The 72,089-nt window shown below is 36.0% G+C and overlaps 3 protein-coding genes and 1 pseudogene across 5 annotated transcripts; all 4 read left to right on the forward strand.

Annotated features, from left to right (window-relative positions):
• The first annotated feature begins 24,080 nt into the window (after positions 1-24,080).
• On the forward strand, positions 24,081-40,613 carry LOC132180035 (NADH dehydrogenase [ubiquinone] 1 beta subcomplex subunit 7 pseudogene; annotated as a pseudogene). The gene is made up of 2 exons (XR_009440008.2): positions 24,081-24,528; positions 40,419-40,613. The product of XR_009440008.2 is annotated as an NADH dehydrogenase [ubiquinone] 1 beta subcomplex subunit 7 pseudogene (transcript).
• Positions 36,966-37,466, forward strand: LOC148586340 (uncharacterized). Its single transcript, XM_088515572.1, has one exon. It carries the CDS (start codon positions 36,966-36,968, stop codon positions 37,464-37,466), a length of 501 nt encoding a protein of 166 aa, XP_088371698.1.
• On the forward strand, positions 38,806-39,336 carry LOC148586341 (uncharacterized). Its single transcript, XM_088515573.1, has one exon. The coding sequence runs from the start codon at positions 38,806-38,808 to the stop codon at positions 39,334-39,336; it is 531 nt and encodes a 176-aa protein (XP_088371699.1).
• Positions 40,614-63,514: 22,901 nt separating the features above from the next.
• LOC132178847 (myb family transcription factor MOF1) lies at positions 63,515-66,425 on the forward strand. 2 transcript variants are annotated; one of them, XM_059591414.2, is made up of 8 exons: positions 63,515-63,583; positions 63,664-63,699; positions 63,821-64,222; positions 64,309-64,385; positions 64,506-64,542; positions 64,959-65,118; positions 65,261-65,507; positions 65,914-66,425. In XM_059591414.2, the coding sequence occupies exons 3-8, from the start codon at positions 64,099-64,101 to the stop codon at positions 66,166-66,168; spliced, it is 900 nt and encodes a 299-aa protein (XP_059447397.1). In that variant the 5' UTR covers positions 63,515-63,583; positions 63,664-63,699; positions 63,821-64,098; the 3' UTR covers positions 66,169-66,425. The 2 variants fall into 2 exon arrangements, with proteins under 2 accessions (XP_059447397.1, XP_059447395.1); XM_059591412.2 differs by having other exon boundaries at positions 63,518-63,583; positions 63,664-64,222.
• The last annotated feature ends 5,664 nt before the right edge of the window (positions 66,426-72,089 follow it).

Here is a 72,089-nt window from a genome sequence, read left to right on the forward strand (position 1 = left end):
ACATTAAAAATATAAACCTATATATTCTCATATAGGTTTAAATTGTTTATGTCCAAAAATATATACATATTCATGTGTATCTACATTCATCCGTACCAAAGGGTGTATTTATAACACTTATCTATTATAATTAATCTAGAAAAACCAATAATAAAAAAATACTTGATCCAAATTTAAGCATTTTCTTTGGTGGAGACCCTAAACAAATTAATTCTAGCTAGGTTATTTTATAAGGTTGTTCTAATACATCTACCGAGCTAGGTTCGTTATGAGGACCCTAAATACAATAAATATAGCTTAAATGTCGTTAGACTTTGGCATTAATTAGTAGGTGATGCCATGCATGGGTCATACAACTCTTTTGTTTGGTGTATTTATTTATTTTTTATATGATATATATAAAGGTTAAAAGAATTTTGAGTGTCTTGCAAATATGGTAAATGTTTTCGTAATATATATTTTTGGTCCGAACGTTTCTTGGGTTATTGACACATTAGATTAATTTCTTTCATATTAATCACAATTTTAACAAAATTCCAACTAGTTTTTAGGTAATATTAATTTTAATGCGTTATATTTCAACTTGAACAAGCTTATAAGTTCCTCAAATTAACCAAAACTTTAATCCGTTTTGTATGGTTTTTTTTTGTTTGAAAAAATAATATATGTGGGATAGAATGAAGTAAGAATCGAATTGAATATATTTTGTAAGTGTTTTAGGTTATATGTTTAATTATGATTAGATTTGTTAAAAAAACTCAAAACAAAAGTGTGAAAAAAAAATAGTCTAAAAAACAAAGTCATGACTTTTTACTTATTCATTTGAAGTCTCTCTAAGTTTGACAAGGATTGCACTTTTGCCAACTCTTTTTCCCGTTAAATCCATGTAATTCGGATTGAATCCTCGTGTGTGAATTTATAACTTACAAATTAATCCATAACGTTTATGGTTAAAAGAATATTAATTAAACAAAGTCTTAAATTAAATCTCTATAAATATTATATGTCACCATGCACTACACGTACTTAATTAGAAGGTCAAACAATATTGAAATGAATGATAGATTAAAATTGACGTAATGTTTTATAAATTCCTTACTAATAAGCCAACCTTTTCATTTAAACAAATCTACCAAAAAAAAAAAAAAAAACCAGAGCCACATTTAAAAAGCAATTATATTTTCAAACAAAAACCTACCTAGCATGAGAAACATCATTTTGCATGCATGTGCATATCCAACGTACAATAAGTAATTAATTAATAGATATTCCAAAAAAGAAAAAAAAATTCACCTCAATTAGATGCTCACAAATACTCAATCCCGTACATTATTGAAACATCATGCGAATATATGACAAAATAAAACATAAAATTGATAAAACAACACAATGTATATATATATATATATATATATAATATATATACCTGCAGGAGAGATGGAGGAGATTGGCGGAGCAGATTCGGCCGGAGAATCGCTGGAGACGGCAACGGCGAAGTGGAGGTGGCCGTCGGAGATGGGGAGTGAGCTTGCTAGAGAGAGTGGTACGTACTGCCAGCAGAGAGATAGAGCTGACAGAGACAGAGTAGGAGATGAGGAAGGTAAGAGGGAGATTTCAGATGAGGGAGGAGCTAGAAGAAAATGAAGAAGAAAAAATCGCAGGGCTGGCGGGAGAGAAGAGACGAGTGATCGCTGACGTGCCACATAGGCACGTCAGGAATATATATATATATATATATATATATATATATATATATATATATTAATTATATATATGTTTATATAGTATTAATTATATTAATACTAATATAATTAATGTTTTTCTGTTTTGTATTTCATTTGAGTTCCCATGTATTTGGTTTTATTTGGTGTACGTGAAGAGTGCAGTTAATCTTACCAACAACAATTTCATTTTAACGTGCATGGCTCAAACCTAAATGATATATAACGTGCATGGTTTATATATATATATGTGTGTGTGTGTGTCAAAACTTTAATATCATCGATCACCAATGTTACTTTAATTATTTTAATTAATGAGATACCAAATTTGGTTTCTCATAATTAAATGAACGAGAAAAATGCATGTTATATATATATATATCCTTTAGGTTAATTTGAACCATGCACGTTAAATTAATGTTATATATATATATATATATATATATATATATATCCTTTTGCATTATACGGTATCTCGAGTAAAACATGGCTAACAGTCGGAAATTAATTAATTAATTAATTAATTTTTTTTTTTTTTATATATATATTTTTGAATGTTGAAATGGGTTACGGTGTTATAAAAGAAAAGTATTAAAGTGCTGGTGTTTGTTTTCTAAAAATTAATTTTATTGAATGTTAATTGGGATCGATCATATTGTACAATATTAAACCTGATAATGTTGGGATCATATATATTATATATTATTTATATATATAAAATCTAAATATATATTATAGTTAGTGACGTGTCAAAGTGACACGTCAATAATTAACGGCCTTTTTTTTGCAGTGATAACATGCTTTTGTAAAATAATGCAGGGTCAATAAGTTTGAACTTATTGGTTTGAGTTTAATTTCCTTAAGCGTTGTCTCCCTTGTTAGTACCCTTTCTGCATTAGTATTGTATTTATCGAATTAGCATGTATTTATTTTATTTTATTCCTAAGCCTCGTTTAAATCCTGAGATCCTTAAAATACCTCAAGAAACATTATCTTCATGCTTTGTCCTTATTCTAAAAATTTTGGCAGCATAACGACATGTTTACAATATCTTGGTATTGAGTATCATAATGACATATCTAAACATCTTAACACTATTTGGGCATCATAACGACTATATAGCATTTCTTTATTTATTTTCATATGGGCATTACTACGGCATTAGTGTAATATTTAATAAAAATCTCTAGTATTACTTGGGCATCACAACAGCGCTACTGTAAAATACCTAATAAAATTTAGGTAACACAACAACGCATATGTAAATATGTAATATTTAAAAGGGATGATGGAATATAATATCCTTCCTTGAGATATTCAATCATACTTTCCCGAGCAATTTAGACATCATAACGACATCAATTAAATTCTAATAACTATAATTAACGTAAACTAAGGATAAAAGAATTATACTTAGCAATCACACTTTCAATAAGCTCCAAGCCTATATTCTAGGTATTACTTTCTTTTTCTTCTCTTTTTTTTCTTCACTGTGCGAGAGGGAGAGAGAAATTTTTTGACTGAAGAATCCTTCAGTGTCGTGGGCTATTTATAGGGAGATTTTGGGACAAGGTTTGGTATTAAGTTAATTAAAGGCTGCTAGTAAGACAAGACTTGATTGCCGCAGAACAAAATTTAACAGCCGCCTGAAAACTAAAGCAGGCAGGGGCGGATCCAGGGGGATATGCCCCCCCTCGACTCCTAAAATTTCTCTTTACCATGGTAAATTTTTTTCATATGCCCCTCTCAGCAACTGTTGAGGGCAAATGCCCCCCTCTTAGCAACTCTTGAGGGAAAATAGCCATGATTATGCCCCAGGACCAGCCATGAAATCAAAGGATTTGGGAGAAATGAAAGGGTTTCAGAGAAATGCAGAGAATGAAAGGTTGAAGAAGATGAACAGTTTCACTAAACCGCACGCACCATTTCACTAACATAAAATTTCACGTTATTTCGTCCAGACTTCACGTGTACAGCCTAAATAATGAATAAAATATAATTAAAATAATATAACCGACAAGTTATGGCCAAAAAAAAAAAAAAAAAAAAGGTCCCAAACTGTTAGCTGTTTGCAATATAGACGACCAATATTTAAAAGGTACTAAAATAGCCCCCAAATTACTAAAATGTATCAAAAAGGCCACTTATTTTTTATGTTCCTATAATACCCCTATTCTTTTAACAAATAAAATAATAAAATAATTATAAAAAAAAAACCAATGGGCGAATAAATACAAAAAAAAAAAAGGTTTTTGAAATAAATAAATAATTAGTCACTGTAGTTGACCTAAATTACAAATTGCTTCATGTCGTATTAAAGTAAAATCAATTTGGTAATTTGATGATCTACTTAAGTACATCTTTTTGAATATCTCAAGAACGGTATTTTTTATTTTACTTTAATACGACATGAAACAATTTGTAATTTAAGCCAACTACAGTGACTAATTATTTATTATTTATTCCAAAAAAACAATTTTTTTGTTTGTTTTTATTCGCCCATTGTTTTTTTTTTTTAACGAAAAAAATCAAATTGTTTGTTTGTTTTAAAAAAAAATTGTTTGGTTTTTTTTTTACAATTATTTTATTATTTTATTTGTTAAAATAATAGGGGTATTATAGGAATATAAAAAATAAGTGGCTTTTTTTATACATTTTGGTGGTTTGAAGGCTACTTTAGTACCTTCTGAACATTGGGTACAAATGTTTGGAGAACTTTTTTATATTTTTTCAAAAGAAAAAATAAAATAAAATAAAGTGGGATACGGGCATGCAACCATGTCCGGCCTTTCGTTGCAAAGCCAAAAAGTAGAAAAATAATCTATTTTTTATATTTAATTATATTTTAATATTTTTAATTAATTTTACTTTTTTATTTATTAAAAAAAAAAAAAAAAAAAGCCCCCGGACCAACATTTGGCTCCGCCACTGAAAGCAGGTATGAACAAATCTTAAAGGCCCAGATTTAGTGTAGTAATGAACAGTGATATTGTGAACAGTATACATGAACAGTAAGCGTGAACAGTGCACATGAACAATAACTTTACTAAAAAGTCTTCTTTTGCTGCGTGATTTCAAATTTCAGAATTCGCCTTTCTCTCTCCCTTTTTTTTTTAAACAAAATTCTATACAACTTATAAAGTTCCATTTGATTTAGAAAGTATTGGACAAATTAAACTAGAACTTGATTGTGACTAAATTAGAACTACCAAGTCCTTTTATTAGCATAACATTTTTTTATGAGCTAGTTCAAACTGCCTACTTCAAATTGATAGCATTAAATATATTAGATCTAACTAAGGATATATAATTTAGACATCAAATATATTTTCTAGATATATTTGATTAAATTTAAAACTAATATTTGTACTAAAGTATTCTTAGACATCCTAATAAATTCCTTGGGTGTCACAACCTATGTCATTTTGGGATATAAGCAACAATATACATGCTTAACTTGGATCCATTTAAGTCTACTCCATGATACCCGTTGAATTGTGGTTGGGGTGAATACCAACATAAGATGTATCCACTTTTTGGGTTAAATGGAAAGACAGAGCAATGGAGTCCAAAATAGAAGTATGATTGTTTGTTAGATATCCAAAAGGGACAAGGGGTTATTTGTTTTATAATCCTAAGATTAAGTAAGTGTTTGTTGCTACAAATGCTGAGGTACTTAAAGGACTACAATATAAACAAATTTAAACCAAAGAGTAAAATGGTTCTAGAAGTAATGCTAGAAATTAGATGAGGATCATCTTCAAAAGTTCTTGAAGATGATGTGGTTGTATCAAATACACTACAAGTTACTAGCAAGACACCAAAGTACCATTGTACTGCTTCTCAGTGGGAGGATCATCTGTATACCTGACAAATTCATGTTTTTAGGAGAAGCTTGAGGGCTATACCTAATGAACTTGAAAAAGGATCCAAGATCCCAGGAGCTAGCATTAATGGCATTGACCATTAGGTCTAAACTATGGAAAGTGTGTTGGAATTCTAGTATTGCCAACGATGTCTGACCTCTTATAAATATGTGCAATGACATTTAACCTATTGGTTGTGAATAAAATTTACAAGAAAGAGAGGAATGGATGGAAAGGTTGGAACCTTCATGGTAAGATGGTGGCAAAATAGTCTTTGCCAATAGCCATGCCATTCAGAAACTCTCAACCTTTGCCATTCTTGTTATCTATGAGTTTTGGCAAATGATAGTCAAGACTACCTTTATGAAAGAGCAACTTGACATGGGCATCAATATGATGCAACCAGACAACTTTATAGCTTAAACCATAGATACTTAGTTAGGAAGCAATTCCTAAGTCTATCCAAGGTAATTCAAAATACCTAAAGATATACTAAAGTATTTAGTAATTACCATATTGTGAATAGGAGTTGAGGTTCATTAAATTAAGGGGAAACTTCACTAAGGACCTCCAAACTTTCACCCGTTTTGAAATATCCCCCCTGAACTTCAAAATCTCTCAATTTAATCCCCTGAACTTTCAATTGCTCTCAATTTGGACCCTTCCGTTAATTTTAGCCATTAAAAATTAAAAAAAAAACCCTTACAGTCATGTATTCTCATTTGCACTTAATTTATTGATCTCACTCAATGGGGATACCACGTGTTTCCGATGCATGAGAATTGATAACTTGATGGATTATGTTGTTTTGTGTGTGCTAAATGTGGATTTATGAATCTTAAGTTGTCTTTTTTAGCAAATTGTTTCTTTCAAAAGCTTAGCTTGATTGCATGAGTGAGTTTTTGGTCGAAAACCATGTGTGGACTGAGTAGTCTCTAAGACCAAATTTACCATATGCTAGTTGAACCGAGAATTTAAACTTTATATACTACCCTCTTACTCTTTCAAAAGTTGAATCTAAGTCCGTATAGAAAAAGCCATTGATTAAAATCATTGCGGAAAAAGCCAATCAATGGAAATGGTTTTAAACTTTTGTTAAGACTAACGGGGAGTGAGTTCTATAAGTGTCTCTAGGTCCTAGTATATATAAGGTTTCACTTTTTGTCCATAGGAATACCCAGTTCATATGTGAGGTTTCTTGTCAAAGTCTGACCCTCTCATTAATTGAAGGTCTTAATTTCATTAATGAAGGTCTCACACGCTACACACAACTAATTGTCTTAATGATGCCTTTTATGCATGTTTGGTGTGAGAGTTTTTTGACAACTTATGCGTTTGATACACATGTTCGACTTATATGGATTGAGCTATCTCTTCATTTAGATTCAAAGGAGTTATTATATTATCTTTTGTGCATGGTATCAGTGCCAATTCGTTGAAGGGAGTATTCTTTATGTGAGTTGTGTTCTTACATTTGTGCATTTTAGCATCTTGGATTTTGCATGTTGACCCAATTAACTATTTGTATGTTATCCCATTTTCCTTCATGACAAAAAGCGGAGAATATTTTTGTGGATTGTTCTGTTGATTATCTACTTGAGTTGGTTTATGCGTAATCAGTTTACTTTGTGGTTTCAGAAGACAGGTACAAGAAAAATTGCCAATCAATCAAAGTCTACTTAGTGGTTTGATAGGCTTGGGTTGGGATTGTAAAAATTCTTAACTTGTAATTTTTTTGTTGTTCTTTTATTTTTGGTTTTGTCATCGAATGGTAAAGGAGGGAGTTTGTTATCTTTTTAGTGTTAACCTATTTCGGTGATCAAAACATGGTTGAAAGCATTGAAACACGTAGTTGAACCCGTGGCCAAAGGGGACAATCTGGCAAAATTAAAACTTTTGATCCAAAACACAAATTAATAACTCCAATAACTAAAATTGGAGCTTGCGTCCCATCTCCAAGCATTAGGTACATTTCCCAATCACTCAATTTTCGGCATCCTGAAACCCCTACAACGTATTGCAGACATGATTAGTGGACCCTATATCCCCACACCAAGAACTTGTGGGATTCATCACCAACATGTTTCAACAAAGAATAAAGAATTAATACTTTTGCATTTGAAAGTCACATACTTTTGGCAATTTCTCTTCCAATGCCTTGCTTCATCAGAGTGAAAACAAGTTCCCTTTGGTTTAGCCTTTGCTGCTTTATTTTTTGCTTTATTTGTCCTTGTGGCAATTGGTTTGCCCTCATGTTTAGAACCCTTCTTCTTTTTCCCACCTTTTGGCTTAGAAGAAGATGTATGAGCTATGTGAATGCTAGCCTTGGCTTTCAAGATGTATTTCGTTGCGACAAGCTCATTCATTAATTCAAACAAAGTGTAAGCCTTTTTTTCTCATGGAAACATTAAGTTTGCATTGATTAAATGAGTTTGTTAGGGGCTCGAGGATCGAATCCATATGAGATTATGCATCAATCTAAGGTGCTTTACTTTACATTATTATAGTTAGGTATGATTAGAATGTTTACTAGTACTTAAATATATAGATTTGTGTTCTTGGAAGTGTTGTGTTGATAATTGATGTTTGTGATTGTTGAACTTAAAGATATTTAGAATTATGCCAGATCATCTCCTTTCCGCTTTCCACATTAGTTACTTCTAGCTAATTACCAGTTAATTAGTATGGAGGGTGCTACAAGTAACACTCTGAATTTGTTATTTTAATTAATCAATTTTGGGGGGTGTTACATGCTCCTCCTTCAGATCACACATGTAAGCTAGGGTTTTGAGACTTCTAAACCTTCTCCTGAATTCTGATTATAAGACTAAGAGTATGGGCTCTAATGTCTACACAAGCACCCTTTAAATAGACTTGTATTTCCAAGTCAAGGTATGACTAGGTTTCTTTGTCAAGTAGAATTTGGAAGTGATCAAGGAAGACATTATGGCGGTTTTTTCAGACTTTTATGCTCGTGGTAAGTTTGAAACAAGCTTTAATGCTACTTTTATTTCTCTTATTCCAAAGGTGCCTGGAGCGGCCGAACTTAAGGAGTTTCATCTTATTAGTCTTATAAGTGGAATCTATAAGATTATTGCTAAAGTTCTTGCTAATAGGATGAGAAGGGTTGTGGATAAGGTGATTTCAAAGCCTCGGAACGCGTTCGTTAAAGGAAGGCAAATCACGGACTCGGTTCTTATAGCGAGTGAATGCTTGGATTCTCGTATTAATTCTGGGGAACCAGGGTTGCTTTGTAAACTGGATATGGAGAAGGCTTATGATCATATCGATTGGAAGTTTCTTTTGTATTTACTTAGGAGGTGTAGTTTTGGTGAAAAATGGTGTTCTTGGATAGAACATTGTATTTCGACTGCTCACTTTTCTGTGTTGATCAATGGCACTCCTTTCAGTTTCTTTAGAAGCTCCCAAGGGGTGACGCAGGGGGATCCTTTGTCTCCGTTTCTGTTTGTCATTGTTATGGAGGCATTTAGTAGGATGATTATTGCTGCTATCGATAGGGGTTTTATCTCGGGCTTGTCAGTGGGAGCTAGTTTGTTTGAGAGGGTTAACATTTCTCATCTATTATTTGTAGATGATGCGCTGGTTTTCTGTGGGGCGAATCTTGATCAAATTCGTTCCATTAAAGCCCTACTTGTTTGTTTTGAAAGCCGTTTCTAGTCTGAAGGTGAATATGGCTAAATCAGCTTTGGTCTCGGTAGGTGATGTGGTTAATGTGGCAGAATTGGCTGGTGTTTTCGGTTGTGAAACGGCCTCTTTGCCTTTGAAATATCTGGGGCTCTCTTTGGGCGCTTGCTTTAAGGCCAAACCCATTTGGGATGGTATTATGGAAAAGGTTGATCTTAGGTTGGCTAGTTGGAAAATGTTGTATCTTTCTAAGGGAGGTAGGGTTACTCTTATCAAGAGCACTCTTTCTAATCTTCCTACTTATTTTTTGTCCCTATTCCCTATACCTGCTTCTGTGGCCAAGCGTATAGAGAAGCTCCAACGTGATTTTCTATAGGGTGGTTTAAACGAAGAGTTCAAGTATCACTTGGTCAACTGGGATAAGGTTTGCTCTCCTATCTCTGAAGGTGGCTTAGGGATCAAGAAGTTGAGTGTGTTCAACCAAGCTCTGTTAAGGAAGTGGCTGTGGCGTTATGTACATGAGAGAAGCAATCTAGGTGGGACTTTGGAGGTATATTAGTAGGGGGTGGCGGCTGTTTTCTAGCCACACTAGATTCGATTGAGGTGATGGGTCCAAAATCAGATTTTGGGATGATGTTTGGTGTGAAGAAGCGAGTCTCGAGGAAGTTTTTCCAGGCCTATACAACATAGCTAGTGCAAAAGATGTGTCTATTGCTGACAATATGGACTTCACGAGTGGAGCTTTTCAATGGAATGTTAGCTTTTTTCCGTTGGTACATGATTGGGAATTGGAAGTGCAAGCCTCATTCTATACTTTGCTGTATTCCCATAGAATGAGTAGGGAAGGGGAGGATAAAATTTGGTGGGTTCCGTCTAGCAAAGGAAAGTTCGAGGTTAGATCGTTCTATAATATTCTAGTAAGTAAGGAGGCTAGTCCTTTTCCTTGGAAGAGTATTTGGCACACGAAACCACCCTCGAGAGGCTTTCTTTACCTGGATGGCGGTGTTAGGGAAGATCCTCACTATTGATAATCTTAGAAAAAGGAATCTTATCGTGATTAATAGATGTTGCTTGTGCAAATCGGATGGGGTGATAATCGATCATCTTCTTCTCCACTATGATATCGCTCGTTCTTTATGGTATGCTATATTTAGTTGATTTGGATTGTCACGGGCCATGCCTAGTAAGGTGGTGAGCTTGTTTGCTTGTTGGTGGTCAGGAGGTCATTGGCGAAGTGCTGTTGTGTGGAAAATGGTTCCTCTATGCCCACAGTTTATGGGTAGAAAGGAATGCGAAATGCTTTGAGGATTCTGAGAGATCCTTGGAGGAACTCATGGCCTTCTTTTTCTACACGCTTTTCACTTGGACAACAGCTTGGCTCTCCCCTTTAGCGATTAGCTATCTTGATTTCCTTGTTCTTTTCTCTTCTCCTAGTTAGGCGTTTCTCTTGTATACTTCATGTGTACTAGTGTTGCGCCCTTCTGCGCTTTTGATATATAAACATTACTTATCAAAAAAAAAAAAGGAATTTGGAAGACCTAGCTACACTTCACTATAATACACAACCACTTAAGGTTTCTCCTTGTGTAATTAGGTCAAGCGTAATAAGGAATAATAATTAGCTTGAGAAGGGATTTAAAGGGTGTTAGGTTTTAGATTGGCCTTCTTAAATGCAAAATATCTTGTATTAAGTTTGTTGTTTAAAGCCATGGGTTAAGGGAGTAAGTTTTTTGTGTTTTTATGGACTCTGTTTTCCCGTCAAGAAGCACATCATGATGGGCTCGTGACGGCACTTGTAGAAGTGCGCTCTGCTTTCCCATCAGGAATTACGTCATGACGGGCTTGTGACGAAACCTGAGTGTCAACTCACTATTTTCTCGTCAGCTGTATCGTCAGGACGGGCTCGTAATGGAATTGAAGTTGAACTCTCTATTTCTTGTCAGATGGATTGTCAGGACGGGACACATGACGCAAATGAAGATGAAGCTCCCTGGTATCTAGTCGGATGCCCCATCAGGACAGACTCGTAACGAGGATGAGTTCTTTTGTTCTTCAAGTCATGAAAACACTCTTTTCCCATTAAGACGTGGACATTTCCAGATCTCAAATCTGTTAATGAGAAATGAGTCTCATTAAGACGTGAAGAGTAAAATGTTTTCCTATAAAGGCATTTTCTTGTTACTGTTCAAGTTAGACATTTTGGGAAAATTTTCTCTTAGTAGTTTCAAAGGTTTTCTCTGAACTGTGTGTCTCGTGAGTTGGTTTTGCAAGAGAAGATGTGGTGAAAGCTTCGGGCTGTCCTTTCTCTTGTGGGTTTTGATCTTCGTTCCACAATACAACAGTTCTCATTGATACAACGTAAAAGAGTCTACCGAAGGGTCGGTGAGGAGATGCACTCCATGAACATGGTCAGCTAGAAAACAAGCAAGGAGCTTGTTGTTCTTCAAGTATCTAGAGATTCTCAATGGTTGTGAATATTTTCTATTGTCTGTAATCTGAATCTTCATATAGTGAGTTCTCGTGTTTGGTTGCCCCGAAGTGGTTTTTCCCTTTATTTGGTTCAAAGGGTTTTCCACTTCGTCAACGAGTTTTGTTGTTGTGATTGTGATGTTTTAAACTTCTGTTGTGCATGTTTATTTATGTGATTGCATAATCTGTCTTGTTAATTTGGTGATTGGAGGTAGAACATGAAGATGGTCAGCTAGAAAACAAGCAAGGAGCTTGTTGTTCATACAGTGTCTAGAGATTCTCAATGGTTGTGAGTATTTTTTATTGTCTGTAATCTGAATCTTCATATAGTGATTTCTCGTGTTTGGCTGCCCTGAAGTGGTTTTTCCCTTTGATTGGTTCAAAGGGTTTTCCACTTCGTCAACGAGTTTTGTTGTTGTGATTGTTATGTTTTAAACTTCTGTTGTGCATGTTTATTTATGTGATTGCATAATCTGTCTTGTTAATTTGGTGATTGGAGGTAGAACATGATCGTCGTATTCTTTCAAAGGGAAAATAAAAATAACTCCACTAGGCATAGGGCATTTGTCATCTCAATTCTTGCACTCTAGTATTTATTTTTATTAATCAAAATTCCCAGTGATATCTTATAATTGCAATTGACCCCTCCATGAAATTATCCACATTCGAATTAAAGTCATAAGTAAAACTGTCAATTTAATTCACCGTCTTTAAATTCTTGAATTCCCAATTTAGTCTCTTGATTATTTTTATACTATTGAAATATTTTTTCATTTAGTACATTTAATTTTAATAAATCCTTACTAAAACACTTTGGCCAAAGATTCAAAATAATCAATTCTCATTAAATTTATCTCAATGAGATATTTCATGTTGTTTTTGATTAAATCAAACGATTATGAATTCCATATTGAGGAGTAGCGTTTCCACAATGCTACATGTGATTAAAGTGACCTATACTTCAAATTTGAGTTCACATTCTTCTTTGGATTGAGAGTCAATGATTTAAGCAATCGTGAGTTCAAGTTATTCACATTGACAACAGTTATAATAGAATAACAACTCATGTGATCCGTTCAATGCATTCACCCCAACACATAAATCAGTAGTCTCAATTTCCATGATCAAGATAGATCCTCTTGATTGATATGTTGTAATCTTATCAAATTGAATGCCAAATTCCATTACTAACTACGAACTGTAGTTTATAAGTTACAAGGTTTATGGTTTAGATCTACTGTATGATAATCTCATTAATGCATCCCAAACCATATTCAATATAACTTAAAGATTGCATGTATATATACAAAATAATATGCACATGTACAACTATATGCCCAATGTTCTTAATAAAATTCATAAAAATAAACAAATTTATTTAATAAACCAAAATGTCGTATAATAGGAATTGGCTTTTAGAGCATAAACCCTAACATTGTCTTGTTGACCTTAAAGCATTGCACTAGCTAGAAAACAAATAATGTGTACATCTTTCTTAAGGAAACCCAACTGCAATTTAATTACTGTCACAATAATTATAAGAGGACAGAGGCTCTCTCTGTCTTGAACCTCTGGTGCTTGCATGATAAACTTCTATCCTGTCACTCACTATAACAGAATAAATAGGAGACCTGATCCAAGACTTGCTTTGATTGGCCATTTGTAGCAGGCATTTCCAAGTATTCTGAGATTCTAGAAGGAAATTCCAATTGACTATGTTGTTACTCTTAAATTTCAATGAGTTGATCATTCAAATCACTAGAACTTGGTACTTTAAATCCCCTTAAATACTGCAAGGAAACAAGAGTTCTTCTCTATGTGTGTCTAATGCATCATAAACAAGCACTCCCATCTGATTTTTCATAGGCTCAAACCAATTAGAATGTCTATGTTATGCTGTACCAGCCAGTGTGTCTAATTAACATATTCCTAGATGAAGAGGGAAAAACTGAAGTGTCCAAAATCTCACGTTCACTCATTGCCATGTCATCTTGGCATCCTGCAGTATGTCTATATGAGTGCATTAGACAGATGCAATGTGCATTATGACAGCATGCTTTCTTTAATTTGACTTCAATGATCAAAACTGCTTACCAAACTATGCTGATGTTTTGTCTTTACCATTTATGTTCCTAATTTTTGGATTCTCAGCATGTTTTCATCCTTTATTTTATTTTTATGTGTTACGATTTTAGTTTGGATAAATTGACACTTTGGGTTTGCATACTCATAAGCTGTTGCAAGTGTAATTTTAATTTTTCAAGTAGTCTGAAATTTATTTTGGCAGAAAAATTTTAACCAGTTACCTTTTTGGCGGGAGATAACATTGTAGGCAGGGATGATAAAAGAATGTAAAACAGATGCCAAAGACATAAATTCTGGCCTTTCTTCAAGACACATACTAAGGGATCGCTCGACCAGCAGGTAGTACATATAAGCCTTGTGGGTACTCTAAACGAATCTTTTCAGGGTGCAAAGAGCTAGATCTGCTGGCCTCTGTTCATTTCACATCCAAACGAACTTCCTGAGCTGCACAAAGCACAAATGTGCAGTGCTTTTTGCTTGACATGGCTACAGGAATTACATACGACATTCATGGGGAATCATCCACTTCTTGGGCAGTGAGTTTCAGAATTATTTGAATTCATTAGTGTTTTTCTTCTATTCTATAATACTGGATCACTGATTAGCATACAGTTAACTTACTGAACATGAAGGGGCAAATTGCATGAGATTAATTACTTGGATGATGTTCAATGCTATAAAATTTGGTGCTACACACCTGACCAATGTTTCTGCCAGCTATAAAGGTTGGTTTTTCTTCCTTTCTTTTGTTCTTTTCCTTTTCCTTTTCCCTTTTTTTTTTTTTTTTCCTTGTCCTTGTAGTCTTTTTCTTGGCGCAGGATCTATTCTTGTCCAGGTTGCTAGAACATAATTTTTTATGAACAAATGCTGATTATCAACTCGGTTAGATGTTTTATGTTAATAAAATGTTTCTCGATGAACACTTTAATGTGAAATTATTGGATAAAAGAAATTATCAAGCACTAATTGTTCAAAGCACAGTTTTCTGCTTCATTGGTATTCTAATTTCTACAAATAGTGTTTGCCTATAATTTTCCTCTCTCTGAATGGGTGGCTATCCCTGTACGCTTTGTGTGCTCGGATGGACATATTTGCACTACATTGGTGGGCTTATAGCTTATAAGTGAAGCACGATAAATCGAGAAACCGTAATTTTTTTCAACAATTTTCAGCTACATTTTGTCTTCTAAAGATTTTACCCCATAACTTTCATTCATGCGATTGTTTTATTTTTCTTTACCTTTTACGTTCTCCTTTTCTGAAATTTTCACGAAAGGTTAAAAACTTCTGCTACTGAAAACGTCATGACCAATCTGAGAGTTTCTTGTTTGAGATGCTGATTAATCAATAGTTATTTTGATTATTTAGATACCACAACTACACCAATAGTTATTTTGATTGATCACAACAAATTTTCAGACAGCTGGAAGCCTGGAACAACACATGGCACATGTTGTGCTTTCCCATTATTGCTTAAATATACATGGATAGATGGTTTGTACCATAATTCTGTGGCAAACTTCAAAGAAAATTTCAAACATATTCTTACAGTCCTGCTTAATTACTGTATCTAATAGCTGAAGTACGAAATCTCACGGTTGGAAGCTTGATCTTCGACTGTGGAGCAAGTTGTTGATTGATAATGACAGATAGCCATCCAGAGTTGTCGAATGGATTTGCTAATGCAATTGTAATCTGTTGAAAATTTTGAGGAGACATTGATAGGATTAACATATTATATAGTTGCCTTAGTACTCTAGAATTGTATATGGCATGTCAATAAACTGAGGATATACCTCAGTTCAATTGCTTTTTGTAGTGCTGCATTGTTTTGGGGCTGCGGCTGGCTTAGCTGGAGATGGATGGGTGTGTGCAGATCGTATCCATTGCTGATAGTGTATGGAGCAGTAAGACTTCCGTTTGCTTCATTCATATCCCTTACTCCATAAACCTACAATGCAAAGCTTCTTCTAAGCTTGGCTAGAAGAAAAACCTTCACCTTCTATAGCTAGCTAATTGGTATTCAATTGGGTTATTTCTTTCCTTCAGCAAAGGTTCTTGTCTGTACTTAAGTATTGAAAGGAAAAAAAAAAATTAAGATAAGTTTACAGATGTACTTCAATCAATACCTTCTTTTTCAATTCCATATTCGCTTCACGAATAAGGTCTATCTTCTTGTATAGTTCTGTATTTTCTTGATGAACGAGATTTCCCTACAATGAAATGAAAGAAAATTAGCGGATGAAAGTGGAATTTGAACCTAAACATGAAATGGGAGAAGTTCAGCCATTTTCTCCTGGAAAACCTTCTGGTTTAGTTCTTTTATTTGATTGGTTAATACATGCTCCTGCAAAAAGAATAGCTTCATCAAGGTTCCAACATGTGATATTTATACATTGATCATTGAATTGCTAGAGTAAAATTTAAATAAGCTAGTGTTCTTATACCTTCTTCATTCGGACACCCTTCAAACTCATTTCCAGTTGAATTTCCAGATTTTGTAGATCTTCAATACTTAAACCAGACAGTTCTTTGCCCATCAATTGCCTACATCATAGTTTAAGTTAAGGATACACTCAGGAATTTGTTCATATAATCTCATAAAAGGAGCCATTTTCATTGTTATTGTACCAGCAGTTAAAATTAGGTTTGCCTGTCTAGGACTATGAAGTTTGTTTGATTTTATGTTAGCTAATTCAATGTCACAACTAAAGCGGTTGTAAGTCTAGATTCATTTGTTAAGTTGGGACTTGATTTAGTTCTTAAAGTTGAAGTATAAAAGTTATCATTCAGTAGTTGGTCAATGGCCATTCGAACATGATCTTCAAGCGTTTTAAAAGAATTGAGATTTGAGAGTTTCAGTCGCAGTCTTGGTTGCAGAAGGTTTGAACGGAGGTCTTCATACTTTAGAAATTCAAGTTTCCGAGAAGGTTGGTTCCTATGGTGGTTGCATCAAGTTTGAACCAGGAAGAAGTGGTTTACAAGCCTATCTGCGAGCCTCGGCCACTACCCGGTCAAACTTGATCTTCAAATGTTCTAAAAGAACTGAGATTTGAGAGTTTTGGTCGCAAAAACGTTCAAATGGAGGTCTTCATACTTTAGAAATTAAGTTCCCAAAAAGGTTGGTCACATCAAGTTCAAACCGGGAAGAAGTAAAGTGGTTTATAAACCTATCAAAGAGCCTCGGTTGCTAGCTAGCCGAACATGACCTTCAAGTGTTCTAAAATAACAGAGATCCAAGAGCTCTGGTAGAAGAAGGTTCAAACATAGGCCTTAATATTTCAGAAATTCTACTTATCACAAAAAAATATTTCCGAAATTCAAGTTCATGAGAAGATCAATTGAAATGGTGGCTGAATCAAGTTTGAACAAAGAAGAAGTAAGGTTGTTAACAAGCGAATGTGAGAGCCTCAGTTGCAAGAACGTTTGAACATATGTTTTTCAAAGTGCCACAGAAAAGCTCGATCGCAAGCCCGTTTGAAGACAATTTGAATGTGATCATCATTGCTGTAGATCCAAGACATTTGGTTGCAATCGCAATCGTACAAAGTTTGAATGCAGCTGCGGCTGAGAAAACTATGAAACCCTAGCATGCATTCGAATGCGCTACTAACTCATTCAGACACTGCTGCCTCTATTTGTGTTTTCAGAAACCGATTTTTACCTAAACCTCAGTTTTTCTCAGGCATCATCTTTCACCTAAACCTTAGTTTTTCTCAGAAACCGACTTTCAGAAGGCCCTAAGGCCAATATTATGTGAGCTAAGAGTAAGCCCTTGTATCTTTATGCTTTTAGTTGCTTACCTCTCTTAGAGTTTCTTTAAACCATATAAATTCTTAAACTTTTAAGCCAATGGAGTTCGGGCTGTAGAGGAGATTCAATAGAAGATTGGCCAGAGTATTGGAGCTAGTGATGGTGAAGTCAAACAGGTTGTTTGTTGGTATAAGTTAGGTTTTTACTACAAAGTTTTGGGCTGAACCTTGGTTGAGGTTAAGCTAGGAGCTAAGAGTTCAATTCCACCCCGAACCCCAGCTGAACTTTAATATGTTTGGTTATTGCTTTTTAATAGCCTCTTCTCTAAAAGTCCCTTTTTTTTTTCTTTGTTTTTTTCCTCCGTATGTTAAAAAGTTGACTCTGAGTAATGAGTAGGTAATAGTAGTAGTAATACCTCTACTGTTGTTTTTTTTTTTTTTTTTTAATTAATATTGTTTTAACCCTATAAAAATAAATTATAAACTCTTGTTCTGTGTGTTAGGTTTTTAGTCATTGGAAAATTCGGTGTCAAAACATGTTTGGTTGTATGTTTTAGGTTTAGAGTTAAGTCAATGTAAAAGCTGATTCAAGACATAAAATTTCAAGTTTGTGTATGTTGTCCAACATAAACATAGTGGGAGTAGAATAGTCGTATCATCAGATTTCAACATCAGATAAAGGCAAGCATGGTGGCATTGGAAAGCTAACTCAAAGGGCTAGAACTTTATACTTCATGATAATTTTCTAATTTCAATGTTTACTATGTGAAAATAGGTAGTCGATATTAGTCTAAAAATCTGGACAGAATAGCTCAGTTGGAGTCTCGGTTGGAAGCCATTTGAATGAGATTTGGACAAATTGGCTCAATTGGAGCATGGTTGGGCCGCCTTCGAACATCACTAGTGAGAAAACTTTTTTAACATGCCTGACTTAGCCTCAAAACTTCCGCTTCCTTCCGATCTATATAAGTCTCATAAATTCACAACTTCCATACTACTAGAGAGGCAGTTTCTCAGTTATTTTTTAGAGTTTCTTTAGAATTCTTGAGCCAAAACAATATCTTATTCTCTCAAACAAATGTTTTGATCGTTGAATAAGGCAAAAATAAACCTGACAGCCTCCCCCTTTGGCCATTCAATAACAAAACCCAAAATACATCCAATCTTTACCCTGACACTTGGGAAAGGAATAAGAAATTACAAACACATGTTTCGATCATTGAATAAGGCCAAAATAAACCTAATAATCTCTCCCTTTGGCCGTTCAATCACAAAACCCAAAATACATCAAAGACAACAATAATTACAAGTAAATAACAATTTACAACCCCAACGTCAGCCTAACAAACTACTACTAGACTTTGGTTGATCTAATATGTTAATGTACATGTTCTTTAGAAATAATAACAAACTCATTAAAAGCGTCTCATTAAAACATAAAGCGGGAGAATCCTCTAACAACTATAATCCCAATAACCAATCACATGAGTTTGTATCAAGAAAAATATATAACTCATATTATATATAAATCACACAATAAGGCATGAACATTATAAAAAGCATATAACTCATATTATATGCAAATCACAAGTCAAGGCACAAACATTGTTAGAAATTTACACAAAAAGCAAAACCAGAAAGAACTCCCCTTAGAAAAGTGAACATCTACTCTCACAACTTCTACCCTTTTTTGCCTGAATGGTCAAAGGGAGTGAAACTCAAGTAGGCAACTCTTCAATCCAAAGAAAAGTCCTCCTCATCCAAAACGACCAGATCAACACACTTTCAAAAGGATTCTTACCCTTTGAAGGTGGAGAATACATCTCTACAAAAACATCACACACAAGACTCTCCAACATGGAAAATCACAAGGGAAAGGTCCTAAACCAACCCAACCCAACCCAGCCTAAAAGTGTGAAATGCATGACGGCCAAAACATGCGATCCAATCAAGTTCAAGACATGAACACAATACAATTCAGTAGCCAACAATGTGATGGGCAATGGGCAGAATAAACAAAATGCACGTTAAGATAACAAAAAATACAAAAAATCATGTTCAAAACATCAAAAACAAAAACCCCAAAAGAAACTCCAAATCTCAAATACCTTAAAATTCAAAAGAAACTCCAACAAGCTCAAGGCTTGGAAGCTAAAACAAAACTCCACAATCAATAAACGTCAATCATGAAAGCATAAACCCAACAATGATTCTCAACAAAGAGCATATTAGTGTTCAATATCCACTAAAAGCGGCATAAACCCTAAGAGAATCAACTCAAGAAAGAGAATAAACAAGGCTATAGGTATTTCAACAAGCAAAACAAACTCAAATACTCTTACCGAATCATAGTGTGCACTTACTACAAACATTTAGTTAATTATAAGAGAAACTATCTCATCAAAGTCTAACATGTACTTCAGTCCAATCCAAGTATGAACACACATGATGGTTTTTCAAAAAATACTCATGGCAAAAATGCAAATGATCAAGCTAAAACATGTCATAGTGATGTGTTTGAACTATTTCACAAGAGAGGGCACAAGTCGCATAAGCATGGAGTAATCACATGTCATAAGAAAAAGAGGTAACACTTAGTGCAAAGTCAAACATTTTTTCCTGAACTTTTGTAGAACGCCACACACCCATTCCTCTTTAATTGTCCAAGAGAATTTTTTACAAGTTAAATCACGTGGATGTTTCACATTTTTCAGCAATGATTATGATACCGGCTCATTCTATAAGGATTCAAAAGCAAGATAGTATTCATGTTTATTCAATGTAATTTTCAAGAAGATACACATTTTGATCTTTAATCACATTTGCTTGTCATTAAAAGAGGTGATGCCATTAACAATTAATTATCAAGGTCGACCTGCGAGGTCAATTTACACAAGGAAAACAAAAAATACTCATAAGAGTTATTGCCCAATCTAACATATGCACAATCCCTCATAACTTGTGAAATAGTGTGTATAGATATGACAAGGCTTAGAATGAACATTAAGCGCCAAAGCACCCACATAAACTCTCAAACCATCATATAAGACAAATTCAATAACCCACAAAATACAGGTAAGCAATATTGAGAGATTCACAATAAAGCATAGTAAGCGCTTGAAGATAGCACTCAACTATGATTTAGGGAGAGAGCACTCCCAAGTAGAAGCATATAACATAATTCAATCAAAAAGAATCAACAACAAAAAACACAACAAATAAACAAGGCAAGGGAGATAAACACAAGGAAAACACACAAAACATGCGCTAGAATGCAATGAGGTATGCAACAAAAATTCTAGCCATGCTAATCCCAACCTACTCTAGGTGGGTCCACGATCACCCTTAAGTTTGTCCAACCTAAGGGCAATGTCCTTCATCATGGAGATAATGATCTCCATGTCACTGCTAGGAGATATGTTCACATTCCCTTGAGATGAGGTCTCTTTCAGAGGGGTCTTTTATAGAAGAAATCTACAATGTGGTCAGATATGACCATCTTTGCCACACAAATGGCAAGTAGGGACATGCCTTTGAAAAGATGGTCTGCTAGAAGGGTTGGGACCCTTAGGTCCTCTTGACCCATGGACTTTAGAGGACAATCCACAATCTTCCCTATACCCTTTTTGACAACTCTAGGGTTAACATTAGAAACATGCGACGCAGGAACAAAATTCAACAATCCTTTAGGAACAACATCAATATGAGAAAAAGAAGCATTTTGGTCAAAGCCAAGCTCATGTTTGTCACCAAAAGATTTTTGCATACTCAATGTAGGGTTAAGCTTAGAGGTAGCAGACTCAACTCGGGGTTCCTCCTTAGAGATGTCCATGGTCTCCTCCAACACTTCCACTTTGTTCAACAAGAGTGTGTTTTCATCCTGCAATTTCACAAAAACATTGTTAAGATCAAATAATTTGGTGCACAAATAATTATTTTCTACCTTCAATGTCATTTTAGTTTTGATGGCAGAGTCCAACAAATCATAGAGGTAGATATTTTCTTCTTTAGTAGCAATCAAATTCTTCAAAAGGACCTTGCACTTCTTTTCTACATCAATGCACTTCATCACAAGATTATCACTAGTCACAACTTGGCTATTGATGAGTGCCAAATATTGCATATTTAGACCCCTTAATTTGCATTTGCTAAGCCTTTAGCTTTAGTATTTTCTGATTTTTTTTGTTAGTTTTGGTGTTTTGATGTGTTGCAGGTCATTAAGAGAAAACTGCGGTTTGAGGGTGGAAATAAGCAAAATAATTGAAGATCCCTGGAAGTGCGATCGAGTGCACAGAGGGACGATCGAGCGCACCTGCGCTCGAGCGCAAGCACGGCACGCTCAAGCGCACGACCACGTCAGCCCTAGCACGCATCGTTTAAGTGAAGCGCCGCAGGAGCCTTGAAAGAAAAACCGAGTGCGCTCGAGCGCACCTTGGGTGCGATCGAGCGCACTCACGCTGACCTGGCAGCGCTGAACCCTAGTTTTTTATTATTTATATACAACTTTTTCTCTTGTAACGGGTATTGGGAGACGCCGTTTTAAGCTAAAATACGACGTATTGCCGTGGGGAAGCTTTTGCTTTGTTTTCCATTGTAAGTTTTATTTCTCTAATGATGACAATTCAATTTTTGTTTGTTATTGTTATTATGAGAGGCTAAATCTTTCAACTAAGGTTGAAGATGAAGCTTCGTCATTGACAAACTCATGTATTCTCGTATTTAGTTTATACAATTTTGACTTCGAATAAGGATGTTGTAGATTTTCACTCAATTGGTTGATTTATATCTTTTAATTGAATGTGATGAACTGTCATGTGTTGGAGTTGGATATTTGATGTGTTTCATCCTTCGGATACATCAATTCATTCGATTGAAATCCGATATCCGTTGTGATTCGTTAACCAAACGGATACATAGGATGATTTAATTTCAAATCGGATAATTGTTGTGATTTGTAAAAATGGGTGGATTCATTAAATGATTTAAACTTGATATTTGTAAAAAAATCGAACAACAATTTGAGCACAATAGTTTGTCGATTGTAGGAACAAATACGAGGATACAGAGTTAAGATTTGGAGAAGTGAATTCTAAAACCTTAGTGTTCTTTACCATTTTATTTCATCATTTTCTTTAGTTTATGTTTTATTTTTGCACGACAAAAATCACGAAATTCGGAACTAGGTTAAAATAGAATTGGTTTAAATAGAAATTGGTTTACCCAACACAAATCCTTGTGGATCGACCTCGCACTTGCACACGCTATACTGCACACGACTCGTGCGCTTGCGAGTACAATTAAATTTGTACATCAGCTATGGTTCTTTTCTGATTCTTCATCTAAATCCTCAACATAAGATTCACCACTAGCATCAGACATTGAAGACACATCCGGATTTTCCACAGTGGTAGGGAAAGGCATACACAAACTTCTTTCCCTTTGAATCCTCGAAGTCATTTGACTTGAACTCATCACTCAAAACAACATTCATGGCATTCCTCAAAATTCATAACACTTAGGACCATGATACTTCTTGTGCTTTCTTTCCTTATGCTCTTTACTCCTTGAATCACTATGGTACTCATTCTCAAACAGAACTTTAGAGGAGCTTCTGCTAAACTTCTTAGAAGACTTTAGGTACTTGTGAAAGTTCCTAGTCAAAAGAGCTAAAGGATTTGAGTGTGGATACGCCTCATCAGTGGATTCTTCAATAACCACATCAACCTCCTTTTCCTCCTTGGAACTTTTAGCCTTAGGTGAAAATCTTCTGTTTTCATAGGTTAACATGGAACTTACAAGCTCATCAATATCCAATGAATTTAGATTTTTGCTTTCCTCAATGGCTGTGACTTTGGAATCAAAATGAGGAGGAAGGGAGTGTAAGATCTTTTCAACAGTTTTTACTTCAGAGACCTTTTCGCCTAGACCATGGATGGAGTTAACAATATCACTCAGCAGAATGCAAAACTCCCCAACGGTTTCATCTTCCTTCATCTTAATTACTTCAAAGTGAGAAGTCAACATTTGAAGCTTGGATTTCTTCATGCTCTTGGAACCATCATGGGTCTTTTCAAGAATGTCCCAAGCTTCCTTGGAGGTCTCGCAGTGAGTGATGCGACGAAATTCATTTGGAGAAACACAATTGAAAATAACACTAATGCCACGATTATTACAGTTACTATTGACAACATCAACCTTACTCCATTTATCAATGTCACCATCGGGCTTAACAAAACCCCTTTCAATAATAAACCATGCGAGTGATTGATCCAAATAGACGGCCGAGTGTAATGGAGTGGCTTAAATGCAATATATTAATAACTTAATATATTTAAGTATCACATTTGTCAATTTATGACGTAAAATTAAAAAGTGGTAATTAGTTTTTTTTGTTTTTCAACCAAAAAGTGGCATTTAGTTGAGATGCTAAAATATATTTTTTCCATAATTTATTTACTCAAGTGAGACGGGATCAAGTTTTTTTCAGCCAAGCCGTCTCGGTTGATTTATCAGCCCTACCTGCATGGTAGCCAGTTAACAATTAGCCAAGTGAACCCAAAATGCCACTAGCGAGGGCACATCCCATCAGTCATTGCCATCTAAACAGACGCTGAGAGAAAGCTCCTGAGTCCCTACGCAAACCGAAGCCATTTTTCCAAGCCATGGAACTGGAGGGATCGTCGAAGAAGATGATAGCAACGCAAGCTTAGATGGTGGAGGCCACGGTCCCGCTTCCTTATAGAGACCAGTGCACCCACCTGCTGATCCCTCTCAACAAGTGCAAACAGGCTGAGTTGTACCTCCCCTTGAAGTACAAGAATGAGCGCAACTCCTACGAAAAATGCGAGTACGAGCTCATCATTGAGCGGATGCTCAAGATGCAGAAGATCCATGAAGAAGAGGCCAAGTTGAAACAGCATCAGAAGAAGCAGCCACTTCCTCTCATTCCCAACACTGCCACTGCTTCTTAGACGCACAAATCCCAAATCGGTTAGTCAGTCTGAATCCTAACTTTTTATTTTATGGGTTTGATTGGTGGATTTTTTGTTTTGTTTTCATTTTATTTAGCGGGTTTTGCATGATCTAGGGTTTGCTTGTGGACATCAGGTGTCTTTGTTTGTGGATCCTATTTATTTATGGGGTTTTGGTTGATCTCTGGAGTTTGTGTTGGTGATTTATTATTGGATTATGTTGTTTTTTTCTTTTCTTTTTTTCTTTTTGGGAAAATGATTGAAGGAGGTTTTGATTTATGAAGACTTTGAGGGTTATATTGGTGAGTTCTTAAAGACGAGTTTGTGTTTGGTCTAGGCATTGTTTTTGTGAAAGGTAAGCATAAGCAGGGTTTAATTATGAAAAATTAGGGGTATTTGGTATGTGAATACTTATGCTTTTCGTTTGTACCATTTGGAAAAGTATCTAAATTTAGGGCTTTAAATTTGTTCCCATCAATAGTTGCTGCTTTCATTGGGAATCAAATGGAGGCCTCTGGATAGGATAGCTGGCAATCATATGCTGGGAGTAGTCTTACAAATACAAAGCATAAGAAAATCGCCAATAGTGAACTTCTGAAGCCATTTGAAAGTCTCTGCTACTACTGCATTATTGTCACGAGCTGATTTTCAAAGATTTTATTCAGGTTAGTTAGATTTAGAGACCAATAACTGGTACCACTGGCCTCGAAACAAGCAAGCAAAATAGAAAAAGAAATAAGAAATGGAGTGGTCTTGACTTTTGCGAGTTGAGTGTTTAGTGAGGGAATAGATGGATATAATCAGGGTAAGAGGTTCCTTGTCATGGATTAGATGATTTAATCATGTTCAATGATGATTAAGAGTGCACTACTTGGGAGCAAGATTATAAAGATTGAAGCTGCTGTGCTGGAAGATAACCAAGAAATGAGCTATAATAGTGTGAAAACACATGTTGGAGATTAGGTACTGAGCTGTGTGTTGTGATCAAGGGGAAATCCTTGGAACAGAATATTAAACTGTCCATAATCTCTTAAATTGTTGCAAAAAGACATTGCATGAAAAGGACTTATAATAGAGGCTATATAATCCTTGGAACAACGTGTTTGTATGAAAAGGACTTTGTAATCATAATCATGTGCAGGCTTAGGCTGCTCTTGAGATGTTTCCCTATACTAGGTTCTAAGATGGCAATGGTGTAGGTACACCACATATTTGGGCTATAAAATCATGAAAACAGGGGTGTTGTACATTAAGGATTTTCTTCCTCTTAGCATATTGGGTGGTGTCTACAAGATTATCTCCAATGTCCTAGCTAACAGGCTGAAGCAATGTTGGGAAGGTTATTTCAGAGACTCAAAATGCCTCAGGGGGAGATAGACAGTAGTCTCAATCCATATTGCCAACAAATGCTTTGATAGTAGAATCCAATTCAAGGAACTAGCTGTACTCTGTAAATTGGATCTAGAAAAGGCTTATGATCACATTGCTTGGGGTTTTATGCTGTATATGTTGAGGAAATGTGGTTTTAGGGAGAAATGGTGTGATTGGATAGCACATTGCATCTCTACAGTTTGTTTCTCTGCTTTGATTAATGCTACTTCCATTCACTTCTTTAATAGTTCTCGTGGCTTGAGCAAGGAGATCCTTTGTCTCCTCTACTTTTTTGTCGTGGTTATAGAAGCTTTGAGTAGAATGTTGTCCGCTATGGTGAATAAGGGGCTTTCACCGGGTTGTTTTTGTGGGGTCTAGGAATAATGATGATCTCTCCTTGTAATCTCCTATTTGTGCATGACACCTTGATCTTTTATGAGGCAAAGCCTAAGCGTCTCCACAATTTGCATTGCCTTTTTCTATGCTTTGAAATTGTCTCTGGATTGAAAGTTAATTTGGCTAAATCAGAGCATGTCCCTATCAGAGCTAGAGCTGTGGAAATGTTAAAGGCTTAGCTCGCGTCCTTGGCTATAGGGTGTCCTCGTTTCCTATGAAGTGTCCAATTATTCCTTTAGGATGGTATTATTGAGAAAATAAAATGTTGCTTAGCTGGCGTGAAGTGGCTCTATTTGTCTAAGGGTGGTAAGATTACTTTGATTAAAAGCACTCTCTCTAATGAGAACGGCATGATTGAGTTGAGGAAGTTGGCGTTACATACTTTGTTCGCTTGGAGAGTGACTTGGTCTCACTCGCATGAGTCTACTTTTTCTGATTTCTTTAAGCTTTGTAAATCTTTTTCTAATCAGTAAGGGTTTCTTTCTATATATCATGTATACATGGGTTGCGCCCCTCTACGCATTTGATAATATACTTATTACTTATCAAAAAAAATACCATAGACTTAGATATATATGGGAAAACATACTTGTGCCTTTCATGTCGATTGGGAGTTCTTACTTTATTTATTTTTGATAAGTAATGAGTATGTTTTATTAAAAGCGTAAGGCGCCCCTACGTACACTAGAGGTATACAAGAGAAAAAAAACCTAACTAGAAAAGGAAAAAGGGACAAGGAAGTCCGTGTAAGTTATAGGGATGGGGGCAAGATATGCCACTATCCACATGTACAAAGTATTCAACATCGAGGCTAAAATATCCTCCACAGCGTTCTCCATGTCCTCAAAGAATCTATTATTTCTCTCTCTCTCCATATAGTCCAAAACAAACATGAGGGCACCATTTTCCACACTACGGCACTCCTCATCCTTCCTGAGGACCACCAACTTGCACAAAGATCCGGGACCTGTCTAGGCGTGACCCATGCCAGCCCGAAATGGCTAAAGATCGCACTCCACAAGGATGAAGTGACGTCACAATGAATAAGTAGATGATCTACAGATTCCCCGTCTCTCTTGCACATGCAACATCTATTAATGAAGATGGCTCGCCTTTTCCTTAGATTATCCAAAGTGAGGATTTTCCCTAAACTTGCCGTCAATGTAAAAAAAAGGCCGCCCTTGAGGGTGCCATTGTCCTCCAGACGCTTTTCCAAGGGAAACCTCTACCTTCGACATTCACTAAAGTGTGAAAGAAAGCCTTTACCATGAAGGTACCTTGTTTGAAGGGAATCCACCACAACTTATCTTCACACCCTCTTCTAACTGTAACTGAATGCAAAAGGCTGAAGAGCGATGTAAAGTCCTCTACCTCCCAATCATGCGCCTCTTTATTAAATCTAACACTCCACTGGCTAGCTCCTCCAAGGACTTCCAAATTAGCCGCCATCAAAGCATCCTTCTCACGGGCAATGCTGAAAAGAACTGGAAAGGTTGACTTAAGAGTCAAATCCCCACACCACCAGTCATGCTAGAATCTAGTCTGGGTTCCATCCCCAACTACAAGTCTAGTGGAGCGTGAGAAAGAATCCCACCCTAGCTGAATATGTTTCCGCAACCCCACCACGAACGAGCCTACATGTTCTCGGGTACTCCATCCCCCCCAGTGGCTTCCATATTTGGCTTCTATCATAACACTCCACCAAGCCTCTCTCTCAGTTCCATATCACCATAACCATTTGCTCAACAGTGCTCGATTGAAATCCTTCATCTTCCTTATACCCAATCCACCTACTGAGATCGGGGAACAAACCTTCGACCAACTCATCAAGTGATATTTGAATTCTTCGCCAAGACCTCCCCATAAGAAATCGCGTTGAAACTTCTACATGCGGTTAGCGTTCTTACTTTATTTGTTTAGAAGGTGCAGTTTCGAGGAGAAATGGCGCTCTTGGATAGCGCATTGTATTTCGTCTCTCCGATTTTCCATTTCGGTGAATGGCAATCCGTCAGGTTTCTTCAATAGCTCATGTGGTTTAAAACATGGAGATTCTCTATCACTGTATCTGTTTGTTATCTTTATGGAGGTCTTAAGTAAAATGCTTTCTGTAACTATAAATGGGGAATTTCTCTCGAGCTTTATTGTGAGGTCTAGGCACTCTGGTGTGGTTAACAGATCACACTTGTTTGCGGATGACACTTTGGTTTTTTGTGGGGCCAATCTTGACCACCAATGCTATTTGCGTGCCTTATTTCTATGTTTCAAAATTGTTTCCGGTTTGAAGATTAATTTGGCTAAGTTAGAATTTGTTCCTATGGGTAATGTTGGTAATGTCAATGGGTTGACTAGCATTCTAGGCCGGGAGGTTCCTTCTTTACCTTTAAAGTATCTTGGTCTTCCGTTGAGGGCCTCTTATAAGGCCAAGTTTATTCAGGATTGTATTATCAAGAAAATAGAGCGTCGGTTGCCTAGTTGGAAAAGGATGTACTTGAATATGGGTACTAGGATTACCCTTATTAAGAGCACACTTTCAATTTGCCTACGTACTTCATGTATCTTTTTCCTCTCCTGATGGTGTTGCAAACTGGGAAGAGAAGCTTTATCGAGATTTCTTATGGCGTGGGTTTGGTGAGAGTTCAAATTTCACCTGGTAAGTTTGTCTAAGGTTTGTTCTCCAATCTTTAAGGGAGGGTTGGGGGTTCAGAACTTGATGATGTTAAATCGTACTCTTTTAAGAAAATGTCTATGACATTATGTGCATGAGAGAGAGGCTTGGTAGAGATTTGTATTGAATTCTAAATTTTATAGTTCGTGGGGTGAGTGGTCTAATGGGCCTCTTTGGTCGTATGGGGTGGGGCTATGAAAAAATATCGGGAGGGGTTGGGGATGTTCTCTAGTCATACCAGATTTGAGGTGGGATGTAGCTCCAAGATTAGATTCTGGCAGGACTTGTGGTGTGCGGATAAGGCCTTTAAAGAAGCATTTTCGGATTTATATAGTATTGCTTGCGTGAAGGATGCTTCTGTAATGGTTTATTTGGAGCTTTCTAGTGGCTCTCATCAGTGGAATGTAAACTTTGTTAGAGTAGCTCATGATTGAGAATGGGTCCCTTTCAAAAAGGGTTGTTCAATGTTAGATCCTTCTACAGTGTCCTTGTTTGTAATGATGGCACTCCTTTTCCTTAGAAGAGTATTTGGCGGATTAAGGTTCTTTTTTTTTTTTTTTTGTGGTATTGGTAATCAAGCAAATCTCATCAAAAAAAAAAAAGTAAGGCGCCTTTAACTACACATGAAGTATACTAGAGGAACAAAAAAAAGAAAAAAAAAATTTTTTTTTTAAAAAAAGAACAAGCTACCTGGATAAACCCAAACGATCGGAACTACAACAAACCACCCACAAAAGAAACCCTAAACTTGCAGAAGAGCCATGGGCTTCAATATCACATTGACAAAACTCTCTTGCCTTTGCCATGGCTAAAGCAATCACCTCTAGCATTAAAGTTAATGGATCCCTCCAAGTTTTTAAGCTCCATCCTTTTCAGTTTAGAAACAGAAGCCACAACATCGTGACACCGTCCCTCTTCAAGTATTGTCAAACAACTGCTCAATTGGTCTGCACGTCAGACAACTTCTACTCTTAACCTCACGAGCTAACCCTTTCACGCCCAAAGAAGAGACCGCATCAACGTCTTTCCTTGCTGCAAACCCTACGTGTCTGCAACACTAACAATGCAAGATTCGTTGCCTCGAGCAGTGGACTTCTGCTTGGCATCATGAAGGTCCTTGCGCAGTGATAAACCAACGACATGGTGGTCTTTGCCCAATTGGTCCCCTTAGCCACCAATCGCACTGCCTCAGCATATGACAGTGCGCCATCTTCCTTAAATGACCCATTCCCACCCTTAGTAGCTGGATCTAACCCCAACACTATCTTCTTCCCCATTAAAGTAGTACCAGACGACGGTTGTAGCACCATGGCGGGGGAACCTATCATGACTTTAAAAAAAAACCTTCACCTTGCTCAACTCAACCGGCAAATCGGCTGCAACCCCGCCCTTCATGACCCTTAGGGAGCAAAAGAATCCCTCTCCAACCATTCACTATGTAAACCATCACCTTCAAAAACCGGCTGTCCTTGTTGCCACCTCTTCGTACAATGAACACCTTTGAACCCTCCTGAAAGGATTTGATGAAATCCTCAACTCCAAGACACCACAACAACTCCATTGTCGAAGCCAACCGGGCAGTGCATAAGGGACCCAAATACACAACACTGGAGAAACCCTTCCTCATTTCTTCCACTCGAAGCATCGAAGCACCTTCCATCATCGAAAACTCAAAATATTTGGCCTCCACGAAAAACTGCCTCTCCATCTTCAAACTCACACCACAACCTCTGAACAAGCCCCAACAACAGCGAGGACTACAACCAGTGCCTGTCGAGCTAGAGGATGATGAGTCAGACCTGGGACCCAGCAAGACGCTCTTGCACGTGCCGCTGCTAGAGGAGAGTGATGGGGGGGGGCTGAGAGAGGAGATGAGAGAGAGGCTCCGTGTGAGAATCTTTTGGATACCTAGATTGCAGCTTCGACCACCTTTGGAAAGATTCTTACTATGGATAACTTTAGGAAATGGCATGTCATTGTAATCTATTGGTGATGTATGTGCAAGAGGAAAAGAGAGTTTGTTGATCTTCTTCTCCATTATGAGGTTGCTCGTGCCTTGTGGAATGCTATCTTTACTCGTGTTGGGTTGTCTTGGGTTATGCCTAGACCATTAATAGACTTGTTTGTTTGTTGGAGGGGGATTTTTGGTAGCACTCAGAAAGTAGCTGTGTGGAAGATGATGCCTTCATACCTTTTGTAGTTCCTTTAGAGGGAAAGAAATAATAGAAGTTTCGAGGACCACAAGAGGACGGTGGTAGAGCTTGTATCTTTTTTCTTCAATACTCTTTACGTTTGGACAATTGTTTGTCTTTCCTAATTTGTTTAATTTTCACGAGTTTCTTATTATTTTTTCTCCTTCTAACTTGGTTTTTCTCTTGTATATTTTGTGTACCTATGTTGCGTTTTTCGCTTTTTAATAATATTTTCAATCACTTATCACAAAAAAAAAAAAAAAAAAAAAAGGTGCTTTGTGGAATATGCCATAAGATAGAGTTTGTATAATTAATCATCAGTAACTTTTAATCGGTTTCAGATTTCAAATCCAACAGTTATTATTAAAGGAATTACAATTTTTTAATAATAAAAATAAATAAATAACTCAGAAACTGCTTTTTTAGCGTTTGGTGCTTACGCATTTTTGGTGCTTTCAATGAATTTAAATTGTATGCATTTTGCTTGGTGGGTAAGAAGCATATTTCCTCCAGTGCTTTGCACCTAGGCACACTCTTAAAACTATGGGTAATTTCACTTACCCCCTATGAAGTTATGCGCCTTTTGCAAATACCCCCCAATGTTCAAAGTCTTTCACTTTGGTGTATTGAACTTTGATTTCCTTCCATTTTTCCCCTTCCGTTACATATTGTAGTTAAATTAAACGGTGGAATGAGTAATTTCAGTAAGGGTATTTTAGTAATTTCACACATATTCATTAGGATTTAACAGAAAATCCTAACGGAATGAGGAAAGTGGAAGAAAATTAAAGTTTGATACACCAAAGTGAGAGACTTTGAACATTGGGAGAGTGTTTGCAAAAGGCGCGTAACTTCATGGGGTAAGTGAAATTACCCCTAAAAACTACATTTTCTTGGAACGGTTATTATTAAAGGAATTACATTTTTTAGTTGAAAGAAATAGAAAGTGCACTATTTAGTGTTTAGTGCTTCTTTAAAAAGCAGGCACTTTCTGTACTCTAGGTGTTGTTGATTACATGCAGTTTGCTTTAGGGTAAGAAGCGTTTTTCCCCTGGTACATTTCACTTTTAGTGCACCTATACACACTTTTAACAACATTGCACTCTCTCTGATGGTCAATGTACAAAAGAACATAAAAAGGAACCCATCTTTCTGCATATCACTCATTGCAGGCGATGGCTCAAGGCCATGTACTTGCTGATGCTAATCAAGCTGTGGGTCCACATGATGTTCAGCATGCACCAAGGTAATTGGCATAATATCTTCTCTTGGTGCCCTGTTGGAAGGCATCCATTGAAATCCCTGTGCACACTTATGGGAATCATCATTATCCAAGTAACCAATGAATTGCCCTTATCAATAGTCTCTCTCCTCCATTGCTATGCTTGCCTTCTCCATGGTTTCACGAAGACCAAAATCTGAACTGTAGAGTGTTATGTTACGTATAAGTGGCTAAGGGCTGGTGGGTGTCTCAACGTGGACAGTGTAGTAATTTATTTCCATTAGGTTTGTTAGTATCGCTAATTGATGGTATGTCACGTAGCTTACCTATTTGATTGTTTTAGGAGTCTTATCTTTATTGTTTTAGGAGTTCTTATTCTTATCGCTTGAGGAGATCTTATCATTATTGCTTTAGGAGTCTTATCTTTATTGTTCTAGGAGTTCTTATCTTTATTGCTTTAGGAGTCATAAGTCACACACGTGTGAGACTATATTTCAGCTGTAATTCTGTTCTTTAAATACTGTATTGCTATGGAATAAGAAGTCAGTCAAGAATTTATTCAAACCTTGTGTTTGTGGGAGTTTAAGAGCTTCTCTAATTGCTCTACCAAAGGAAGTCCAGGATTCCTCGAAAATCCTACCGCTAGAATTGTTTTGCTTATTTTCTCAATAATAGGGAAGCTAAGGAGAGACGATCCTGGTAATTTTCCAATTCATAAACTAGTTACGCGCTCAGGGTCCCAAAAAAGTAACAAAGTGGTATCAGAGCCTGCCATGTCAGACACACGCATGGATCGACTAGAGTCTGAAATGGGGTCAAATAATCGCGAGTTACATGAAATAATTGCAGGATTGAGTGCTCAAATCCAGCAATTGGTAGCAAAGATAGATGACAATACATCATCTACCTCTAAAACTAGTAAGAATAAGGGAGTCATTGGTTCAACACAGGGAGGAATAAATTCAAAAGTGGCCAAATTGGAGTTTCCACACTACGATGGGGCGGATGATCCAACTAGTTGGATTTGTAGGGTTGGGCAATATTTTGAATTTCAGAAGACGGAGGATGAGAATAAGGTGATGTTAGCGGTGTATCACTTGGAAGGAGAGGCACAATTATGGTACCAGATATTCAAAGAAGACATGGAAAATATTTCATAGGAAACTTTGAAGGAAGTTGTGCATGTTAGATTCGGGCCCACACAATTTGAAGATTTTTATGGAGATCTCTCAAAACTGAGACAAAACGGTAGTGTCAAAGAATACCAGTGTCAATTTGAGAAACTACTTAGTAAAGTGGGAAAACTTTCTCAGGTGCACCAGGTAGGAGGGTTCGTGAGTGGATTAAAGGAGCCTATAAGGACTGATGTACAAGCTGTGAAGCCAAGTACCCTGACTGCTGCTGTGGGTCTAGCTAAACTCTATGAGGCTCGTGTTGTGGCTCAAAAAAAGCCAACCTCCACGCTAGACAGCAAACTGAAATCTTCTCAAACACCAGGCTCTGGTTCTTTTTGCAACAGTAACACACCCACCCAAAGATTGAATGAAGCGGAGATGAAAGATGGAAGGGAGAAGGGGCTTTGCTTCAACTGTGACGAAAAATTTTGTCCAGGTCATCACTGCAAGAAGTTGTTCATAATTGAGGGAATCTACGCAGGGGGAAGAAGAGAATGATGGGGAAACAGAGTTGTCTGCCGAAGAGTTGGAACCCATGGCTGATGGATTTGGGGTTCCCAAAATTTCCCTTAACGCCCTGACTAGAGTTTCAACACCCTAGACGATGCGAGTACGGGGCCAATTCAAGGGAGGCACGGCCGTGATACTGGTGGATACGGGTTCCACCCACAATTTCATGAGCATCAGTGTGGCGAGGTGATTGGGTCTGCCGTTAAAAGCTGTTGAGTGCTTCGAAGTGGCTGTGGCAAACGGGGAACGAATTCGCAATGAAGGTCGCTGCCATGGAGTTCAGGTATGTCTCAATAAGGCTGATTTTGTGATGGATTTTTTTTTGCTTTCAATGGAGGGCTATGAAGCAGTGTTGAGGGGCACAATGGCTGTGGGTCTTAGGACCAATTATGTGGGATTTTTCAAAACTAAATATGAAGTTCATGTGGAAGGGAAAGGAGGTAGAGTTATGGGGACTGACCGTACCTAGGAATAGATTGGTGAATTCTAAAGGAATCGTGCAGGGAATCCAAAATCAGCAATTAGGATTTATTTTGTTCTCAATAAACCTAGGCACTTCCCAAGGGGGTCTCAGCTCAGATAACCTGGACTTGAAAAAAAATATTAGACAATTTTCTAGAAATCTTTGAGGAGTCTCGGGGTTTGCCTGCTAGAAGACAACATGATCACCGCATTCCACTCAAACCAGAGACGGGTCCAGTCAGTGTACACCCATATCGGTATCCTCACTACCAGAAATATGAAATTGAGAAAATAGTTTCTGGCTTATTAGAGTCAGGGGTGATTCGGCCTAGGACAAGCCCATTTTCATCACCAGTCTTATTAGTAAAGAAACACGATGGTTCTTGGCGCATGTGTGTTGATTATCGGGCCTTAAACAATATCACAATCAAGGACAAATTTCCTATACCAGTGATCGATGAGCTTTTGGATGAATTACATGGGGCACAATTTTTCTCTAAATTGGATTTGAGGTCAGGTTACCATCAAATCAAGATGTACGCCGGAGAGGTGGAAAAGACAGTGTTTCAAACTCATCAAGGGAACTACGAATTCCTTGTTATGCCATTTGGCCTCACAAATGCACCATCAACATTCAAAGCACTCATGAATGACATCTTCTCCAAATTGCTCCGTAAGTTGGTTCTTGTTTTTTTTTTATGACATATTAATTGATAGTGCGAATTGGAAGGACTACCTTGTACATGTAAATAGGGTGTTAGAAATATTACAAGAAAACACGTTGTTTGTAAAGAGGGAGAAATGTCAGTTTGGGTTGGAAGAAGTGCAGTATCTTGGCCTCCTTATTAGCCAAAAGGGGGTAGCCAGGGACCTAGAAAAAATAGAAGCCATGATAAATTGGCCTATCCCTAAAAACACAAAGGCTTTACGAGGGTTTCTAGGATTGACGGGGTATTACCGAAAATTTATTAGGAAGTATGGGGAAATAGCAAAGCCTCTTACTCAATTATTAAAAAAGGATGCCTTTGGGTGGTCACCATTAGCGGAGCATGCCTTTGAGGAATTGAAGAAAGCCATGACTTGAGCTCCCGTCTTAGCGTTGCCCGATTTCTCTAAGGAGTTTGTAGTGGAATGTGATGCATGTGGGAGTGGTATAGGGGCTGTGTTAATGCAGGAAAGGTGCCCTATTGCTTACTTCAGCCAAGCTTTACAAGGACGGAACCTTCAATTATCAACCTATGAAAAGGAAATGCTTGCACTATTCACAGCGGTGCAAAAGTGGAGACCGTACTTATTGGGCAACCATTTCATTATTCGCACCGATCGCCAAAGTCTACAATACCTATGGCAGCAAGCTATCACTACTACAGCGCAGCAAAAATGGTTGGTCAAATTGCTTGGTTATGATTTTTCAATTGAGTACAAGAAGGGTGTAGAAAACACGGTAGCAGATGCACTTTCAAGGAGAGCAGAATATGGAGAGTTGGCTGCCATTTCTCATCCCATACCACACTAGTTGGAACCCATTCAAGAAGAAGTTGCTACAAAGCCACAATTGCAAGAGTTAGTGAAGAAGATTGAAGGGGACGAGGCAGTAGGGCCTTGGGAGTACAAAGGAGGGCTGATTTACTTCAAAAACAGAATATACCTTGATGGTAACTCTCCTCTTATATCTATGATTATCAGGGAATACCATTCTAGCACCCATGAAGGCTTCCACAAAACTATTCATAGAATAAGGTCAGTATTTTTTGGGCTGGAATGAGGAGTCAGATTCGAAGTTTTATACAAGAATGCGATGTGTGTCAACGACACAAGGCAGCTACTACTCAACCCAATGGACTATTGCAGCCCTTACCCATTCTGGAAGCAATTTGGACTGACATCTCTATGGATTTCATAGATGGGTTGCCAACCTCCAAGGGTAAGACAACCATATTTGTGGTAGTTGATAGATTGTCAAAGTATGGTCACTTTACTCCAATTAGCCATCCCTATACAGCCCCTGCTGTGGCCCAAGTTTTTTTTGAAAATATTTTCAAGTTGCATGGAATCCCAAAAACTATTGTGTGTGATCGTGATCCAGCTTTCACCAGCTCTTTTTGGAAAGAACTTTTTCGCTTGAATGGAGTACAATTCAATTTCAGTTCTCCTTACCATCCCCAAAGCGATGGTCAAACAGAAGTAGTAAATCGCACCATTGAAATGTATTTAAGGTGTTTGACAAGCTCCAAGCAAAGTGGTTGGGTTCAGTGGCTGCCATGGGTGGAATTTTGTTATAATACAAGTCTACATTCAACATTGGGGTGCACTACTTTTTAGGTCGTCTACGGTAGAGAACCACCTACTTTGTTGTCATATATGCCGGGCACTTCAAAGGTAGCAGCAGTGGAACAACTCTTGGTGGATCGCGATGACATCATTAAAGAAGCCAAGGAGCATTTGAATTAAGCACAAGCAAGAATGAAGAAAATCTATGACCAACACCACCAAGAGAGGGAGTTTAATGTGGGGGATTGGGTCTATTTGCGCCTACAACCTTATAGACAAATGTCGGTAGCAGTGAGGAAACACTTGAAGTTGTCTCCTAGATTTTATGGGCCATATCAGATTCTGGAAAAAATGGGGGTTGTTTCTTACAAGCTCAATCTTCCCTCAGGTTCCAAAATACATCCTGTTTTCCATGTATCGTTGTTGAAGAAGCAAGTGGGGACAACTGTTGTGGTACAAGACACGCTGCCATATATGGATAATGCAGAGGGAAGGGTGCTGCCAAGGCCTAAAGTGGCACTAGAGTATCGCACCAGGAAGGGAATTACTGAAGTTTTAGTCCATTGGGAGGGGCTCTCTCCTGCTGATGCAACATGGGAGAATTTCAACGACATGCAGCTTCGGTTTCCATCCTTTGTCCTTGAGGACAAGGACAATTTCAAGGGGAAGGGAGCGTTACGTATAAGTGGCTAAGGGTTGGTGGGTGTGTCAACGTGGATAGTGCAGTAATTTATTTCCATTAGGTTTGTTAGTATCGCTAATTGATGGTATGTCATGTAGCTTAGTTATTTAATTGTTTTAGGAGTCTTATCTTTATTGTTTTAGGAGTTCTTATTCTTATCGCTTGAGGAGATCTTATCCTTATTGCTTTAGGAGTCTTATCTTTATTGTTTTAGGAGTTCTTATCTTTATTGCTTTAGGAGTCATAAGTCACACAAGTGTGAGACTATATTTCAGCTGTAATTCTATTCTTTAAATACTGCATTGCTATGGAATAAGAAGTCATTCAAGAATTTATTCAAACCTTGTGTTTGTGGGAGTTTAAGAGCTTCTCTAATTGCTCTACCAAAGGAGGTCCAGGATTCCTCGAAAATCCTACCGCTAGAATTGTTTTGCTTATTTTCTCAATAATAGGGAAGCTAAGGAGAGACGATCCTGGTAATTTTTCAGTTCATAAACCAGTTACGCGCTCGAAGTCCCGAAAACGTAACATGTTACGAGTGTTTTAGAAGGGGAGATAGTGAGAATGAGGTAGATGATTTTCTTTGGTTGGAAATGTTTTTCTTGATTTATGGCGAGTTTACCTTGGAGGAGAATTAAGAGATGTCGAATACCAAGCTTGCAGCTGGAGGTTTGGAACATAGGATTGAAACTTCCCTTATCTTCAAAATTCTTTGAATCTTTAAAATACCTTCTCAAAATAGACTGTTATGGTCATAGGGAGGCTATTGCTTAATGATACAAGTTTATAAATGTTATATCTTTTATGACCTGGGCCTGGTGAAAAATAATGGAATGACTTTTGAATATGTTATGTTGACTACTGTATGTTCACAGTGACAATATTGGGATGTTATGTGACTAGATTATTAAACTCTTCGATGAAAAGCATCGATGCTCTGTTCTCATCTAAGTGACCTACCGTGAGAGATAGGTGCCATTGGCTTTTTCCTTTACCTATCACACAATAATCTAAGTGGTGACATGGTGGCATAACATTGGATGTAGAGACACTTGTCCTCCCTGTTATTAAGAAAGTGATAGTTGTTTAATAGTTGCTGTTAATTTACATGTTAAGTGCAGTGGAAGGCTTCCCCCGAAGTTTTGTTTGTTGCCGTTTGGAAGAAAAATTGGCAAGATACTAGATGTTATAAAGGTTATCCGGGCTTATGTTTCTAACCTTTTTAATTAGACCAAGATCTCATCCGAAAATGGCAAGTTGAATATATCAAGGACTCTTTTTTGGTTTTTTGTTTTCCGCTTTTCATGCCATCCATTGGGCTAGTAATAAGATATTAGTCTATTAGAATCTATGAGCTTGGTGTCGGGGTCTTATGGTGTGGGTTTGTGGAAGAATATTAGAAGAGGTTGGGATACTTTTGTAAAAGGTGTGCGGTTTGAGGTGGGGATGGGGTCGAAACTTCGCTTTTGGCATGATATTTGGTGTGATGATCAACCGTTGAAGCATGTTTTCCCTTCCTTGTTTGGTATGGCGAGGTACAAGGACGCATGGGTGGAGGATAATTTTAGTTGGAGGAATGGGAGGGTTGAGTGGAATGTCCTTTTTGTGCGCCCCACCCAAGATTGGGAACTGGATGGGGTCTCATCTTTCTTGCAATTGCTGTACTCTTGTAAAGTTTCTTATGGTAACGCGGACCGTATTCGATGGTCCTTTTCTAAAAAGGGTACGTTTGAGGTGAAATCGTTCTATAAGGCCTTGTCCAATCCAGATTGTGGGGGGTTTCCATGGAAGAGTATTTGGCGCTCTAAAGTGCCCTCGAGAGTGGCATTTTTTGGGTGGACTGCGGCTCTCGGTAAAATTCGGACACATGACAATTTGTGAAAGCGGAGAATTGTGGTAGTGGAATGGTGTTGTATGTGTAAGAAGAATGGGGAGTCTATAGATCATTTGCTGATTCATTGTGAAGTGGCTACTCGGTTATGGAACTATGTTTTTACTTTGTTCGGTATTGAATGGGTCATGCCGCAACGGTTCATTGACTTGTTGTCTTGCTAGAATCAAGTGGGGAGTAGGGTTATCTCTAAAGTCATTTGGAGGATGGTTCCTTTGTGTCTCACATGGTGTGTTTGGCAGAAAAGGAATGCTCGAACGTTTGAGGATAAGGAGTGTTCGGTGGATGGGTTGAGGAAGAATATGATCTCTATGCTACACCTGTGGGTGTTGGCTCATCATCGTAGTGTGGTCCCGAATTTAGATGAGTTCTTGAATATGTGTTCTTTGTATATTTCGTAGTGGCTTCTATTGTACATATCTTTTGTATTAGGGTTGCGCTCCTCTGCGCTTTTTTCAATAATATTCTCATTACTTATCAAAAAAAAAAAAAAAAAATAGAATCTATGAGCTTTTTGGCAAGAACTGCATTTTTCTCTTAATTATTAAACAGTAGGAAAGAGTTGAAAAGTGAGTTTTAATTACCTGAAGCTTGATTGATGCCTAATGTTTTGTGTCATAATAGGGTAGTTATTTCATTTTTTTCGTAGTGCATGAAGGCACTCAAACATGGGTTATGATGTCTGTCTTTGAAATCAATGATCCAAGGTCCATTACAGCTCAAAAAAGATTTGTTTTGATTTGGATACTTTTTGGAAGGCTAGAAGAAAAGACTTGTGCATCTCTCTCTCTCTCTCTCTCTCTCTCAACCACATCTTCTTGTGCTCTAATTTTATGGAGCTAATTGCCAAGTTTGGTGTGCATTCATTCACTTTATATATTTGTTTTCGAAAGGAAAAAGAAGAGAGAGACAGAGAGGTGTTGTCTCACTAATTCAATTCTTGTATCTTAATGATATAATTGTTCTTGTTGTTCAATATTTTTAGTTTTTTAGCTTTTCTTTTTTAATTATTTTTATTATCATTATTATTATTATTATGTGTGTATATAACAGTGGTTCTAATTTCTGACAGGCATGTTGAAACTGCTCAAATGTGGATGCTCTGATGATGTTTTTCACTGCTATTGATGGGAAGTTATTTTGAAACAAATACGAGAGATTCCTTGCATTTAATTGCTCTTGTTTCCTCAGTTTGCAACATATGGAATAAAAATTTCCTCAGTTACAATCACATGACATGTTTGATGATAAGCTTGCTTGCTTGCTATTGCATTGTAGATTAGGAATGAAAGGCATTGTTGCTTAATCTTGTAATTTTACCAATTTGACGAAAATGCTTCTCATAATAATTTTTTAAAAAAAAATAAATAAATAAATTGAAGCTCTGTGGAAATCATCATGAAAGCTAATCCGATTTAGAGAGAGGCTCCACTCCTCCTCCTCCTCCCTCCATTTGCACTCCATTGAGATTAGACATCCAACCCACTCTTCAGCTCTCCATCCATCAAACTCATTTCTCACACCCAACCCAGCCCAACCCTTACACATTCGTTCTAACCCCAAAAAAAGTGACCCATTTTTGTGAGCAAACACAACACCAATACACCTACCTACATGCTACCTCAAAAGTGTTTTTCAAATTGCGAATATTTTACTTTATTTTTTTTACAAAGAAGATGGAGGGATATTTTACTAGTTTTTATGAACATGAATTGCGATTCGCTTAGACTTTTTGGTTTCATAGCAAAATTGAAGCAAGAGTGCGCGTACTCAAGACGATGTCTAATGGGCCGTCGGCCTTTTGTTTTTCTTTTCGTATCAGAAGCTCAAACGGCCGCTGACCTTTCTTGCTTACTAAATTGGGCCCCTCTATCCTATCAAAGACAAGTGACGATATATATATATATATATATATATTAGTATTTTGTCTCTAATAAATTTGACAAAATATTATGATTATGAAGATTGATAAGATAAGTGGGCCATATTTTGTAAAGTCTTGAGAAACCCAAAATATTGGTTAATATATATATACCTAACCCTTTGAATTATTCTTTTGTTCGAGAAGAAACTTGAATAGCATATGATATTATCCAGGCTGAAGCAATTTAGATATTTCAAGTCTTCACCAAACCAAAGAATTATCAATGCCAGGTGTGCCCCTTACGTGCATGGGTTTGTTTTACCAAAAAAAAAAAAAATCCAATAATATATTCCTTTTTATTCCTTAATAATAATAATAATATAATAATTCTCAATCTGTACCTAATTCCAATCTTTAAGGATGGAAAATAAGTCAAACAAGTGTGGCCTACTTCTTCAATCATCATCGTGTATATATTCCCTGGAATTGGATTTCACCTTTTTGGACATGAACCATCAATCGTTTAACTTTAACCGCCCAAAGCAGTCTTAATTCCAACTCCACTTTCCATTTTAAAATAATAGAAATATATAGCTCAACCTAGAATTAAGCTGCTATTTTTGACTCAAACCGTGTATACCATGGTGGTGGGTGCCCACCAGATTATGTTTTCTTCTTCTTCTTTATATATATATATATATATATATATATATATATAATCAAGTGTTCAAATTGAAGATCCGAGAAATTATGGTAAAGTCCAACAATCACAGAAATTTCAAAAGCGCTTCAATGGCCACCACCTTTCCTTTTTATCAGTCAACCAAGGCCTGCTTAATTGGCTTAATTGGTAAAATAACGATCCGTTAGTAATTATTGATCTTGAACATATCAAATGGCTGGAGTTGATAGCACCTGATTTGAAACAACATCGATTACTCTTGAACTTGAACTTTGACAATTGTGGCCGAAACTTGAACATCGGCAACTTTTTAGCCGGCATCAATTACTTTGATCTGAATTTTGACATCTGAATTTTGACATCGATAACTTTTGACTGAAATTTTGACATCATATAAGTTGTTCAATTGCACTTCTGAAGATCTTTTTTGGTTGTTTCACCAGATATATCACATTACTCAAAATAAATCATCCCAATTAAAAAGTATAACAAGTCATAAAATGTCACTTCCTCGTTCTCCTAATTAATTACGTGAATAGAAATATACAAGTACAATCAGAAATTACAACAGGTGAAAGTGTCTTTAACAATAACTTAAACCAAACCCCAAATCGATCACTTTAACAACAATCAAAACCAGACAATAACAAAACTATATATAAGCATTGTGTTGTGTCCCATCCAACGAAATCTGCACAACACTTGTCAATTCTCTTCTTCAACTTGTCTCGTACCATGAATAACTAATTAAATTAAACAAAGGTAAATCCTAAAGCACTAATGCATTTAATGTGACTATCTCTTAATTATTACTATATATATATATATATCATTCCCTGATTTCACTAAAATAATCGCTACACATTTTCTTATTTTGTTAATAATTAAGTAAGGTGTTCTATTATTGAACTTGATAATTGAACTTAAAGGCGAGTATATGAACAAAACTATTTTAAGAAATTCCCAAGTCCATCCTTAACTATGAATTATGATTTAACAATAAAAAAATAAAAGTAATGTGGCTTATGGCCCCGTAAATAGTACCTCGGAAAAGCTATGGACAAAAAGTGGCTTCAAGTCTCCTCAAGGATGTATGCTGAATTGCCATGCTCTTGCGTTTTGCAAGAGAAAGGACAAAATATTGGTCAAAGTAAATAGCTTTTCCTAGCAAGAGTAAAATCATGATTTTTGGGTATGGGCAAAAAGTGGGTCGTAATTGCCTGGATTGATTGGAGTGGTCTCTTTCAAGGTTTGTATAATTGAAAGTGTATTAGGTGAGGCTGAGAATGTGGGATAGAAAAAATGTGACAGTGTTCGTGCATGCTTTAAAGACCCTTTTTTGACAAACATGGCCGGTAACGAATGTCAAACTTTGATTATAAATCCCTTTTAGCTAGGGTAGCAGGTTATACTTTTATATATATTATGATTGATTATAAAAAGGAAAAAGTATGTTAGATAAATGTGAAACCCAGCGAAGAAACAAATAATGATCAAGGTCAAATACAACTATTGTTGTCACCATATATGAAATACGTGGAAATTATATGATCATCCATTGTTTTTAAAGGTATCGATCAAAGAAAAAATAAAGCATTTATACATGATTTATCCAACTCAACTACTCGATGTGACATCTTGTTATATACGTCTGTGCAGTAATGGGAATCATGCAGCCGTGAGACCGAAATCATGTGTGGTGTTTGACTATATAATGAAATAATAAAAGCAAACAATTGTTGTATTAATAATTACTGTTAAATTAATTATAGAGGCTAGCTGCATTAATTCTAAATAATTTTGGATAATACCTACATTAATTGGACAAATTGTCAACATTAATTATAAAATAATATTTGCACCTTAATTTCCGACTTCAAGTTGGTAGGGGTAGATAGATATTGGTGCATGCTTTCAAACAATTAACAACGTGGTTGATATACACTTCACAACTTGGTACATCTTTTGTTTTCTGTTTTAGTAGCATTTGTACCTACAAAAGAGAAAAGATCAAAGCTATCAGTAGATGGTATAACTTAATTAACGTACAGCAAAGTGTGTTTTTTTTTTTTTTTTTTTAAAGTGAAAATATAGTAGGGTTTCGAGAAGAGACAAAAGTCTGTCGGCTTTTATAATGATTGACCTCCAATTAACTACTTTCTTTTAGTTTCTACGTAATCTTTTGTTTTAGGATGATTCATCTCATATTCAGTTATTAAAAAATGTTTTCCCCTTAAAGGTTTGGATCACACAATTTGTTTATAAGTCATGGCCCATGTGGCAATTAAATGGTCATGTAGTTAAGGGCAGAGAGAGGGGTCAAATGTTCTCCTTAGCCCAGACTCCCCAACTTTTTCTTTTACTCTTTGTAGAAGTTTTCTCCGATCCTAATTGCTAATCCTCACCCACTCATTAGTGGACACAAAATTACTATTATGTTTCCAAGGAATGCTACAATGCATTCTATCCACCATCTGCTCATCATCTCTTCACTTGCATTTTAATTTTTTCAAAAAAAAAAACAAAAAAGTTAAGAGAGAAGAGCTGGTGGAAAAATGGTGGGTAGAATGCAAAAAAGCATTTCCCTATGTTTCCAGTCCCACGGATGGACGTACGTACGGTGATTAATTAATTATGTTGTATAAACCAATAGGTGTTTTCAGATTTCCTTGTTGATGAGAAACCTCAACCACATGCATGCGAAGGCACATCTATACAATTATGTAATCCATGTGTCCAGCTGAATCAACTCAACCGATTTAACAAAACATTGGACAATTTACTGAAGATTACTAATATTATCTTCGATTATGCCAACTACTTTTTGAAAAAGCATTTTTAGTAATAAATATTGTTAAAAATTATTTACTAATCAAATAAAATATCAGTGGATGAATGATTATCTAGTTATGTACATTGAGAATAATATAATTAAGACATTAATTAATACTACTAAAAAAATCATGCAGGCATGTAGCGTTTTCAAAATATGAAAATTTGTTGAGGATAACTAAATAAATTAATGCCAGGTGTGACAAAATAAATTGCAAGTTACATTTACCTATTTTAAACAATGATTAAATTTTTTTTTGATTAATTTATTTAGGGTTAAATTCACTTTACCCTCTGAAGTTTCAGGAGTTTTTCAATTCGAACTCCAATGTTTAAATATTGGTAATGTACCCCCATAAATGTTTCAAAAAATTTCAATCCAGATCCTCTATTACTAATTTTCATCTAATTAGACAGAAATCATCCCACGTCTGTCTCACGTGGGATTTTGATGCTCTCTATTTCAATTTTTTTCCCTTATTAAAACCTATGAAATTACGTGAGCATCAAAATCCCACATGAGACGCACGTGGGATGATTTCCATCCAATTAGATGGCAATTAGTAACAAATGGTCTGAATTGAAAATTTATGAAACATTAGGGGGTACATTGCCAATTTTTAAACATTAAAGTTCCAATTGAAAAACTCCTGAAACTTCAGAGGGTAAAGTGAATTTTTCCTATTTATTTATTTCGTTATTTATATTTTTAAGGAAAAACTTCATTTTGGCTCCCTAAACTTCCACCATGAACTTTCAAATCTCTCATTTTGAACCTCTAAACTTTCAATTACTCTCAATTATAACTCTTCAGTTAATTTTAGCCGTTAAAAATACAAAAAAAAAAAAAAAAAAAAAAAAAAAAAAAACCAAAATGTTCTTGATTTTCATTTATAAAAAAATATATATATATATTTTGGAAGTTGAAATTTTATACAAAAGTTAAAGGTATAAACATCATGTAATGTTTAAAATCTGACGAAGGGGTCCACATTGAGAGTAATTGAAAGTTCAGGGATCCAAAATGAGAAATTCGAAAGTTCGGAGGTTTGTAAAATCGAATAGAAGTTCAGGGGATCAAAGTGAAATTTTCCCTATTTTTAATAAAACTTTGTTCAACTTTATTTTTAAAATATTGAGCCCCTGAACCAAAATTCTGGCATAGGCGCCACTAGTAGTAGTATATTTGGTGTTCCCAAGAGCTAACTCAATCGACTGAGACCATGTCTAATGAAGCGGAGGTCACTAATTCGAATTTTCTTCTTCCTATATATATATAGGTAAAATCGAGTTAGTGGGTGGCTTTGTATATTTCGGTCATGGTGGCTTGTCAGCCAATAAAATTAACAGTATTTTTTAAAATAAAATAAAATGTTTAGCAAATCTCAACTCGTACAACCATAAATAGTATATATAAACAGATTTTTTTATTTTTTTGAGCTTTTTAAATTTTGTAAAATGTAGAACTAGCTCTGAAATTTTCATTTTCTGTTTCATAATTAGTAGATACATATATCTTTAAAAAGAATAAAAAATGAGTTTAAGAATAGTTTAGAAAAAGTTTACGATCATTATGTGATGAGTATGAACTAATGAGAGAGAGACAACATGTTATGTGAATAGATAACGGTGATAGAATTTAGGTTCTGAGGAAACGTAAACCTTTTAGATTTTGAAAAAACCTAAAAATCATTTTTCAAACTCAAGGTTTGGAATTAATTCTGCTTAATTTTTTAATAGGGCCGATTTTCACTTCTTCCTTTGTCGCTTGCTTCAAGCATTCCCTTGGTGGCCATTTAGGAGGGGAAATCACTTCTCTGTCATCAAGAATCCACATCTGCACCGTTCGGCGCCTTTCGATGGTTCTGTGTGGGTTGGAGACGGTGGTTGCTCTCTGGGTCACGAGGTAGAGCTTTTGTATTGAGTGGGTTTGATGCATTTTCTCGATGAGAAACGGGTTTGTTGGGAGGTGGGTTGCTGAGATGCAAACGATTTTGTGCTGGGACTCTCGGTGGTTCCGATGTGGTGGGTCTCTGGTTCTTGGTCAACTGTTTTTGTGGGCTGTACATTGAATTTTCTCTAGCTAACAATTGGTTTGTTGGATAGGAGTGGGATGAAGATATCGGTTTGATAAGGTTGTGGATGTTTTCTGTTGGCTGGAAATTCAGCGATGCCATGGGATATGGTGGTAGCATGATAAGTACTAAAATATACATATTTTAGCCCCTTAATTTACATATGTTAAGCTCTTAGTTTTGTTATTATTTGATGTTTTGCTTCCTTCTTGTGTTTTCTTATGTTTTTAGGGTTTTTGAAGAAAAGCAAGTATTTCCAGCAAGTTTCAAACTTAAAAGACAAATTGAAAAAAAGCTAGAAGCCATAGAATCAATCGCAGCCCAATCTAGGCTTGAGCGGAAGATAGCCAGGATCGAGCACACCAGCGCTCGATCACATATCAAGCAAGCGCGAGCGTAGCATACGTTCAAATGCCCAACACAAGGATCGAACATAGGCGTACGATCGAGCGCAACGACCTGAGAACGAGTGTACGCATGCAGCCTAGATGCGGAAAGTGTCATTTTCCACCTCAGTTTAGGTTTCTAGTCTCCTAGTTGGATTAGACTAACCTACGATTGTATTAGGGTTTCTAGGTCTTCCTTGAGCCTATAAATAGACCTCTAAGCCTCTAAAAAAAATGTGAAAAAAAATGCACAAGTTCTGGAAATGAACTGAAAGCTAGATCAAGAGGAGTTTGGGTTTTTCTTCTCTTCCACCTTTTATTTTGTTATGTAGTTAGTATTTTAATTAGGGCTAGATTCAAGCCCTAATAATGTCTTCTTAGGATTTCAATTATGCCTTTGTTTCAAACATATTTTGGTATTTTAATTGATTAATTTCTGGTTTATTGAATTCCTCATATTTTATGGTATGGATTTGTTAATTAAGTCAATTTAGATGACCGAATCTTGGGCTTAATAGAGTGACAAAAGAACCTCATCACGGGTTCTTGGCTTAATCAACATAGGAAATAAGAGTAGATATCATGCCCTAAGACTCATATGTTTGTCGATTTTCATAAATTTATGCTTCCCTAAAGAACAACTTAGTAGATACCATGCAAAATCTTTTAGGGAAGTAAAGAATTAGAGTAGATATCATGCCTAATTTATTGCCTAGGGAGATCTATAACTTAAGGAGTAGATACCATGTCGTTAGGTTGATAAGCATTAAATATCCCATATGATTGAAATATTGGCGTATTGTTATCTTAATTAGTCTGATTAATGAAGGATATCAAAACCCTAATCCTTTTTAGTCGTAATTTATCTTTTATTTTATTCCTTTATTTCAATTCTATTCGTGATAATCTGTTATTAAATAGGAAATCAACTCTAAGCATAATTTATCAATCTTGTGGGAATGATCTTGTATTTGCCTGCTATAATATCGTTTGATCTTGTACACTTACGAGTAAAATGTACCGAGTATTCGCCTATTAATTTAAGTGGATATTTGGCACAACATAACACCATTTGTGGCTACTCATAGCAATGAAGTTCATCGTTGTTATCATCTGAATAATCGTCGAATCTGGCAATTAATACATATAATTTGGCATTATTTGCATTCATCGTCTCATTATTTTCTTCCATCTTCTTCATCAAGCCTTTACACATAGTTATCAGGTTTCCAAGCTGCTACTCAAGTTGATCCAATCTTGGGTCAGCCATTGAACACGAACGCACGAGGCTCTGATACCAAATGTTACGTGAATACGTAACGAGAATAAAATTTAGGTTCTGAGAGAACTTAAACCTTTTAGATTTTGAGGAGACCTAAAAATCTCTTTTCAAACTCAAGGTTTGAGATTAATTCTGCTTAGTTTATTTAATGAGCATGATGTCTTTAAATAGACAATTACAATGTATAGTGAAAATAAAAGACTAAGTAGAATAAACTACTCTAATGATAATACTTATCTTTAATATTTAAATTATAATCCCTAATTCCAACATTATCTATATAGATAACATATTATCCTAAGGTATTCTAATCCTAAAATACTTCTATTACTAGACCCCTAACACAACAGTTCTGGATGGATTTCACATTTTGTTTCATGTTAATTATGTTGTGTTTTCTCTACTCTAACTAAAGTTTTATTTTTCTCTTTGAAGATATCTGAAAATGAATATTAATTTCTTAAAAATGAAAATTTACTTTAATATTTTTAAATTACTATAATCTTGTTTAGAAAAACAAAATAATACTTTTATAAAATAAAATAAAAAACGATATGCACTTTTAATGTAAATTGTAGACTATTTTAAAAATGAAACACCATTTCAATTTTCTTTTGTAAATCATGTTTTAATCCGAAAATGAATAATACATTTCATTACAAGATGCATAATATAGTGTGTCCGAGCCTGCTCATCTGTCATCTCCCATTAGAAAAGAGTGTTTTGGGAGATGGTGGACCACATTCAGAAGAGTCATTCCATTTAAGGCTATAGTTAATTGTCAGTTATAAGTTTTTATATTAAAATTTATCAATTTTTCTTATAATTACAGAATCAGTAAAGCATATACTTTATAAATGAAAAAAAAAATAAAAAAATAAGGTAAATTCATAAAACACGGACAAAAAAATAACCACAAATTAGTAGGACAAAACAATAAAAATAAATTAAAAAAAAAAAAAAAAATCTATTATATAAAATTCAGACTTTACTTGAGAAATAGGTTAATTGTCGACCGACAAAATAAAATTTCTTCTGCGACAAGATAATGGGGAGGTGGTTTGTGAGGGTGAGGACCACCCAAAACTTATATGCATTAAACCATTCATTAGTACCATCTAGTTTGACAAATATTTTTGTTTTGTTTTTTTGTTTTTGTGTTTTTTTTCATGTATTTAGATTATATATTCAGAGGCCTTTACTAAGAATTAAATACTCCTGCTGTTCCCTAGCTACGAATAGCAGATCAGATTTTGAATCTTCCAAGTTGTTGTCGGGAAAATATCTTAATAGTTTTTTTTTTTTTTTTTTAAATAAAAATAAAGGGGTGTAGTGAGTGGGGAGGCAGGGAAGCAAGTGGCTATCCGTATTATTATTGGGTGTGTGGTCCATGGAATGAATAGAAAAGAAAAAAAAAACGTATAGAATGAGATTTTAGGAATAGGCTGGGGGTGAGGCTCCTACATATATACGTCATTTCTTTTCCTTTTGACGAGACTTCTCAACTCATGACAAAACATTAAATAACAAAACATATTATTCAACATGTCTTTCTCCATCTCTAGAAATCACTGAGCCACTCAGTCAGTCAAAGAAGAGAAAGGGTGATAGGCCCCAATCCTATAACTTGGGTAGGAGGAATAATACAAACACTTTATTTTTTATTCTTCTTATTTTAATGACATAAATATATATAAACTTAATACAACAATAATTACTATTTTTATTAAAAAAAATTACACATAATCTTAGTAAACTACCCACTTAACTAAAGATAACTACTCACAATCTAAGTAAACTACCCACAATTCATGTTAATAAATATTGATATTAAAAGACAAAGTTAACAATTGAAGTTAAGAACTACCACCCATGTCTTAACCCATGATGATGAGGTGGATGTTGAGTCCTATAAGACCTATCATTCGCCCTCCCTTGAAGAGGAACCTTCTCCGCAAGGTTGATGTGCAGAAATTGGTGCGGTAACTGCTATGGTGAAAGGTGCATCTGAGATCATCGTCAACCTTTTTTTTTTTTTTTTTTTTTGTTCCGAGCCAAATAAAGAAAGCACAGTCTATTTTTTGCAATTGCTGAGCCACAAAGGAAGATGTGGAACTGGGATGAGGAGACGATTGTGCTGCGGTGCAAAATCCATCGGTGCAGCGGAATGGTTGGAGCTGCAATGTGTGGCTGTTTGGCGAAGAGTGCAGTGGTTTCTAGAATGGCTGATTTTGGGCCATCTTTTGGTGAGTGGATAGAAGGGCTGGGAAAATTGAAGCTGGAATTCATGGTGCATTTCCTCTATCTTATCAAAGATAGCTTCAATTTCTTCCCACATGGTCGTGGCTAAGATGTAAGATTGTTTGGAATGATGAAGGTTTGGCTCTGATACCAATTAATAGGTTCAGTTAGAGTCAATAAGATAGATTGATAATCTTCACTTGGAGTTGGAGGAATACCACAATACAAACACTTTTTTCTTTACCCTTCTCATTCTAATGACATAAATGTATATAAACTTAATACAACAACAGCTACTACTTTTACTGAAGAAAATTACCCACAATCTAAGTAAATTACCCATTTAATTAAAGATAACTACCGTCCCCAAGAGGTAGCTCAATCGGTTGGGACCACACTTAATGAAGTGGAAGTCACAAGTTCGAATTCCTCTCCCCCTTCTTCTGTGGACATATCAAAAATTAAAGATAACTACCTATAATCTAAATAAACTATCCACTACTCATGTTAACAAATATTAACATTAAAGAATAAATTTAATAATTGAAGCTACGAACTATCACCCATATCTTAACCTATAATGATAAGGTGGATCTTGAATCCTATGAGACCTATCAAAGATAGAGAGATGGTTGTTTGTTAATTTCATTCATTCATGTTCACATTCTCTTTTTGGTGTTTTTGCTGAGGGGAATTAATTAATTGCTTCATTTTGCATTGCATTCTTTAAGTTATTTTAAATAAATAATATGAATGAAGGGAGGCACATGCGACAGGATCATGCATGGAGGGAGGGAGGGGGAGAGAGAAGCGCAGTTGTCGAGGCATGTTAGTAAAACACAAAACATTACCTGCACACGCCAAAAATACCGGCGTCCTCGAAGCCGCCCCCAACCCCAGTATTTAATATTTTTGCACTGTTGTTTTCTTTTTTTCTTTTTTCTTTTTAACTTTGTGGGATAAAAAGCCCCTTCTACTCTGCAACCAGATTCATCAGAATAAGTATTGATTTCATATTTAACCATTTGGGTTGGACTTTTCTGTATTCATCATTCCATTTGTGCAGGAATTTCCATCATTCCTCTGCCATTTCCATCATTATCATGCTGCCACAAACAGACACACAGAGAAAGAGAAAGAGAGAGGGGGGCTCCTTTTCTCCCCTACCCCCATAATCCCATCCAACTCTGCACTTTCTGGCACCTCTGATTCCTTTTCCCTACTTTTTGATTTCTTGAAATTGTTAAATTTGTTTCTTTCTGTGGCGAAGGTTCACCGGGAGTGCCCAAATAAAATTTATCCTCCTTCAGGCTTCAACATTATTTGATCATTTAAGAAACTTTTTGGGTGTGGTGGTCAACTAAGCCATATCATTACGAGTAATGGAAAGGGTTATTTTTTTACTCAAAAATTGATATAACTTTTAAAATCACGTTAGATCAAAATTTAAATATGATTCATTTAAAATTTAATAATAATTTTAAAAGTCACATCAACTTTTAAAAGATAAAAAAAAGAGTTATAGCATTACTCATTTTATAAGCATTATAATCCATCACAACTGCAACACAAACATCGGCGATCCCACAAAACTCCCATTACTGACTCCTCAAATTAAAGCTATTCGCCGTCCACCGCCTATGAATGAACCCTATAGACCACTCATTAACGATGCTTGAACGCCTTGACCTCATCCAAGCCTTATTAGGACCTTACTTTTCTTCTCTTTTCTCCACACTCATGGACATTGTTACGACATTTTCCCGCTTAATGAATTGTGCAAACCGAACAAATAATAACTTGCAAAACAATTAACACTTTAGACAAAAGAGCTTGTTCAACGTGTTGGCGAATGTTGAAACAAGTGGCTCATATTCTACGACTAGCTCATTGGGTGTAATTAGTTTATGTGGGCCTGTGGACAAATAAGTTGTGAGGGGTATTTTGAGATTTTTCAAAATACTTACAATTAGGGTTTTCCTATAAATATGTTATGTTGTAACCCTAAATCATTGAATAGTAAAATATAGCCGCATTCTCCTGTAGACGTAGGCACATTGTTAGACCAAGTAAATTTGTGTCTCAACTCTCTCTTGATCTCTTTTTTTGATTACATATTATTCATCATTGTTGTGCATGGTAACAACAATTGGCATCAAAGACTAGTTCTACGATGGTTGGGATTGACACATCTTTTGTGAAATTCGACTTGATGAAGTTCGACGGAACCGGTAATTTTGGATTATGGCAGAGACGTGTCAAGAATTTGTTGGTGCAACAAGAGATGGTGAAGGCGTTATATGGGATGAAACTAGAAGGTATGTCAGACATAGATTGTAAGGAATTTGAGGCTAAAGTGGTAGCTACTATTCGGCTTTGTTTGGGGGATGACATGATGTATCATTTCAAGGATAAAGAATTTACGCCTGCAGTTTGATTGAAACTGGAAAGTTGGTATATGTCAAAGTTGTTGATGAACAAACTATATCTAAAACAACGGTTGTAAGGCTTGAAGATGGCGGAAGGCTTAGATTTCAGCAAACACATCAACGTGTTCAATCAAGTAATTGGCAATTTGAAAAGGGTTGATGGGAAGTTCGAAGATGAAGAGAAGGTGTTGATGTTATTAAATTCACTCACAACTTTTCCTACGTATGAGAATTTGGTTACAACTTTGACACGGGGGAATGAGCCATTGGAGTTAGAGGACATTACACGAGCCCAGTTGCCTTTTCATCAAAGGAAGAAAATTAGTGATGAAAGTTTTCAAGAAGAATGGCTAGTTGTAGTGACCCAAATAATCAATTAGGCTTAAAACAGCTTAATTAGAAGGTTAATTAAGCTTTGGGTCACTAGGGACACCTGAAGGGGCATTTTTAGAATTTTTGGATCTTTGACAGTAGACGAATGCTCATGTGGGGGACCACATACGAGCACTCGCCTAGCAACCGTATACGAACGCTCGTGTGGGGACCAGGTTGAGCGCTATTAAATGCTAAAATATTCATATTTTCAGCCCTTAATTTACATGTTTTAATCTTTTGGTTCTAGTTAATTAGGTCATTTTAATTCATTTTTGTGTTTTCTATACTTTTGTAGGCTTTTGGAAGAAAATGAAGTAAATCTGAAAGATTTGGGCTCAAAGAGAGAAGATGGGAAAAGTGGGAGCCCTGACACTACAATCGATCATAGGTTCCCTGCGATCGAGTACAGTACCAGAGAAGACAAAGTATGAAGCAGGCCACGAGCGCTCGAGCGCACAACAGATGAGGCTCAATCGCAAACCTGCGATCGAGCGCACACAGTTGCGATCGATCGCACCCATGCGCAAAGGACATATCAAGCGGCGGCCAGATTGTCATTCTTTTCATATTATGGTTTTCCAACTCCCAATTGTTATAGGTTTTGAAACCCTACGAAATTCCTAAGTTTACTAGTTTGTCAAGGACTTCTAAAGCCTATAAATAGACCATTAAGCCTCTAGAGTAGGTATGCTCTGTAAAGAGAAGAATTGGAGCTCTTCAAGTTCAAGATAAATAGACCATTAAGCCTCTAGAGTAGGTATGCTCTGTAAAGAGAAGAATTGGAGCTCTTCAAGTTCAAGTTTCGGGTTTATTCTTTTCCTTTCTTTTATTTTATTTTATGAAGATGTTTAACATCAACTTTATGTGTAACTAATTTTATTAGTAGGACTAGATTGAAGTCCTAGTTATGTTTTGTTAATATTCAATATTGACATCTTTGTGATGATCTTGTTGTGATATCTAACTTGATTAATACCTAGTTTCATGAATTCCTCATATGTATATGCTTGATCAATATGTGCATGTGGTATGGACTAGTTAGTGAAATCAATTTGGATGACTGAGTCCTGTGTTTAACATAAGTAACAAAAGTAATCCACATCGGGTTCTTAGGTTAATCAACATGGGAAACCGGGAGTATACACCCATGCCCTAGGCCTCATGTGTTTGTCGATTTTCACAGAATATATGCTTTCCTAGATAACAACTTAGTATACACCATGCTAAATCCTTTAGGGAAGAAAAGAGTTAGAGTATACACCCATGCCTAACTCGTTGCTTAGGAAAATCTATAACTTAAGGAGTATACCCAAATGCCCTTAGGTTGACAAACATTAGATAAACATAACTTAATCAAAGCATTGGCATATTGATATATTAGCTTAATATAATTAGTGGTGGATATCAAAGCCTTACCTTTTTATCATTATTAATTTAAATCCAATCTATCGTTTTATTTTACTTTGGAATTGATTTTAAGACAAGATTCAGCAATCCGCATGGGAATGACCTCATATTTGCACACTATACTGCTATGTTGACCTCGTGCACTTGCGGGTAAAACATCAAGTTATTTGCCTATTAATTTAGGTAGGTAATTGTGAACAACAAGCGCTCGTTGAGCTTTTATTGACCGCTAGTTTTTACCCAAGCGTGTCACCTGCCACTTGACCCCTCTGAGCAACAGTACACGAGCGCTTGCTCTTTGTAGTACCACGAGCGCTCACCCCTTTCCTGTTATTCACCATTTTTCCGTCAGACTCATCCCTATAAATACCACTCTACCCCATTCGATTTCTTTCACCCCGAAAGCTTAGGGAAACTCTGTTATTTTGGTTTTGTGAGAGGAGTGAGATTTTGTGAGTGTTTGGTGGAGTCACTTGGAGGTCTTGCTCGGTTGAGGTAATCTTTACCATTTTCTTTGAGTTTCGTTCTAATAGCTTAGTTGTTGTAAGCTTTATTGTTGGTTAGTGTTTCCTCTTATTTAGACTTAATCTTACTGTTAGAAACGTTGTTATTCTTAGAATAGTGTTAGAAATCGTTTTGATAGCATAAGAGACCGTTAGAAAGTTCGGGAAATAAGTGAGTCAAATGAGGTTTCCACCTGAATCTCACTAGATGAACGCTCGTCCCTAGGTCGAGCGCTAGCCCAAGGACATTCTGGAGATGGCCTTTTTGACCAAGCACCTAACACCCCCTGTTTCCAAGCTAGGATTTGTTTTTAGCAAACTTAGGACTAATGAGAGGATTTTCCAAAGATTTGGAGAACCCGAACTTGTTGGAGGATTACTCAGAGACTTTAATTGACCTAGGTGAGTTTTAACTTACATAATGCTCGCCATTTATTTTTTCACATTTGCACGTCTATTTTGTGTACCAAAACATGCATATTTGCAACTCTCACTGAAACATATTTTCTGCTGCACATGAACTCTAGCATTTGTGAAAAATGCTGTATTGAACATGTTACCGAAAGTGAGACTTGTAAAGCATGCATGTAAAATACAGATAAGATAAATTACATCGTCTGACATGGTATACAAAATAGACGAGGGTGCGCCTGCACACTTGTCTAACCTGGTGATTTTGTCGGATTTGCTTGTAAGGATTCAGACCGCTCAGCTGGAGGACGTTGAGTGTGCTAAGATCAAGCAATTGTTAGAAGAAGGAAGGTCACATGAATTTTTCCTTAAGGAGGATGGGTTGCTCACCAATTTTAAACAAGTGTGTGTACCGGAAGGAGGAGGGTTAAGGAAGGAGACAATAAGCGTGGCTCATTGCTCTCTGTATACTGTACATCCTAGAAGTACAAAGATGTACAAGGACGTGAAAGAGTCATATTGGTGGAACAATATGAAGCGGGACATTGCAAGGTTTGTGGAACAGTGCCCAATCTGCCAACAAGTGAAGGCGGAGCATCAAAGGTTGGCAAGAACGCTCAAGCCTCTACTTATACCAAAGTGGAGGTGGGACGAGATCGCCATAGATTTTATTTTGGGGTTACCCAAGGCGCCCATTGGAGAAGATTCCATTTGGGTAGTAGTCAATCGTCTGACGAAAAGTGCTCACTTTATTCCCATGAAGGTCAAGGATCCGATGAACAACTTGGCCAGACTATATGTTCAGAATATAGTCCGATTACATGGAGTACCATCGACAATCATTTCAGATAGAGATTCTCGTTTTATTTCAAGATTTTGGCAAAGCTTGTAAAAGGAGATGGGGACGGAGTTGAAGTTTAGCACCACTTTTCACTCGCAGATGGATGGTCAGTTGGAAAGCACTAACCAAAGCTTGGAGGATATGTTACCGGCTTGCATATTGGACTTTAAGGGTAGTTAGATTCAGTATCTGACTTTGATCGAGTTTGCCTACAACAACAGTTATCACGCGACTATTGAAATGATGCCTCATGAAGCACTTTACAGATGTAAGTGTTAGTTGCCCTTGGATTGGGACAATGTTGGTGAGAGGCAGACGTTGGGGCCGGAACTATTTCAGGATACTCGAGACAAGGTTCTTATGATTAGACAAAGGATGAGTGCGGCCAGAGTCAGCAGAAGAGTTATGCCGAGAATCGGAGGCGACCGGTGTGTGCAGTATATATAATGGCTAGGAACTTACTATATATACTTGATTATAGGATCAAACGTGTGTGTGGATGTGATATATGGGTCTCTGATCCAATGGTTGTTTCGTGACCGGCGCAGCCATAATTGGCAGGTCACTATAAGACGTACATTATTAGTAGCATGGGCCACCTGAGGTCAGACTCGATTGGGCTACTAACATTTGATCCTATACTTGATTATAGGATCAAACGTGTGTGTAGATGTGATATATGGGTCTCTAATCCAATGGTTGTTTCGTGACTGGCGCAACCATAATTGGCGGGTCACTATAAGACGTACATTATTAGTAGCATGGGCCACTCGAGGTCGGACTCGGTTGGGCTACTAACATATGAACGGTAGCGTACAATAGGCGGGGCACCAACATTGTATTACAGGTCCTTCGGGACAGCGCTAATCCTGCTGAAAATGGATAATATTTCGGATAGACCATATATGATAGTTATGATCTATTAAAACATTAGTTTTATGCATTAAAACTTTTAGGGAATTTCTGCTGGAATTACAACTTTTTATTTTAAATAAAACGATACTTTTATAGTGTATTAACACAGACAACATCTCTTTTTTAAATTCTTGTCAAACTAAACATTTATTTTTGCTCATTAATAACTGGATCATTTAATACTCAACTTTGAGATTTACTTATTAAGTCTTTAGATTTATGCGGTTATTACATCTTGTAGGAAACCTCTTTCTAGGAAGAGGGAAGTGGCAAGGTTGCCACTTCGGGTTGATTGATTAAGTTGAGTAGAGACTCACTTGTTGATATCAGGTTTGATTATATTCTATGTGTTATTATTAGTAGCTCAATATCTATGATTGGGGATAGTGGGTGCTATTATTATGATTACTAGCTCATAACTCGCGGAATGCACATGATTCTTTATTATAATTTAAAATCATTGTGCTTTCATTATAGGTTAAAAAACGCATTTCTAGTTCCTAAGAGGTAGCTCAATCGGCTTGGACCGCGCCTAATGAAGCGGAGGTCACTAGTTCGAATCTCCTTTCTCTCTCTTGTGCGGACATGTTAAAAAAAAAAAAAAAAACGCATTTCTATTTTACATTTAATGAAATCAAATAGATCCTCTCACCTTAAATTCAATACTTAATTATCTCTTTGGTGTTTTATAAGTGCTTATATTCATTTCTACACAATAATCAAATAAGTTTTTACTTTTTTTTTTGCTTTCAAAAGTAGAAAAATCATTTCTAAAACATGCCTGAAAATTCGAGTAAATCATACATAAAATATTCAAATGAATTAAACATACAACCCTTAATTTTAGTTTAATTCATATAAGTAAAAACTTGTTAAAATCTTTGTTTCCATAGGAGTAGTAAAATACATTTTATAAAAGTTGTATTTGTAGTTGTAAAATCACATTTAGAAAGTTGTATAGTTGTTCTCCAATTTTAAAAATTTTTTTTTTTTCTATATATGGTTTTTTAACTAACGCATTAACACATATAACTCTTAATTTTATATACTACAATTGTTTCTATATATGATTTTCTTTTAAAATCCTAAGTATTAATATATATATTAAATAGACTGGTTCAATTTTAGTCAAAGCCGGTTCACTACTTAAAAGACCGGTTCACTCACTAAAAAATATAGATTCACATTGCATGTCGCAATTTTAAGGCATTTCTAAGAAATACGGGTTCACATCACGTCATATATATATTAAAACCATTTAGAAAGAAAACGGTGATCAAAACACTTCAATAGAAACAGGACGCAAGAGAAAAAAAGAAAAAGAAAGAGAAGAGAACCATGTTAACAAAGATGATTTTCTTTTTGTTTGTTGTAGTATAGGATGTTTATGCTTGGTGGGGGAAAAACAACAGTACGGATGTGAGCCTTATTTTCCTTATGAAGCACAAAAAGAAAAAGAAAGAGAAGAAAACCTAAGTGAAAAAAAAAAAAAAAAAAAAATTAGTGAAAAAGATCAAAGTATTGACAAAAATATGCACTTACTATAAGAATTTCGGAAATTTGCATAAAAGACTGTCTTTCCTTAACAACAATTTTTTTTATCTGTTTTCTGGAGATGGTGCAAATCTGTATGTTGTATTTTCAACAAACACAATCACGAAGCATATACAGGGCCGGCTCAATGTATTTGAAGGCTTTAGGCGAAATTTTGAAGTTGGGCCTTATTTTTTTTAAATATTTAAATATTAATTAAAAAATTTTTGGGCCTTATTAAAAATTTTTTTGGGCCTTACTAACTAGGGGCCCTAGGCGACCGCCTCAATGGCCTGGCCATTGAGCCGGCCCTGAGCATATATTAGGTAGAAGATGTAGACACAATTTTAAGTCATTCTTAAGAGGTTTCGGCTTTTATATGATTATTTTTAAAATTTTATATATTGGTTATTTTTCTATATATGTCTATTTATGGTTTTTTAAGTAATGTATTAACACATATAATCCTTGATGCTATTATCTATATATAGACCGGTTCAATTTTACTTAAAGAATCAGTTCACTCATTAAAAAATACGGGTTTACGCTACATGTTGTCATTTTAAGGCACTTCTAAGGAACGTTTAGGCCAATATATATGACTCTTTTTTTCTTTTTTCTTTTTTTTTTTTTTTTTGAGAATCCTAAACCCATTAATATACATATTAAATTGACTAAACATATTAATACATAATAATTTGATGTATATTATTTTTTTTCCTTATTTGATTCGTACATTAACAATACTTAATTTATTGAATAATTTATATATGAAAAACTCTTGAATATAATTAACGCAATTATTACGCTAATTAATGACCGATTTTTTACCTAAAAAACAAGTTAAAAAATTATGTTTTAAAAAACCGGTCTAGCCTTAAAAAAAGGAAAAAAAAAAATGCTAGAATATAATAAAAACTTCATATTTTACCTATAAAAGTTCATGTGGCTAGATGCTACATCATATTTTTGGTGGAGGGAAAAAGACAATACAAAAAGAAGATGTGCATCTTGCCACATGGATTTTTATGGACAAAATATGGAGTTTGTATTAGATTCTAGCATATCTCTAAAAAAAATGGGTTCACGTCACATATCATAATTATAGACTACATCTAAAGAGTGATTCGGTTTATATATATAGATTCTTCGTATTTATTTAATATTCCTATGCATATACTTTGATTATACTTAGATGTGCAGTTCCCCAGTTAGCTACTAGTTAGTTAAATTGAGGTAATTGCCAGTAACCCTACTAAACTGGTTAAGGCCGATTTTAGGGGCGTTACACAGTTACAAATATTTTCTTACCTCATCCATTTCTCCATAAACTTGAACATCTCAAACTCCCTCTATTGCAAAACATAATCTATCATTATTCACAATACCTTGAAAAACCTATTTCATTCACATAAAGCTAAACCATTATTAAAAACCCTAATTCATATATTTTGGGTACTATCAAATGTTTTGTCTCAATATCGAACGTTCAACTAAATATCATGGAACGTTCGATGAGCATCAAAATGCATGTAAAACTCTAAAACTCCTACTTAACACGTATCGAACATTAACCAAAACTTATAACAACTGAATAAAAATGTGATAAATCTTGAAAAACAAAAGTAAGTTCATAAGTTTTAGAAAATCATTGGCTTTGAAGAGAAATATAATAGTATAATTGATTATATAAATAAAAGAAAAAGTATACCAAACTAATAATTAGAGAATTAGGACGAAATCCCCATCCTAGGCTGAGAGGAAAACATGTAAACGGTGTTTGACCCCACCCACAATTCCAAGTTCCATGTTGTAATGTCAATTATAGAATAAAGTTGGACACGGATATTTTGTTTCACCAAAACAGGAAAACCAATAGCCATAAGTCATAGAAAAATGTTAGAACTAGAAGGTCATATTAATACCAGTGGAAGGCCAAGTAGATGGGAGTAGAATGAATGTTGCAATTTCCTTAATATGTTCATACAAGTTGGGCTTAGAATTTTTTTCTATATATATGTTATGATGTAACCTTGAATCATTAAGAGAAAAAAAAAAAAAAAATAGCTGCCTCTTTGTGGACGTAGGCAAATTACCAAACTACGTTAAATTTGTGTCTCGATTCTCTCTCTTAGGGGTTGTTTGACAAACCCCTTTGCACTGTTCACCTTCCACGGTACTGTAGCGCTTTAAGTGATTGAGCCGAAGACAGTCTGAAGAAAAGACTGCTGCACGCTGACAGTGGTTGGGTTTATTACCAACATTTCCTATTTTACCCCTTATCATTGTAAACAATGCCTATTTTGTCCCTTCAAAACACTCTTTAGTTCATTTGTTTTCTATTGTGCTGTATGGGCATTTTTGTCTTTTAAGACAATTGGGTTCTCCCACACGCCAGTGGCTGCAGGTAGGCAACAACATGATAGTCAAACAAAGAACAGTGCCCTGGGTCTTGGGGTGTGTGTTGGGGTTTGCCAAACAAACCCTAATCTCTCTTTTCGATTTTATATTGTTCATCAATTATTGTGCACGGTAACAACATAAAGGAAACACCTTGACTTGTTTAAAACATAAATTATTCATATCTTAGATGTACACACACACATATATATATATATATATATATAAACAAAAATAAAAGAATTGTTTTCAGCAAATTATAATACCTTTATTTGTCAGTCACCTTGGTTGCAAGTTTTGAAAATAGATACAAACTTCAAAACGAAATAGAACTCGGCACATATTTTTCAAAGCTAGAATAAATTTGAGAGTTTGGCACATGACTATCAAAATACCAAACTATAATCAGTGTCCTCTTATTTCCGTAGTACTAGGAGAAATTGACACATATAACCCGTGTATTAATTGATCAAAATTGTTGACATATATTTAGAAAGTTTTGAAAATTAGGTTAATATGCCCCTATAAACTCTTTAATTAAGAGATAGTCCATGGTTATACCACATAAATAAAGGAAAAAATTTATGAATCCTCTTTAAACTATTACCCAATTGACAAGGGAAATGTTACGGTTCCTCTTAGTGTTTTCCTCATCTTATGTGAATATTGTTTTTCAAAAAAATATAAGGAATTGGTGTCGATAAGTTTTTTTTATTTTTTATTTTTTATTTTTAATAAGAGTATTTTTGTTATTAAAGTAGATATATGAAATTTTTTGATAAATAAAATTAGAATGATAAATGAGATACATAAGTGAAACTGCAATTGAATGCTTATAAATATATTTTAAAAAAAAATTTACAAATTGATGTGACACAATATAATTAAATATGAGATCAATTTAAATTTTAAAAAACTCAAACATGTTATACCATAACAATTTGTAAATTTTTTTTTATAAAATATATTTTTGTATGCCTATAATTTTTCATAATATATATATACGGCCTAGTTTTTAATAGCTTGTAGCACACTGAGACTCAGTTGTAGCATTTTCAATAGTCGGCACCGGCTACAAGTCTACAAATCTAAATATGCATATGTGTATGTGTAGAAAGAGAGAGAGGAATATAAATAAAATAAAATAAAGCAAACGTGATTCAGATTTCTAAATTGCATTCCAAAATTCCACGTACGGAAACTAGTTATTATCCTCCTGTCCCACTTGACGTGCTCGTCTTTCCTACGGTCCCAACCGTTGATCTACCTTGGAAACCCCGCAGCTAATATAGAGTGTGAGTGGACGGCCAGGATTTTGCGCTGGAAATCGTTGTCATTTTTGTAGCTTGTCTTGTTTGGCTTTCATGGAATACACCTTTACCTTTGCATGTAATGGTTGACTTTTTGTTTAGCTTTAGTTTGACATGAAAGCCCCAAGAATCCAAGACAGACAGCAAGGGGCAATGGTTTCCGGCTTTTAACCATTTCTTTCAAAAAGGAACGAGAGAGAGGCGTAGGTTAAGCTAAACTGCGCACCCCCTCCCGTATTTATATTAATGTGCCATTAATATAATATAAATATCCACGTGTTTTGTGATTTAGTTGAATAAGTAAGATTAAGAGCATTTAAGAGAGCTTAGTTATTGAAGATCTAGTTCTTAAAAGATAGTTTAATTAACTAAAAATTACATCTCAAAAAGTAAATATCACTAATTCAAATCTTTCTTCCATTTCTCATTTTTCTTTGTCTTCAAATAAGAGAGCATAAATCCTTAAAAAAAAAAAAAAAAAAATTTTATCGGAGATCCAACAAAGGGGTAGGATCGTCTTTTGGAAAAAGATATGGGCACCCCTCATTTGGAAAATGAATGTGTTGAGAATAATTTCATGGGGCTTTTGGTGATCATGACGACGTTGGCGTACGATAGATGAGATAGACTTTATAAGAGAGAGAGAGAAAAAAAAAGGAACAAAGGTCAAAGCAAGGCAGTTTTGGCACTGTACAGGGGTAATGATTTTGGTTGGAATGGCAGGATGAGAATTCAGAAGCTCGTGATATATGTAAATATTTTCAAACAGAATTTTTATTCTTTTTCATTTTCTTCAACTACGAGTGTCCATTATATTTTCTTTTTTTGCAGTGCAAGCAGGAGGGGGGTAGAATCAGAAGCCGGCAGGTATTTTCAGAAGCCTTTAAGGAATTTGCAGACCCTCTCCCACCCTCACCCTTCGTCTTTTCCTTTTCTCATATCGTCTCTCTCTCTCTCTCTCTCTTACTTTTTCCTCTTACTTTTCAAGCCCTTTGTGTGCAATATATATTGCTTTGCTGCTTCTGAAGCGAGACTGTCCCAAAGGGTTTGAAAAGAGTATATAGGTAGCACTCGTTCGAGAAGACAAAGCAAACACCAAAGGCGGCGTTTTTTTTGTTTTCACTTTTTGGGGAGACGATCAAAGAGAAGGTGAAAAAGGTGGAGCTTTTCGGGGGGATCTAAGCTTTTTTTTTTATAGAGGAGGAAATCGGAGTACCCATTTCGATTAAAAAGGAGAGAGAGCAATTTTAAAATCAAGAAGATAGAATGAGTTGTGGGAGAAATGGAGCGGTGAGGCAGTATATAAGATCAAAGGTACCTCGTTTGAGATGGACTCCTGAGCTCCATCGCTGTTTTGTTCAGGCCATTGAGAGGCTTGGTGGCCAGCACAGTAAGTAACTCTCTCTCTCTCTGTCTCTCTCTCTCCTTTTCTTTGTTTCTTTCACTGATTTCCTTTTTTTTTTTGGGTGTGTGTAGAGGCTACACCCAAGCTTGTTCTTCAATTAATGGATGTCAAAGGACTAACAATCTCACATGTCAAGAGCCATCTCCAGGTTATCTTCATTTTCTTTTGTGCTGGTTCGAATTTTTCAATCCTTAATATTTTTTACGTAAAACAAATAAATAAAATTTCTTCTTTTGGTTGGTTTACATGCTTCTCTTTGTTCCAACAGATGTATAGAAGCATGAGGGGTGACCTGGGCAGACAAGGTATCCTCCCTTCCCTCTCCTCTTTTGGCAGAAATATGTAGCTCCTTATCTCCTTCTAAAATTACGTTTAGATCCATCCTATTATATTTACATTATATATTTTCCTCAATTGGTACTCGTTAATGGACTCGCCTGGTAGAATATCTTTTGGTAATGAGTGGCTTTTGCAGCCTGCATGAACCTCATTTATTATTCCCTTTCTTATTTAATTTATGCCAAAATAGACGATATCATAAGAGAACCATTATAATATCACATCTTCTAGTATTGGCATTTCCGATGAAATCGGGGCATTTATTTCTTTATTTTTATATTTTTCAAATCAAAGGGTTGTTAAATGCTAGCCAGTGACCCATTTGTTTTGAAACAACTTTTTTGTGTGCTTGAAATGTGTATATGCTGGTGTCCTGCGACAGATAAGAGTTGTACCCAGCAAAGAACACAAGCTTTTGAGGAGCATGATGATGGGTGCGTTGATGAAGAGAATGATGTGGGTTTTTACCCATCTTCAAAAAAAGCCTTTGAGAAAGAATCGGATTCTCACTTCAGCTACAGTAGTCCTCTTCCCCCAAAAAGGTCAGCTTTGCTTTATATGGGTTTCAGACTTTTTTCAAAATGTCAAGAAAGAAACAAAAAGAAAAGGGATTTTTTTGCATGATTTATGCTTTTTCTCTTATATATATATATTGAATGAATGAATATCTTTTCTCTCCCTCAGAGCTAGAATTGAAACGATGAGTTCAATCTGTGAAAGCCTGCAATGCAGCGAAAGAATAAGGGAGACAGTTCCGAATCCGTACTATTTTGATGATTATATGCGGGCCATGAGTGAGCGCAAGGGAATAAAGGAGGGTTGTGGTGGTTCAAGATGGCAGACACAACAACAGCCTCAATCCACACCCAGCTTCTTTCTGCCACAACAAAACCCTTTCAAATACGCACTGCAGGAGTCTGATTTCCTTAAGGTACACCACATCTCTCTCTCTCTCTCTGTGCCATTTTCCTTTTTGCCAGCTTTTTTAATGGATTGAGTGTAATGTTGGTTCTTGGTTTCAAATTTCAAGCAAGATTATATGAATCTGTCAAAGCATGGAATATATATCCATGCTTTTTAGGTCAACAGCGTCACTTGTATTGTCACACAGCTTTTGGGAAAGAGTGTTTGTAGTAGTACGTTCTATGCTCCCTTCTCCCCCCAGCTGATCCGATGGGATCGTCAGTTGGAAACCCTTTTTATTCTTTTCTTTTTCTCCTTTTGTCCCTTTCTTCAGTCAGTGACTAGGCATTTCATCAATTTATTGTCTTTCTTTTTCTTTTGTTATTCTTTTTGTCCATGGTTGATACAAAAAGTAATATATTATTGGTGGGTAGATATCAAAGATGCAGGTATACCGCCGGGGGTATGAAAAGCAGACGGCAGCAGCAGAAGAAGGAGGCGGTGGATGCGAGTTGTCATTATCGCTGTCATTGCCAAATCCCTCCCACAGAACTAATGCTTCTAATTCCATGAGCGAGATGAGCGAGGCAATCTCGTCATACTCAAGGTCGAACTATAAAGACTGCTCCACTTCTTCCGGAAAGCGTGCCATTAACTTAGATCTTTCTGTAGCTCTTTGTGGTAACTAATTCATTTCTTCCTTCTCTCCTCTCTCATTTTTTTCAGAAGAGACTTTCTCATCAGATACCATATCTATTATATATATATATATATATATATGGAGACTAGGAATTCCTTACGGTAATTAAAGAGCTAGCTAGCGTTATTTCAATTTGATTCTGGTGATCACCATCATCTATATTTATATTAACAATTCTTGATTAACCTTTATCTTCGTGTTGCTGTGTAATGTAATGCAAGTGTAGGGTATTTTCCGTTGCTTTATATATCTAGTTCGTAATTTTGCCGTTTAATGCTCTATTGAGATGGTGACTTCCAACAAGTGAACATGTTAGCTGAGAGTGCAATCATTATCAATAGACCTAATTGTGTATGTTTTGTGTAGTCACATAATTAACATGTTAAACCCGTAGCTTGATTCTTCAGTTTCAGTGTTTCACACGAACAAACTACGTATGCTCGCACTCAAGAACTTGTGTTAAGTTCTTACGACTTATCTCTCAATGAGGCCTTAAAATAAGCATCATTTAAATAGCAGCCGTGTATTCTGCGACCATTATTCTCAGAAACCTAGTTATAGTAATTAATTCATGAAAGAGAGCGCCATATTTTTGTTTATTAATAACTAGGAGAGAATTATTCTCAATATTAATGTCATCTTGGTATCACATACCAAACAATAATAATTTGCCATTCCGAGTTATGATAAAACGAGAACTTCAGTACCAGTAGGGAGATTATCACCTTAACTTAGTCAACAATGAAGGAGGTCATGAGACTCAACTCTTGAACCTCTCTCTCTCTCACTTGATGTTTTGAAATAATAAAAGTTTTCTTAAACCAATTGTAATCCAATCGCAATTTTGATGTTGCCCTAACCCACTATTTCCAATTAAAATTGAAATCCTATTTCCAATTAAATCCTATTTAAATTTGGAATCCTAGTCAAACTCTGAAATTTTGATAGGACATTGATAGCTTGAATTGGGAAAGGGTCGAACATTTTCGAACTTGAAATAAACCTTGTTGTCCGGGTAAGAAAGGATGCATTCGGCCACCAAACCTAATCGGCGTTCCAGCCAAAAATTGATGTTAAATACAAAGCCCAAAACTTTCTGTCCAATTGAAATATAGAATAAGGTTAGGTTGCTGTTTAATGGTAATTTAGAAAATAAACTAGACATAGACATTAGGACATAAATTAGAATAATGCTATAGTCACTCGTGTCACTCTAAAAATGATGTGGCTTCTAAAATCACCATTCTGCTAGCTTGTGATTGATCATTATTGAATTTTAATCAAATCGTGATTTTAAAATTAAAAGCCATCTCATTCATGGGGTGGCACAAGAGTAACTTCTAGAATTATTACAGAAATTAGCTAATTTATACAAACTAGTATAATAAAGTGACATGTGTCCTTAAAGTTGAAATGTTATTGAGTTGGCTTGCTGGTTTTTTTTTGAAAGGGAAAACATTCTATACTCATTCATTGATAAAATGTCACGAGCAAGAGCTCTTATAAAGAGAGCAAAAAGCTCTGAAACAAATCATAGACGAAGCTAAAGTTACAAGCATCAACCAAATAGGCCAAACAAAGGCAACAACATCCGCTAAACCATGACTATTAATCAGGTTTAAGTTCAAATCTACACTAAACAGACACAATCCAATGTATAGGTAGCGCTTATTCTTTGGCCCTGAGAGCAAAGAACTCCATGCCGAAACTCATCCTCCTTGACCCGAAAGCCAGGATAACATTTACATCTACAACCCAAAGGTCTAGATCAAAAGCAAACGGGCAGATCATACAGGGAGGACAAAGCCTTATCACAAATAAAAACAGAAGATAAAAAACGTACAAGGAAATAAAACACGAAAGTAAATAACAAATACATGGAAAATGGAAATACAACAAAATGAAAACCACAATACAAGGAAAATAATAGGAGAAGCACACAAAGTGGATGACAGTAGCCGAAAGAAGGCTGATCGCGTGTTGGCTGAAAACTAACGTGGAGGGTGGCATTAGAAGCTCATCGTGGGGGGACACGTGCAAAGACCTGGTAGTGGACAGTGGACGGCAAAGCAAGCGTGGAGGAGATTGGTGGCGCACTTAAAGAAATTGGGGGGAGAGTTTGAGTGAATCCCCCAAGAGCAGCACCCATAAAGTGTGCCAAACAAGCAAAAACAACAAGAAACAAACACAAACACCACGAGAAGCAAATGGCAAATAACAGGCAAAATGAGGAAGGGAAAAAAAGCCACAAAAAAGAACAGAAACAAACCACAACCGAAGCGACAGATCCAATGCAAAAGGTGGGATGGACACTAACAGATGCGAAGAGTAGGAAGGCAAGGCAGAGACAGATGGCGGTGAAAAAAGACGGCACGGTGGAGAAGGAGTAGGGAGGAGGCAACGGAGTTAGGGGCATTAAGTAAATAAGCTAGCTCACCACGCGGAGGGGGCGAGGGGAGGAGGGAGGTAGTTGGCGGCCATCCCTCCTCCCCAAACTTGAGTTTACCTTATCTGTGCGGCGCTCTAGAGAAAAGCTAGGGTTTTTCCCTTATTGGCTTGCTGGTTTTATTAAGGAGAGAAGGTCATGATGTGGTAAAAAGCTTGTACGGATATTTGTTGAACCATTTAATAGGGTTGGGCCATTAATATATGATTCTCAAATTTTAGGTTTTAGTTATGAGTACGTAGGAAGGTTTAATACTTAATAGCCGTAGATGATGATATGCTGGCTGGTGTTGACAACACTTGCCATAAAAGTAATTATTGAGAGAGAGTGAGAGAGATGCTGGATTTTTTGAATAAAATGTGAAAAAGTTGCTGCTTGGGGAAACCATGAATGAGAAGAGATGTGTGTGATGTGAAATTTTGGCCAAACACTAAATCAAGTGAGGCTGTTTTTTTTTGAGGCAGCAAGTGTTTCGGCTAACACCTAATGACGTAATCATTGAACTATGAAAAACATGTTTTGACTAGGGTTGTCAAAAATTACCAGGAAACCGGAACCAGAACCGCGAAACCGAAACCGGAACCGGGAAACCGGGGACTCGGTTCCGGTTTGAAAAATCTAAAAGCCGAGTACCTCAATTTCTGTACCTACTTTTGGTACCTGATTTTTACCAGGAAACCGGGAATTGGGTTCCCATTTTATTTAATAATATTTATATATTAATATATATATATTATTATACTAAGTTGAAATTTTCATAAAGTCAGTTTGGGAAGTAGGAAAAATGAAAAACAAAGAAATATATTGTTTGAATATATTTATATACATATATATTTATTGTTGGTAGTTTACATTTATTGTTGTAATATTTATATGCATATATATTTATTGTTGTAATATTTATATATATTGTTACTTTAGTGTATAATATTAACATCTAAACAAGATTTGATGGAATTCTAATGTTGGGTTTATTGGGTTGATTGTAGTAGTTGTTCATTTTCTAATGTTGGGGTCTTAAGCTTCTGGAAATTTGGTCAATTGGGTCACTTATTTGATGCCTTTTTTTTTGCATAAAGTTTGGTTCTTACAATTTTTTAGGCTCATAATGAAATATACCGTTTGAATATATATAAAGTATTTATGGTTGACAGTTTATATTTATTGTTGTAATAATTATTTGAAACAATCACAACAAAGCTCATTTAATTTAAACAAAAAGACTAATAGATTTTTTTTAAAATGAGCCAACTTATGAAAACAATGGGCTTATTTTAGGCCCAATACCTAAAATAAGCCAAAATTTTTTTTTTTCTTAAAAAACCGGTTGCCGGACCGGGTAAAACCGGAACCGGCCGGTAACCGGGACCCCGCTTAACTGGGCTCCCGGTTTCAGTTCCGGTTTCTCAAAACCGAGAACCCTGGTTTCGGTTCCCGGTTTTGGCCAAAAATCGGGAAACCGGACCGGGTTGACACCCCTAGTTTTGACCTTCAGACATTTAAATAGCGGGAGTTATTTTTATTATTTATTATTATTTTTTAACAATTGAATAAGGAAAATGGTTATAGGGAATGACCCTTCTCATTCTTGATCCAAAAGGAAGAGAGAATGAACAATCCTAAAAATGAAAATGGGATGGGCTCCTCAACAATAGACCCAAAACAAACTAAAACAGTGCATAACTAGTTACAAAGGGTAGAAAATGGGTTAAACGAGTGCCCGGTTCTTTCAAGGAGCCGCACAAAACGGTTATAGAAGCAAAATGAGCACAAATTAAGGAGAATCTATCTGAGCCCTCACTTGTTACTAGCAACATCAACCAAAAGGAGGATCAAGCCGAAGATACACCATTAAAGTCTAAATTAGAGACTATAGAAGAGAGGTACCAACATAAATCCAGTTACAAAAGCCTTCGCACTTGTATCTAACTAATACAACATAAGGAGACAATAACCCACAACAAAAAACAATAGAAATACAAATAATAGCAGAAGTACAAAAGAAATAAACTAAACACAATAAAACAACCAACAAGATGAAGCAGCAGCCAGGGCACAGAAGACGGGAAGACGGGACTCACTGTCTGGTGCGTGGCAAACACGCTCTGACACGTGGGAGACACACTTCGGCGTGTGGGATCCACGCGCTGTCGCGTTGTGGATGGAACAACAAAAATTCTTATGCAGTACAATAATTAGAACTACGCAATTACATAATTAACACCAATTTTTGTTGAGAAAGTAAAACCTTTTGAAGAACTCTTCAAAGGTAAAATACTTTGAAGCACCTAAACCCATAAATTCAATTCACCATAAAAAAGAAAGAGAAATTACAAGAAATTCATACTCAACAAAACTTTTGTAGTTAATTTTTTTTTTTTTTTACTAGACAAGCAACCCACTTGTTTGCTATCGCAAAAGTTCTTTCAGAACATCGGAATCATTCTTCTACTTGATCTCCTTAACCAAAACTTTGATTAGATTGATTATTGTTGAGTGATGGTGTGGTTTGCACAAAACTCCAAGAGAGAAACAATCTCAGCTCTCAATAAATAAAGCTATCTTGGCACACACTGATCAAAGGGCTAAAGTACAGAGTTATGGAATGGCTTCAGCATTAGCAACGTGAAAGTTGTGCTTAGAGATCCTTATTAAGACAAAATATCAAAACCCTAGAAACCATGTTGAAAAAAGCTCGAATCCATGCAGGAATCCCAATGACGTCAAGACCCTTAAATGAGATTGCCAGAACATCTCTATCCTATTATTCATAATGTGTAACAAATGCACAAAATCAATATAATAGATTTAACAACACACACAAAATGCACTCCAAGTGTGCACTGTTTAAACCATAACAAGTGTGTTGCGTGTGATGAATTCCACAATAGACATTAAGGCCTAAAATTTGTGAGGGGATCATGCTTTAATATGAAACCTCATGTTGAATTAGAAAAGTCTCAAGACAAAAGTCAAACATTATGCTAGGGCCCAGAGATACTCATACACACTCCACCCTTAGATTGAGCACTAAATGAATTTTTTTTTTTTTTTTTAAATTTATTTATTTTTTATTTTTCTAATCAATGCGGGAGAGGGGGAGCACTAATTGAATCCTTGTTCATTTGGTCATTTGCCCTTTTTCAAAATGATTTAAACACCGACTTTTTCTATGAGAACATTGGGTTTAATTTCTAATTGTGCAATGTTCGCCTCTTTCCCATGCTTATGAACACCAGTTTTTATTATCATGCATAGGTACTCTAGTCAAAGTAATATAGTGTACAAGATTTAAGTCCTGGGTTCAACTAGTAGTTGATCAATTTGATCCAAATGATCGTCTAATTCCCAAAAGTGGTGGCCTACGAAGGACTCACACATGCGGTCAAACTCAAGCTTGTGAAAGAACCAGTTTGCTCAAAATAACAATTCATGGTTCAAACAATTCATTTAATTGTGCACAC

The sequence above is a fragment of the Corylus avellana genome, chromosome 4 (genome assembly GCF_965113065.1).
Source record: "Corylus avellana chromosome 4, dhCorAvel1.hap1.2, whole genome shotgun sequence".
Taxonomy (NCBI): domain Eukaryota; kingdom Viridiplantae; phylum Streptophyta; class Magnoliopsida; order Fagales; family Betulaceae; genus Corylus; species Corylus avellana.

What these genes read in the sequence shown, in the direction of transcription:
- LOC148586340 (XM_088515572.1), top strand. Translation starts at nt 36,966, where the DNA reads ATGAAGAAAATCTATGACCAACACCACCAAGAGAGGGAGTTTAATGTG.
- LOC148586341 (XM_088515573.1), top strand. Translation starts at nt 38,806, where the DNA reads ATGAGCTTGGTGTCGGGGTCTTATGGTGTGGGTTTGTGGAAGAATATT.
- LOC132178847 (XM_059591414.2), top strand. Translation starts at nt 64,099, where the DNA reads ATGAGTTGTGGGAGAAATGGAGCGGTGAGGCAGTATATAAGATCAAAG. An exon ending in GAGGCTTGGTGGCCAGCACA is followed by an intron (nt 64,223 to 64,308) that starts GTAAGTAACTCT and finishes GGGTGTGTGTAG; the next exon opens with AGGCTACACCCAAGCTTGTT. An exon ending in AGGAGTCTGATTTCCTTAAG is followed by an intron (nt 65,508 to 65,913) that starts GTACACCACATC and finishes ATTGGTGGGTAG; the next exon opens with ATATCAAAGATGCAGGTATA.